The following is a 72,089-nucleotide window of genomic DNA, read 5'->3' as shown; positions in this document are numbered from 1 at the left end:
ATCTCTGATCTGACTGGTCTGATACTCTGGTCAATCTACCTCCAACTCTAATCCACAAAGGCGAATCCAGGTCGATCACGGTAAACCCTCCTACAAATACGGAAACACTGGATAAGGTGCGGTACGAATGTGACTCTATAGGAATCAAGTGCGTAGAAATAAAGCCCAAATATACTCAATCTGATACCCATCTCTGATCACACAAAAAGGAGACTACGAAAGGGATAACCAATCCAAATCGTGACCAAGGCAGCTCTGAAGGTCCACAGATGTACCCACATGTAGGAATGAAGTCTTAATTGGGTCTAGGTTAACTTACAAGGTTGAGGTGGCTCTATAGGATAAAATGGGTGGGTTAAAGGATCCTTAGTAGAAGCGATCGTTCCCTCCGACGGTACACAACCCTCTGCACGCCTCGAATGAGACGAGGTGCTTCCATGTAAGGTGGTCATCACCTCCACACATGCACTTCCTCGCGTTTCCATGGGGTTTCTTAGGTGAAGGCTCTCCCATATCTCAACACTCAGGGATAATCTAAAGTGCACAAAGAAGGATGTGGGTGCATCCGAAAAAAACCTAAGATCTAAAGTGAGATAGTGAACGAAGACAAGCAATCATACGAACATGCAAGGGAAAGGGTTGTCATGCAACAAGCAGTCATGCGAAGCAGATAAATATCAAACAATCAAAGTCCTATCTAGCATATGTGAGAGTGAATCATGCTAAAGTGAGCAAAACAATCAAGTAATCATTCAAGGCAATCAAACATGTTAAGATAGCAAAGCAATAAAGCAAGCTAACCAAATTACCTTGCCTAAAAAAGGGTACCCTCTAATCGACCAATTAAACGCCACATTTTCCTTAAATAGTGTTCAAGCTTGATCCTCAAAATCCCCAGTGGAGTCGCGCCAATTTGTGGACCTGTATTTTTCACGTGCGTCCCCACTCGATAGGCAAGACTCGCTTTTTATTTGTGAAAAATAATTTTTGGAAAAGTTGGAGTCGCCACTTATTTTATTTTTATTTTAAAGGGAAAATAAAATAAGAAATAAAACCCTTAAAAAATGACTCCATAATTTTTGGAAAAACGTGTCTTTGAAAAACCCGAGTCTAAGTCCGGGGATCAGGTTACTTATTGAGAAGGTACCTCTAGGAGGTGGCACCCCTCTAAACCCTAAAGAGGTCTTTACTAACTAAATTGGGGGTAATATGACAATTAATTGATTAATTGGGGATACCTAAATAGACTAAGGTGATTTCAAAAAATAACATGCCAAATAGGATCAAATTGCCATAAAAGAGAGCTAGGGTGCATACCTGGATGGCTTCTCAAAGCACTATCATAAAACATGAAAGTTAGTATTGAGATACATCACACAACATGCATTTTATTAAAGATAATCAAACAATCATCAAATGTATATCAAGGCAATCAAATAGGATAGCAAGCATGGACATAGTACGCAACGACAATCATATTCATAGGGTTTAGAAAGTGGGTATTAGGGAATGTACCTGGATAGCATATATAACTCCTAATGCGCTTCCTCAGGACATGGGGGTTAGATAATAAATAATAAATAATAAATAATAAATAATAAATCCTAGCATGCTTATCTAATTAATTAACAAAAATTATCAGAATATAGAATAATTAATTATCATATATATCTTGTATACAATTCCTAAAAAGAAAAATGTAAATATGATTACAATAAATAGCAGGGTGGTAGCAAAAATAAATTTTGAAAAGCTTTTCTTATGTAAGGGTTTCACCAATTCCCCAAATTAATATACACGAATTTAGCCTAAAATTATCCCATTTATTTGGGACCACAAGCTTTGATTCGCATTTTGTTCAAAACCAAATTTTTTTTTGAAAATTAAGAAGGATGCGAACCAATTAAGATACGGTTGCATATATATATTTTTTTTAAAGAAGAAAAGAGATTTTGATTATAGGGGCTTTAAATGAATTTTTAAAATAATTTCTTAGAAGGGTTTTTTTTTTTTTTTTTTTTTTGAGAAAAAGAGTTTTGTTTTAAAATAAAGAAAATTAATTTTAAAAATAACAAAAATAGAAAACAAAAGGAAACAGAGATCAAGAAATAAAGATTTTAGGAAATCTTGTTAATTAAAGTGGTGAGAGTAAAGACCAACCTTCATGGATTTCCAATGGCCCTAAAAAAAATTTGACCAACAATCACTAAGGCAACAAATTTATGACTTCCTAATCAAACAAACTAACAAAATTATCATCCAAAAACTAACATTTAGATTTCAAGAAACACATGAATAACTAAAATTAAACTAATTAGAATTAAAAATGTAAACTTTACCTCACAAGATCAATTAAACTAGAGAATTAAGATCAACAACTCATTCAAGTTAAAAATAAACTAGAATTTAAACTAATCGGAATTAAAAATATAAACTTTACCTTACAAGTCCAATTAAACTAATAGATTTAAGATCAATAACTCATTCAAATTAAAAATAAACTAGAATTTAAACTAATCAGAATTAAAAATATAAACTTTACCTTACAAGTCCAATTAAACTAATAGATTTAAGATCAATAACTCATTCAAGTTAAAAATAAACTAGAATTTAAACTAATCGGAATTAAAAATATAAACTTTACCTTACAAGTCCAATTAAACTAATAGATTTAAGATCAATAACTCATTCAAATTAAAAATAAACTAGAATTTAAACTAATCGGAATTAAAAATATAAACTTTACCTTGCAAGTCCAATTAAACTAATAGATTTAATATCAATAACTCATTCAAGTTAAATATAAACTAGAATTTAAACTAATCGGAATTAAAAATATAAATTTTACCTTACAAGTCCAATTAAACTAATAGATTTAAGATCAATAACTCATTCAAGTTAAAAATAAACTAGAATTTAAACTAATCGGAATTAAAAATATAAATTTTACCTTACAAGTCCAATTAAACTAATAGATTTAAGATCAATAACTCATTCAAATTAAAATAAACTAAAATTTAAACTAATCGGAATTAAAAATATAAACTTTACCTTACAAGTCCAATTAAACTAATAGATTTAAGATCAATAACTCATTCAAATTAAAAATAAACTAAAATTAAACTAAAAATATAAACTTTACCTTACAAGTCCAATTAAACTAATAGATTTAAGATCAATAACTCATTCAAATTAAAAATAAACTAAAATTAAACTAAAAATATAAACTTTATTTAAACTTTCATGTAGATTAAAATAAACTAGCATAGAACTAATGAATTGCAATAATAAAAGAGAGACATTTAATCTAAGAAAAATAAAAGATTGTTCGAAATCGAGATTTAAAAGAATTTATCACAAACAATTAATTAAACCAATCAACTAAAACCCAAACTAAAAAGAAATACTGTATCAAAAATCCAAAAACTAACCTCTATTGTATCGGAAAAATACTCTCTTGATGTGTTGAAATGGCAACCCAATTAGTCCTTCAAGTCCTCTACCGCTTCCCCCAAAAAACTCTTGCATGTGTTGATCTCCCCTAAAAAAAAAAGTCTCCCTTTTCACAAGAAAAATTTCACCGTCCTTCTTCTATTCCTTTTTGTCCCATTTATATGGCAACCTATCCTTTTCATGGAATATTTTATTTCCTTTTGGGATATGTACGTGGATATATGGAAAGTGATGTTTTAATTGCAAAGTGGTATTTTAACTTTTATGGAAAGTGCTTTTCTATTTTATATACATCATAATTCAAAAATAAAAAAAAATAAAAAAATAAAAAATATTAACAAACCTTTTTAAAGGTAATAATAATAATAATAACTTATATATATATATATATATATATATAAACTTAACTTACCAAAAAAATATATTAAAAGCACTTTAAGAAAATAACCAAATAAAATACAAAATAACTTACTAAAAAAGTTTATTAACGTACATATTAGTAAAAACATTTAATAGTAATAATAATAGTAATCATAAAAAGAGATAAGATAATTGATCACATGCAATCTTGTAAAAACAAATAAATAGATAATAGTAAACAAATAGCTAAACAAATATAATAAATGAATAACTAAATAAATAAATAGATAAATGAATAAGAAATGAAGCTCGTGCAAGTGTTAAGAAATACAAATCATGTGAACTATGCAAGTCATACATGAGTTATCTAAAAGGTAACATAGGTGGGCCAGGATGCCTAAATGGACTTAGTAAACCAAAGTGGGCCTAAATGAGCTTAGGTGAGTCTAAGTGGGTTAAAGTGGACCTAAGTGAGCTTAGGTGAATCTAAGTGGGTGAAGGTGGACCTAAATGGGTCAAGGTGGACCTAAGTGGGTTAAGGTGGACCCTAAGTGAGCTAGGTGTACCTAAGTGGGCCTAGGGTGAGACTAGGTGGGCCTAACTAAGTCTAACTTGAAGTGCACTTAAGTGAAGCCTAATCTAAACTTGAAGGGCAGCCAAGGTCATAATGTGGAGCCGGGTAAACCCTCAACTAAAGTCTCCGAGGTGGCTCAAGAAAGGTAAGTAGCGTGAGTAGCTATGGGCTACCAAGAGATTACTATAAAGTATTGGTAATGGACTTTAAAACATGTGCTAAAGGGGCAAAATTGAGGGTCTACAGCTGATTTAAAGAAAAACATATGGCGAGGTCGAATGAAGGTTTGTAAACCCATTTGGGAAAAAAAATTACCTTAGTTTTGCTATTCTCAACATTATTTGATTATGGGGAAAAAACGAAATCTTTAGAGCAAACATGAGTGAAATTTTTTGTTAAAAATATTTGTATGAAAAGAGTAAAGTCTGTATTTAACATGTAAAAATTGGATGTAACTAGTGTTAAGTTCTTTATATATTAAACTTGAAGATAGTTGAGTACAGTTCAACATGTTAATCGACAACTTTGCGGGATTGAGTTACTTATCCAAATAACTACTATTTTTTTTGTATCAATAATTCAATTTATTTCTTTATTTATTTATTTTTGTTACAGTGATTGATGAAGTGGGAATAATGCTTTTGTATGAAGGAGATTGGGTGCAAAATGGAAACATGTACTACTTTGAAGGCTGCCAAGGTAAAAGTATTGAACTTAAGAAGACTACAACATATGAAGAATAATTGAAAATTGTTTGTCACATTTTGAAAGTAGATCCAACAAAGCACAATCTTTCGATGAAGTATGTATTAAATGGCAATATACCATCCACTCCTATAACTAAGAGATGATAGAGATGTGAAAATTTTCATTCATTTAAATTGTACTGATGGTAAGTTGCTAGTTCCATTATGTATCACAATAGAGAAAAGAAGTGGCAATCATGGGTATGAATCAATCATCAACACTGATTTTGGCTCTCATACTTTATCTAGGGTTGATAAAGAAATCAATATGAACCCAATATTCGTAAATAGTAGTGAATCTTTGAGTGGTTTTGATGATGAAAATAGAACAAGGTTGAACTATGATCCACTTAATTGTTTTGATTCTCATAACTTGAATATGAACAAGGATGATGAAGATGGTGGAATGAATGTCAACCCGAAAAAGGATAGCCAAGTAATGCAAATTGATGTAATGGAAAAGACAATAATGGAATATCAAATTCATGCAGAACAAAGCATAGAGGAACCATTTATAGTTGGTTATAGTGAAACTGGTGATGACTACATGGAAGAGCACCAAATATACTCCAATAAGAAAGAATTGCAGAAAAAGTTGTGCATGATTGCTTTGAAAAGAAAGTTTCAGTTTAAAACATTAAAATCTTCGACCAAGTTATTATCTGTTGGATGTGTTGATAAAGAATGCAAGTGGTGACTTCATGCAATCAAGTTGGGAAATTGTTATCTATTTCAAATAAAGAAATATCATTCAACACACACTTGTAGCTTGGATATGATATCCCGTGATCATCGTCATGCAAGTAGTTGGTTGATTGGTGAAAGCATAAGAGAGATATATCAAGGGATTGGTCGTCAATATCGACCAAAAGACATTATAGTTGATATTTGAAACAAGTACGGTGTGGGGATAAGCTATGATAAGGCATGGAGAGCTAGAGAATTTGCTCTAAGTTCTATGAGAGGATCACCAGAGGAGTCCTATAGTGCTTTACCATCTTATTGTTATGTGTTGGAGCAAAAAAATCTTGGCACCATTACCGATATAGTTATTGACCATAACAATCAATTTAAGTATGTTTTTATGGCTCTTGGTACATGTATTTTTGGGTTTTGTACATCAATAAGGCCTGTTATTACAATCGATGGAACATTTTTGAAGGCAAAGTACTTAGGAACTTTGTTTGTTGCTACATGTAAGGATGAAAACAATCAGATATACCTTTTATGTTCCAGAATTGGTGATTCTGAAAATGATGCTTCTTGGGAATGGTTCCTAAAAAAATTTCATGGAGCAATTGGCCATGTTGATGATCTCGTGGTGGTTTCAGATTGTCACAACAACATTGAAAAAATTGTGCGAAAAGTTTTTCCTCATGCAAGCCATGGTGTGTGCACTTATCACATGAAGCAAAACCTCAAAACAAAGTTTAAAAATGTCGAAGTCCATAAGTTGTTTCATGATGCTGCTTATACATACCGCTTGTCAGAATTCAATGTTATATTTGGGCAACTACAAATGATTTCTCCAAGAGTAGCAACATATATAATAGATGCAGGTGTTGAGAGATGGGCACGTTCACATTCTACCAAAAAAATATATAACATTATGACCATAGGGATTGCTGAAAGTTTGAATGTTGTTTTAAAATATGCAAGAGATCTTCCTATTTTTCAGTTAATTGAAGAGTTAAGAAATTTACTTCAAAAATGGTTTGCAAACCGTAAACAGCAAGCATTGTAAATGACAACTGAGTTAACAACATGGGCTGATGGAGAGCTTCGTGTAAGGTACAATACATCATCAACATATAAAGTTGAAGCAATCAACTCAATGGAGTATAATGTTAAATATAATGGTGTCAGTGATCATGTGAATTTACATAATCATTCATCCACATGTCGAAATTTTGATCGTGTTCACATATCGTGTTCACATGCTATTACTGCTTGTAGATATGCACATATGTCATGCTATCCTTTATGCTCCAAATATTACACAGTGAACTCATTATTATCTTCATATGCTGAGTCCATCTATCCTCCTGGACATCAAAGAGATTGGATGATACCTGATGATATAAGCAGTAGAATTGTATTACCACCGAAAACAAGGTGTCCAATAGGAAGACCAAGGAAGGAAAGAATCCCTACGAGTGGAAAGGGTAAGCACGGACGGCAGTGTGGTTGATGTGGTGATTATGGTCATAATTGAAAGTCATGCAAATGACCAATCCCCCTGTATTATTAGAATGATAATAGTGGACACACTGAAATAGGCATACAAGATTGCTCCTTACAATAAGAGAATGAATGAAATTGTCACTAAGCCAATTTTATGGTGAATTTTTTGTTGTTTTTTTGTAGATGATGATTGAGCATATAAAAGATTTGATATTGTAATTTTTTTTGTATATTGTGAATAGGGGCACAAAACATGTAATTGTACTTTGATTTAGTCTCTTTTAATTGAATGATGAACTTAAAGCTTAAAAATGAAGTTTAAGTTCATCCCTTAATACCAACTCATTTGAAATGACAAGTGAACTCTTTATTTTTTTTGGAATACTAGTCTCATTAGTATTTGATCATACATATTTGAGATCAGACACATTATGTACGTTGAGATCATTCATATATAAAACTTTAATTGAGGATATTCACCTAAACTACACTAGGGTTAAGTTTCTTTTACAAAGAACTTAACAATGGTTACGTTTAAGTTATAAAAACTTACCTGAACGAAAGTGAAGTTAAGTTTTTTTACTAAAGAACTTAGTAAGAGTTAAGTTTTAATTGAGGATATTCAACTGAACTATACTAGGGTTAAGTTTATTTTCCAAAGAACTTAACAGTGGTTAAGTTTCAGTTAAAAAAAATTTACCTAAATGAAACTAAATGATTCATCCCATTGCAGTCATGCCAGTTGATTCTGGCTCAGATGGGTGTTATCAACAAAATTTATAAAACCTAAATCACTTCACACTAAGGTAGCATAGCTAACATAGTATAGTGGCTATAGGATCATCCACAAGGATGGGTTTTCATCGTACAATTGAATTAAATGAAAGAAATAAAATGGTGTTTTTTCTTTTGAAAATTAGCTTTTAAAGAAAATGGAATTGTGGTTGCAAAGATTGATTTTAAGTTAAGAAAAAACAATAAGTGAAATTAACTTACAAAGAAAAGGTCTCTTGGAGCTTTAGGTCACTAGGATCGGGTTCCTTAGGCAAAGAGGGAGATTCCGGATCTTCTCCTCGCGTTGGGGATAATAACATAAAGGATGGTTATCTCCTGAACCGGTTTTATATTTAGCAATTAAGATTTGATCCAAAGGTTTCATGAGAAATGGTAATTGCTTCCCATTAATGGCTTCAAACACTAAAGACTTTCACCTTGAACCACCTTCCAATGGCTCGTAAATGATAACTAATAGACATCCATGAATCTAGCAATAAGCATCCATGGAATCTGAAAAGCTAACCAAGTATTGTCCATTCAAGGTGCTTTTAAGGGATTTAAAACTAAACCTTGAAATAAAAACCATTAATGGTTAACAACTATTGTCATTTAAAGAAAAGACAACTCCCACCTTTGCATTCAGGTCCATCACCTAACTTCCATCACTTCAAGAAATGTAAAACCTAGCCACTCATCCCTTGAGAAATCATCCTCAGAGGTTGTTTGGCTAGCAAGAAAAGTGAAAACAAAATGAGAAGGAAAAACAGAGCAAAAACTCTGTACATCTCTTAGTACGGGAATTTACAAGTGTTTTTTGAAAAACATCATAAATCCTCTCCTCTCTCTCTCCTTATATATAAATGCTTCCTAAAAAATATATAAAAGATATAAAAGAAAATATCTAGGTTGGTTACAAGGAGAAACTAGGAAATTACACAAAATATCTGAAGATAAAAATCTAACGGAGTCGGTACATAGGAAGATTTTGCATACCATGCGAAATTTGGCATAGTGTGCGAAATCAATTGGCTGCCTCAAGTGGTTTCGCATGGTGTACGAAATTTCGCATGGTATGCGAAATCTTCTGGTTGTTGGATTTCTTCCTCTGATTTTCTTCCTTGCATCTCTGATTGGCTTGGCAAAGGGTTATGAAGTGCTCCAAAGCTTGGATTCTTCATGTATTTGAGCTTTAACTTGCATTGCCATGGATTTCACAAAATTCTCCCTCTTCTTGGCTTGTTTCAATGATAAAAAAGCTACCAAAAACACCAAACCTTGCCAAAAACTGATTAGTAACCCTTGCTAGGTTCCTTAATGTGCCAATTGAGTTAAAAGGTATTAACTACTACTCAAAAGTGTTTAAAATAGTTAGTTTCAAGCTATAAAAGAGTACTTTTTGAGTAGTAATCACTAAAATTAAGTTTTTTTTTTTTTAATAAAGAACTTAATAGGAGTTAAGTTTTAATTGAGGATATACACTTGAACTACACTAGGGTTAAGTCTAATTTACAAGTAACTTAACACTCGTTAAGTTTGAATTAAGACAAATGTCCTAAACTTAACTGAAGTTAATTTTTTTAATAAAGAACATAGTAGGAGTTAAGTTTTAATTAAGGATACTCACTTGAACTGCACTAGGGTTAAGTGTAAGTTACAAGTAACTTAACACTCGTTAAGTTTGGATTAAAACAAATGTCCTGAACTAAACTGAAGTTAAGTTTTTTTAATAAATAACTTAGTAAAAGTTAAGTTTTAATTGAGGATATTCACCTGAACTGCACTAGGGTTAAGTTTGAGAAAAAAAAATTAAGCTCTACATTGAAATATAAGTTTCTATTATTACGCTTACTACAATAAATTCAAACCTGTTAATAATCATAACACAATCACATTTATAAAAAAAAAAAAAAAAATTTGCAACCATTCGTTTATCTAGATGTATGAAAAACATGTAATTGTTTACGTGCTATAACATAGGAATTTGCTAAACAAAAAACTTCAATGTCATTACATAGAAACATCTTCCACTATCCAATTACAATCCATTTACAATAGTAGGATCACATAGGAAGTTCTTTATGGAAAAATAACTCCACTGCCATATTCTCACGAAACCAATCCATTCACTCGCCTGTTAGTGTATCCATTGGATGGTTGTGCATCAGGTATTCTGCAAATTTGATAAAAAAACATACTACAATCACCACTGCATGAACACAATAAATGTGATGTTAGCAATATTAAACATTATTGTATATATAATGAAATATGTGTGTTGGCATGGAAAATATTGTACTTACTCCTTTGTTTGTTGTGGAATGTTGTTCAATCTCTCAATGTCCCACGCACGTTCACCTTGGGGTCACCATTCTCCCCATAGTATTTTGTAGCACTTAAGATACGTGGTAACAACATTGTTATGGGTGTGACGAGTGTTTTCAGTCTATTGGGTTTGTCAATTGACTTTAAGGAGTCATAAATGTAAATTCTCCTATTACGAAGGTGGATAATTCCCAGTACCCAATGTGTGTTCGTTAGATTGATAGGAACATATATGACATCAACCTCAAACCATTTCAAAGAAGGCCTAGGAGAAAGACCCATGGCATAATCACTGAGGATATCATCTTCATGTAAAAAGTATTTATTCCATGTCTTTTGATTCATCCTTCAACAACCATCTACTTTTTGCTACATAAGGAAAAAAATAATAAGAAGTGGTGAATATAAATTTAAAAACAAAGTGAAACAAAGTTAAAATGCACTAATATGCATACCCAAAATAATGTGTCAGTAGTGGTGAATTTTTGTGCAAACACATCAGAGTTTAGTATCATCATTTTTTGAAAAAAGTATAAAGTGACATAATATGCTGAAAATTATAAGGAATAATAATTAGTAATCCATCAAATTTTGTATATTAATGAATAATGTAGGCAACAGTCACAAACCGAGTCACTGTGCCATTCTACAGGAAGCATTATTTTCTGAAACCATTTTTGGTCCACCTCCATATACTCGATGTTCACTTCAAAACTTTATGTCATATAAGGAAATAAACCATTTGTCAACTTCATAAATTACATAAAAAAAATAAATTAATTGAGTCAATATTGTAGATAACTTACTCTTCCTCAATCTCATCATTAATATATTTTGTATAAGCCACCTTTGCCTCCATTGATGATGGCCACAATGGATAAAAAATTGATGATGTTATGTCAGTCTTACTTATTAATAACTTCTTTCTCTTTGTGGGATCTATAAATGGGTGTTGTAGTAGATGAGATTTCTTTACCTCCTTTCTTCGCTTAAAGATATTCGGTGATAGTTGATATGGGAAAACATGAACTACTGTTGCATCAGGTGGGTCATCCTTCAAAGCTTCCTTGTCATTTTCTTTCCTCGGTGTCTCAATATTTTCTAACTTTGATTTGAAGTTCAGTGTTGTTTCATTTCCCATTGTTGTAGTATATGGCTCATTACTCGGTTTTCCAACCTGAAATTGCATAGAAATATATAAATATATTTGAAAAGGCATTGTTAGTAATTCAAAAAATATAAAGAATATAAGATCGTGGAAAACCATTAATTGGTGTTTCATTACGTGCATCATCCATTGAAGCCTCCTTCTTATTGTCTTTTCTCGGTGTCTCAAATTTTCCTAACTTTGATTTCAAGTCCATCGTCATATCATTCCCCATTGTAGCATTATATGGCTCACTTCTTGGGTTTCTAATCTAAAATTCCATAGAAATATATTAATATATTTTAAAATGTGTCGTTGATTTTATAAAAAAATAAAGAATCTGACACATGTTACTAACATCCAACAATAGCTCACTCAAACTATCAATCTTGCTTCCTATTTCTTTCAATTCTGTTTTGATTTCATTAAAATTTGCTTCTATCTTTTCTTGAAAGTTGATGAACATCATAAGCAATTCCTTTATATAAGAAAAACATTATAACATTAGTCAAACATTCTTAAACATGTATAGTAAAATAATATTAATAACTTTCACTTTAATTACCTTAATGAAGGTAATTTAGAACTATCACCTTCTTTTCCACCTTTCATTGCTGCTACTACTGCTACTGCAGTATAAGCCTCAGATTCCTCATGATCTTCATCTTTCTCCCAACCATTCACATTATCTTGTAAGGCATCATCCAACTGAGCTTCAAATTCAAAATATTTCACATACTCTTGTTCATGCTCTTCCAATGTCGGAATGAGTATGAAATGAAAACATAACTAATAATTCAAGATAGAAAGAAAGTAGTTAATAATAAGAATATGGTTATATAAATAAGAAAGCAAGTATAAGAAATAATTAAGATATCACTCACATTTGACTCTAAAAATAATGATTGAATCTCAGTGTACTTTGGAGTTGCAGTTCCTGTCCAATTTAAAATTCTGGAAAAACTTCTACCAATGCGACTTGCTTATTTCATTCCAAGCAATGGAATGACTTCATATGCCAAAATTTGAAAGGCATATGGAAATCCCACAAGTGCATATGCTTCATATGATGCATTCCTTTTTTCTTCCTTTTTCTCTACATATTTTGATTGTCTTTTGTCCAAAGCCCTTTTCAACCCAAATAATGTTCTTTCATAGCAAATTTCCCCCCAAGGATACTTGTTGAACTCCTATAAATTATCAACAAGTTGAACCAATTGTAAATATATCAAATTCTTCTATTCTTTTCCTAGTAGAACATGCTCAACAAAGTACAACAATGCTAACTTCACAATGTCTTCATCAAGGTTTGATTTCCCATTTAACTTTGCCTTATTTTTTGTCTTGTTTGTGCTCATTCTCTTTCATTTCTTACATAATGCAATGAAAACCTCTTCCAATCGATCATTGTGAATCTTATTCTCTTTATTGAAATATTGATCTCTTATCCTTAAAGATGTTATGTCAAATTGTGAAAATTTCCCAAATTTCAACCCGGTTATCAATGCAAACTCCAACACACTAAATCTCAAACCTTTAGAGTGAACAAGTATCTACATGTCATTTTTTTTAATGTCACATTGGCGTAACAACATATTATGAACAATTTGAGCAAAAAATTTCAAATCAGCCATACCTAAGAAGTGGCCAAAATAAGATGTTTTAAACATCACTAGTTTGGTTTCATTCAAGTTCTTCTTTATGTTGTCAATGGCAATAATGTGGGATGAGCAAGCCACCTTAGATGGGAAGTGATCTTCATTACATATTTTCTGTATGAAGATTGTTGAAGAAGTGGTAGCCTACAAAGTCACATACATTGTGCTTCACATTAAGAAAATATATTAAGAGTTACAAACATTCTGCATGAACTAAAATAAATTACAAAAAATTTAACTACTTCTACCAAAATCAAAATTCCGATTCAATTAATTATATTGTAAGCAAGTGTCAAATATTTTAACTGAGAACTTAACTACAATTATGTTATTTGTCAATGAGACTTAACCTCGGTTAAGTTCAAGTGAATTTTTATTTTTTAATAACTTAACTTCGGTTAAGTTCTTTGTATATAAAACTTAACTATAGTTTAGTTTAAATGAATATTTGATTAACATATAAAAAACTTGACTTGATTAGTTCATTATTTATGGCAAACTTGAGATATAATATCATTTATAGACTTATTATCTAGGCTTAACTTATGTGGTATATTTTTAGCATATGAAATGCAATAGATATATATTTTTCTATTGAGGAAGTAATCTCATATACAAGAATCATCAACACATTAACATCCCAAATAGTACCAAAAATACAAACCTTCTCATCAGATTCTTCAGTATTTGCCATTAAAGATGAGTAGTTCACTTTGTTCACTTTCTAGGATGATCACTTTTAGAGTTATACTAGATTGCAAATCTAAGTTTTTTTTTTCCATGAAACTGAAAAATAAATATAAAAAAATTTAAATAATAATCATGAATTTACTTATTAAAATCCATAAATTTATACTAAGTATATATATATATATATATATAGAGAGAGAGAGAGAGAGAGAGAGAGAGATAGAGACCATTGTATAACATTCTTTTACATCAACTTAGAAACAATTTTTAGAAATTTGCATTTTCATAAAACTTACACTACATTTTTCATTGAATTCTTTTAAATATTTTATTGATGAAAGGGATTGCATGATGCACATGATTTTCTAATGAGTTCAAACACTTTGGTTATTCATGCCTAAATTTTAAGAACTAATCATGAGTCCATGTCATATTACTTTTCCTTGCATCTATATCTAGATATAAATGAAGTTCTAAAGGACCATCCTTACTTATAGAAGGCATATGGTAGAAGTATTTTGGCTATGCATATGCATCATCTCACTCAATATTTTAGTTGTGAGTAATATTTTAGTCCTTCGTTAGGATCATTCTTTGTCATGACTTTTGTTAGGGATTACTATTTCAATGTTGTGGTTCGCATTGTAGGATCAACTAGGTCCCAAATTTAGCAAATGTCACTTATGATCTAGTAAAAGCAAACTGGGTTTAGACCTTGATGGGGTGCTTCTTAATGTTGGTTCACATCTAAGGGAGAGCAGGGATTTTCTTCTCAATCTATACAAGCGAAATGGAAATTGTAGATAGGCAAGCGATGCAAATTGTTTGATGAAAATTGAGATTTTTAGTTAAACCAACTTCTTATCCCTTAGGAAAAGAGCTACAAATAGGAAATTTTATTTTCCCCAAACTACTAAAAAACTAGACACCTAATTGGCAAAGACTACAATGATCTCCAATTTTGTCATTAATAGAAAAGAATGACTATTCATGTATATCATATTGGTTCCATTACTTAAAAGTTAAGCAACACAAAAAGAGAATAATTGACATGAATGCTCATAGAAGGAGTATTGTTTTCACTTTATGATAGAAGCCAAAACTACTCTATAAGAAGGGTTTTGAATTTTGGAAAAGAAATCAAAACCATTTTTCAAACACTGCTCATGGAAAAAGACTTAAACAACACCTTCAATATCTCCACCTGGGGGTTTAAGGAAACAAATTCATTTTCCTATGGGATGAATGAAATGTTTCTTCCAATCACTAGGGAGAAGATATCAAAAGGGGGGGGGGGGGGGGGGGGGGGGGGGGGAATTTTGTTTCTCTTATTATGATTTAATTCTTTAGAAGACCAAATTGGTAAACACATTTGTCACTTTTCTACTAGATTTCTACACTATAGAAACAAAGCATTTGCCACAACATCATGCTTCAAAATCTTAACAACTAGAGCAAAACATCAAAATAAAATAGCCAAGAAATCTAATTAAAGACATTGTTTTTTTCAATTCAACTAGATATCTTCTTTGGTATACTAATGTGTTTTCAGAGTTCAAAATCAAAGAGGAATATGCTAACAAATTTAAGAAAAACCCTTATATTTATGCTTAACAAAAAGTGAACATATAAACCCATTACTTTCTCCCGTATTTTTCCTGAAACCATGCAGAAAGAAAACACACATCTCAAGCGAATGTGTGAAATCAACAAAGAAAAGAATCTAAAACAACAAACTATTTCAAAGTAATAAACATACTTTTCAAGATCCTTTTCGGTTCTCTTCCACTTTGTATTGTTCTATTCCTTTCCCGCGTTTTTTTAGAAACTAGAGAAAAAAAATTCATACTTCAATCAGATGAATAACCTTTTAGAATCCTTTTACATAGATAATCAACAACAATACACAAGACTGCAAAAAATAAAAAAAAAATAAAAAAAAATAAAATCAGAATACAATAGAGTGCGTTGCAGTCTACCATTCAAGAGAGAACCCTTGTTCATTATCTTTCTCTTCCTTTCTACTTGATTACTACCAAAAAGTGCTATTTTGTAGACTTAATTATAATGGTTTTAAGCACCTTTGAGTAGTAATCATATTCATTTAACCCAATTAATTCATTAAGGTCCTTAGTAATTGGTTTTAACCATTTTGTGGCAAGTTTACATGTTTATATCAGCTTATGAATCAATTCAAGCATGCCAAAGGATGGAGGAGCTACTTGGACAAGTTAAAGCAAGCCAACAAAAGGAGAGAAGCAAAGAGAAGCAAAGGGAAGCAAAGAGGAAAACAGAGGACAGCAGCTGCAGTCTTCTTTCGCACTTTTGGAGTACTTCCCGAAGTCCATTTTCTACATGCTATATACCATTTCAAAGCTCAGGAAGTCAAAAATCCAACGCTTCAAACCGTGTACGATTTGGATCTGAAACGAGGAAGATATGGCCTTCGGAAGACAACTGCTCCAGGTGTGCGAATGGTGTGCGAAATTCACACACCCCCTTAGCTGTGCGAATGGTGTGCAAACTCGCACACCACTCGCACACCCCCTTCAGGTGTGCGAAAATTTTGCACACCCCTTGCGTGGTGCGAATTTTCCCCTGTTTTTGCCGACTCCACACGAGATCCTTTCTTTTAGATATTTTTGTATAAATTTCCATTCTTCTCCTTGTAATCCACCAATCATAAGATTTCTTAGCTAGGAAGGTTGGAAAAACTTCTCTATATAAACTCCCTTGCATCCGTTGAAGATATATGTAATATAGATATAGAAATATATAAAGCTTTGCTTTTCTCTCTTCTCCGGCTTTTCCCCATTTCTATTTTCTTAGTAGCCAAACATCCTTGGTGGATGAAATCCCCAAGGATGAGAGGCTAAAACCTTTTAAGTTTCTCAAATTATGGATGTTATGTGATGGCTTGGATGCAATCCCATGGAAATTTCTCGCACCCGGAAGGCAAGGTAGTCGTTTTTCATTAATGGTTCATTAATACAAAGTTTGGTTTTTATTTCCTTTGGACAAATTCCAACGGCCAATACTTGATAAGCTTTTGGATTTCTATCCATTAGTTATCTCCTACGAGCTATTGGAAGGTGAGGTTTTCAATTCCAAGTTTTGCATTAATCCATTAGAACCAATTTCAATGGCCATTGAAAGGTGAGTTTATCATCCGGAATGACTTTGAGTTGCCAATATTTGGTAAGCTTTTAGCTTTAGACTATTAGTTATCTCTTACGAGCCATTCAAAGGAAGTCTAAGGTGAATAACCATTGATGAAATTCACTACCATCTGTTTTGCCATTTTAAAGGATTAAAACTTGATTGCTAAATCCATACCGGTTTGGGAAGCAAGCATCACCATAGTTGCAACCCAACGCGAGGAGCCTATCCTGAGATTTCCAATTTGCATAAGAGCCAGAGCATAGCTATCCTATCTTTGAGAACTTGTTTTTACACCCTTTCATTTTAGTCTTTAATGTTAGCTTAAATTAGTTTAAATCTTTCTAAAACATTTACATCTTCTTTTAAAGCTAACATCCATAAGAAAATCACCTATTTTCCTAATTTGAATATCACTTGTGTTTGCGAAAACCCTTCCCAGTGAACGATCCTAGAACCACTATGCTATAGTAGCTTGGCTACTTTAGTAATAGTATCTAAGGTATAAATTTTGTTGATACGCCTTTAAAGCTAAGCTACCATGAGTCACATCAAATGGCGCCGTTGCCGGGGAAGGTGCCACAAGTACAGTGAAGCATCCATTAAGGGTAACTTGTGATCTTCATCACAAGTTTGGTGAGTTTTCTTATAATTTTTTTTAGTTTAGTTTTTATTAGTTAAATTTTTTATTCTCTTTTCTTTTATTTTTTTTTAATTTCAATTTGTGCATTCCTTGTTGGATTCGAGACCAAGAGGGAACCCTGGTACAAGTTGAAGAAAATAGCCTTAGTTGAATATCATTTTTTTAGAAATGGAAATTCCACATGAAGATCAAAGCTCTCAACATCAATCGAAGGACAAATTCGCATACTTATCCATGAGGGATCGGATTGAATTGGGGAAAAGGCAAGTTCAACAAAGCAATGGGGTAGTGATCAAAGCTCTCAACATCAACCGAAGGACAAATTCGCATACCTATCCATGAGGGATCGAATTGAATTAGAGAAAAGGCAAAGTCAACAAAGCCAATGTGGTAGTAAGTATGCTTTAAATAGAGATGATTCATATGAGCATACAGTAGGGGAGTGCCCTACCATTCCAACTATGAGAGACATGTGCGGTTACCAAAGCTCCTACACCTCAAGTTGGAATAACCATCCCAACCTTACAACCCAACCTCAACCTCAACCATCAATGAGTACATCTTCATTGGAGCAAGCCATTTTGAAGATAAGCAAAGTCATGCAGGACTTTGTAGGTGAGCAACAAAAGATCAATCTCATCTTAATGAAAAGATTGATAATTTGGAGAGTTCAATAAATGTAAGAATGGAGGAGGTTTATAATGATCTATCACTAAGGATAGAAAAAGTTCAAGACTCCATTGAGAAGCTCACCAATCTCGACATAGCAAGGGAGAAAAGGAAGCTTCCTCCTCAACCCCACCATAACCTTCAAGGAACCAATGCAAAAAGATCAAGGAAAGTTTTGAAGATCGACACTTTGGTGGGGATTGCTATGACAACTCTATAGACCAACCTTCCATTGAAAATCATAAGGTTCAAGATGATAAAGGGTTACCTGAATCCTTTAAAGCATCCACTTCTACAGGGAAGAAAAGAGAAACAAATTTCCTTGGACCAAATGGGAAGGATGCCAATTTTGTTTGGGATCCAGGGGGAATTCGGCATGATGTGGTGTGTGAGTGAGGATGAGCTAAATAGTTCATCTCCTTTTTGGGTACATGCTATCAGCTTCATTAAATTCTATGCTTTCTTTAATTTATGCATGTTTTAGTTTGAATTCTTAGCTTTAATTAGTTTTAATATGTTTTTGAGATGAGTTTTGAAGTGTTCATGCAGGTACGATGCTTGCAAAAATCGAAATGGAGGTGAAACAGAGAAACAGGGGAAGCAAAAAGAAATTGCCATGAAGCATTCTTGATGACAGTCATGACAGCCACTTTTGGAGCACTTCCGAGTCCATTTCATGCATACCATATTCGTTTCAAAGCTTGGGAAGTCAGGAGTCCATAGCTTCAAACGGTGCTCAATTTGGATTTAAAACGAAGAAGTTATGGCCATTTGAAAGAATCCAATTTCGCATTTGCACGGGTGAATAGTGCCTTGTGCGAAAATTTCGCACACCACCCCCCTTGTGCGAAATTTCAGTTTCTTCATCCCTACCCTTCCCAATCCTAAGCCTCTAAGCCTCATTTCTTTGCTCCATTATGCCTAAAACCCGAGGAGGCTATGCCTCAGCTCCCCAGAGCAGTCAAAGAGCCCCGCGCACCCTGGGATCACACACATGAAGCCTCTTACTCCATTTCTGACCTCCTTAACCATCAAAGCCATAGATCCAGCTGAGAGCTCCAGTTGAGGAGACTATGCCATCCAAGGAGAATACCAGAATAGAGCCAAAGTCCTGATCCAACCCACTCAGAGGCCACCACAAATGCATCAGCTCCACAGACCCTTCTATTACTTGATCATCTCTTTATTTTTGTATTTACTTATTATATTAGTATACATAATTCCATGTTTTGATGTTTTATATTGGATGTATTACTGATGATACATCATATATAGACATCATTTTTGTTTAAACTTGGCATTTTTCTATTTCCTCTACTCACTAACTCTTATGTTTTCTTTGAACATGTGGTTTCTCCAATATGACTCAGACTCCATGTCACTCAGGAGTACCACTTCCTCCCTATTTTTAATCGCTTTGTCACATTGAGGACAATGTTCAGCTTGGTTGGGGGAGAGTTGAGGAAGGAAGTATTTATTAATGCTAAGTTATTTTGGTAATTTAGTTGCTTTTTGCTTAAATTTTAAAATTTTTAAGTTTTTATTCTACTCTCCATGGTTATTAAGGAAAAATTCTCAAAAGTAAATGGGATAAATAAATTCTTATCTTATTGCCATAGTCTTAGAGTTTGTATTATGCTTACTAAAGTTGATGAATTGTTGAAACTTCTATTGAATTCAAGCTTAGTTCTTCCACTTTAAGCTATCCACACACTAAACACAATAGGTTCCGATTATAAGATGAAAAACTATTTCCCCCTTGGCTTAGGAAAATTTTAGACTTGGTACCTTTGACCTCATTTTAATAGTGTTGGGACACCTTGTAAAAGGCCAATGAGCCTTTGAAAAAGAAAAAGAAAAATGTTTACTTGCCTTGAAACCCGAGCAAGGTCCGAGGGGTATATGGTGAAAATCTTTGAAACCTGGTGCCCTAAGCCTTAATTGGTTGGGAGTCACCGACCTCAATGCTCGTTACATGGGTGAATAGGTGGAGTTTAGCATACTGTAGGTGCTTGGGTATTAAAAATTCATTCTCAAAGTCCGGGTGAAATCCGAGGAGTTAGTGGTTGAAAAATCCTTAAAGCTTGATGCCCTAAACCTTGATTGGTTGGGAGTCATCGATGGACCCCCGTTACATGGACAATTTAGAAAGAATGCCTTTAAGCTTTGCACTCCTACAAGAAAAAAATTGTGAAGAAAAGAGGTGCGTTCTTAGCCTATTGGAGGTTGATTAGTTTGCTAACTTTGAAAAGAACTAGGTTGAGGGGAGAGATTAGTTGACATACTATATCCGGAAACTAATAAATAACACATAGATTTTTGTGGAAGATTAAGTGTTGACCTTTGGGAGTGGAATTATTTTGATACTCAAATTTGCATAATGCCCGCTCTTTGCATGTTGTGATAGGTAAGTTATTTGATGACTCTGTTGATGATTGAGTTTATATCCTTGACTTGCCATGTGAGAGTTTGATCCAATCATGCCACTCATATCATTTTTTGGAGTGATTTGCATGATCCTTTTATGTATATTATAGTTTACTTAGTTTTTATCTCCTCCATTGCTAAGGGACTAGCAATGAGTCGGTTGGGGGTGTGATTACTACCAAAAAGTGCTATTTTGTAGACCTAATTATAATGGTTTTAAGCACCTTTGAGTAGTAATCATATTCATTTAACCCAATTAATTCATTAAGGTCCTTAGGAATTAGTTTTAACCATTTTGTGGCAAGTTACATGTTTATATCAGCTTATGAATCAATTCAAGCATGCCAAAGGATGGAGGAGCTACTTGGACAAGTTAAAGCAAGCCAACGAAAGGAGAGAAGCAAAGAGAAGCAAAGGGAAGCAAAGAGGAAACAGAGACAGCAGCTGTAGTCTTCTTTCGCACTTTTGGAGCACTTCCCGAAGTCCATTTTCTACATGCTATATACCATTTCAAAGCTCAGGAAGTCAAGAATCCAACGCTTCCAACCGTGTATGATTTGGAGCTGAAACGAGGAAGATATGGCCTTCGGAAGACAACTACTCCAGGTGTGCGAATGGTGTGCGAAATTCGCACACCCCCTTAGCTGTGCGAATGGTGTGCGAATGGTGTGCAAACTCGCACACCACTCGCACACCCCCTTCAGGTGTGCGAAAATTTCGTACACCCCTTGCGTGGTGCGAATTTTCCCCTGTTTTTGCCGACTCTACACGAGATCTTTTCTTTTAGATATTTTTGTATAAATTTCCATTCTTCTCCTTGTAATCCACCAATCATAAGATTTCTTAGCTAGGAAGGTTGGAAAAACTTCTCTATATAAACTCCCTTGCATCCGTTGAAGATATATGTAATATAGATATAGAAATATAAAGATTTGTTTTCTCTCTTCTCCGGTTCTTCCCCATTTCTATTTTCTTAGTAGCCAAACATCCTTGGTGGATGAAATCCCCAAGGATGAGAGGCTACAACCTTTTAAGTTTCTCAAATTATGGATGTTATGTGATGGCTTGGATGCAATCCCATGGAAATTTCTCGCACCCGGAAGGCAAGGTAGTCGTTTTTCATTAATGGTTCATTAATGCAAAGTTTGGTTTTATTCCTTTGGACAAATTCCAACGGCCAATACTTGATAAGCTTTTGGATTTCTATCCATTAGTTATCTCCTACGAGCTATTGGAAGGTGAGGTTTTCAATTCCAAGTTTTGCATTAATCCATTAGAACCAATTTCAATGGCCATTGAAAGGTGAGTTTATCATCCGGAATGACTTTGAGTTGCCAATATTTGGTAAGCTTTTAGCTTTAGACTATAGTTATCTCTTACGAGCCATTCAAAGGAAGTCTAAGGTGAATAACCATTGATGAAATTCACTACCATCTGTTTTGCCATTTTAAAGGATTAAAACTTGATTTGCTAAATCCATACCGGTTTGGGAAGCAAACATCACCATAGTTGCAACCCCAACGCGAGGAGCCTATCCTGAGATTTCCAATTTGCATAAGAGCCAGAGCATAGCTATCCTATCTTGAGAAACTTGTTTTTACACCTTTCATTTTAGTCTTTAATGTTAGCTTAAATTAGTTTAAATCTTCTAAAACATTTACATCTTCTTTAAAGCTAACATCCATAAGAAAATCACCTATTTTCCTAATTTGAATATCACTTGTGTTTGCGAAAACCCTTCCTAGTGAACGATCCTAGAACCACTATGCTATAGTAGCTTGACTACTTTAGTAATAGTATCTAAGGTATAAATTTTGTTGATACGCCTTTAAAGCTAAGCTACCATGAGTTGCATCACTACTCTTTTGAATTTCAAAGGTTTCTCTTTAATTTTTTTTCAGGGGTAATTTAGTCCAAAATGGGTCATTTTTCAGGTTTTAAAAAGGCAGAGGTTATTTTTCTAAATACTAGCTTATTTTGGCACTTTTAAGCAAATAACCTTTTTTTTTTATTATCTTCCTTTCTTTTTATTTATTTATTTTATTATTATTATTATATATGGTTGTACATATTAAATTGGGTTGATTTTGATTGTGAATTTAGGTTTGCATATTAAATTAGGCTTGGATTATGGGATATTAAATTTAGGCCTATAGTGAGATTTATTTTAATTTATCATGTTTTGGATTTGATTAATTGAGCTTATATTTTGGCTATTAATTTGAAAATTTTGGATTAGGGCCTATGACATGTGAAATATTTTTGTTGGGTTATATTTGTTAATTTGGACCCATTTTGATTGACGAAATTCATCAAATTAATTTGAAGTTTGAATTTGAACTCGAATATTTGTTTTGGACTTTGTACATTTTTGGATATTTACATTTGGATTCTTTTTGTTTTTGCATGGGCCCATTCTGTAATTCTGCTGGTTAAGTACGAATTTATGACACATGAAGCATGAAATTTCATGAAAAAAAGTGAGACTCAAAAAGTCGTAGGAAGACATTGAACTTGTTGTAAGTTTGTTTGAGTACACGTTTTATTTTTCACTTTTATTTGGTTTTATTTTTATTAGTTCTTGTAAATATTCGTTTGTATATATTTATTGAATGTGTACAGAATTAACTATCGAACAAATAAGAAATTTTGTTTAAATAAGAGAAATAATTTAGTAAATATGTTTTAATAAAATAATAATTTTAAAATATTCTTCTTAATATAAGAAAGTTTTTTATTTAAAAAAACTTTCTTATATTAAGAAGAATATTTTAAAATTATTAAAAAATGATTTTAGAAAAATCCGAAAAAAATTATTTTTAATAGAGTTTGAAAAATTGTTTTTAATGATAATTGTCCAAAAATTTCTTTGTTTAATAAAAATTGTCCAAAAATTGTTTTGTAAATAAAGTTGTCCCAAAAATTAATTTTTAATAAAATTGTCCAAAAAATGTTTTTTTAATAAATTATTTTTCGTTAATTAAATTTGGATTAAAAGTCATTTTTAGAAATAGCGGATTTAATTTTTTTTCTTTTTAATTAAAAATTCCTTCGCAAATAAAGTTATTATTATTATTATTATTATTTTTAATAATTTGTATAAGTCACTTTTCTTAAATGAAAACAAATTGAAATACTTTTGTAAGTAAAATTGTAAAAATTCATTCTTTTATTGTAAAAGCAAGTAAAAATAATTTTTGCACCCAAATTGAAATTTTGTAATAATATTTTTTGATACAATAAGTATAAATAACTTTCTTGAAAATTGAACACAAGTGAAATTGAAAAAAATAAATTGACTCATTTTTTTGTAAATAAATAAATTGAAATCATTAATTCAAAATCATTTTTAATAAAGTCCTTTGAAATTTCTTGAAAACTATTTTTTTAATATCTTTTTTTTTTATTTAGTTCAATAAATCATTTTGCATAATTCTCTTATTATTTATTTTATGTATTCTTGTAATTAGACTTCATCATTATCTTTGTGTATATTGATTTTCACCATGACTTGTACATACTCATTTGCATGATTATTTTTATTGGTATCCATAATTAATTAATTAATTGTCACAATTCCCTTAATTTGTTTAGTAGAGGTCATACGTATACGGGCTTAGAAGGGTGTTACGACTCACCACCGTACCTCTTCAATTGGTAACCTGACCCTCGGATCCAGATTCGGTTTTTGCAGACATCTCTTTTCCAAATAAGGAGTCATGCAGAGTTTTTTTTCTTATTTTGTTTTCCCTTTAAAAACAAATAAAACAAAAATAAGTGGCGACTCCAAGTATTTTCTAAAAATCATATTTTTCACCAAACAAATGAAAAGCTAATCTCTCCGTCGAGTGGAGACACACGTGAAAAATGCGGGTTCATAATATGGTATGTTAGATTAATTAATTATACTTAAGAGAGATAGAGAGAGAGTATGAGAAAAGGAATATGGGTATTTTCTTTTTTCCTTTATTTCTTTTTCTCTGTTTGTTAATGCAAAGAGACTAACCAGAAGAAATTTTAAGAATATATATATATATATATATACCATTTCCCAACTTGGACACCTCTAAAAGAGTTGTGACACCTAAACCATGGTTCAAAGTCATGATATTGGTTATTGACTCGAAAGATCTCGAGGAATATCGATCTCAACGTCTCAGCTCGGTATCCGACAATACATAAAATAAGATAATTAGAAAGGTAAAAAAATTATAAAAATATTATGTAAGTTATCAAAAAAATAAATACAATTAGATAAGCTCAAAAATTAATAAAACAAAATTATCTTATAGTTAACATTGTTTAAATCGTTATTAAAACATCATTTCATTTCCTAATGTAATTTAATTTTACAATATTATAAGGTAAAAAAATTATTTGATATAATAGATTAAAAAGGATGCAAATATAAATATAATTTTTTATAACATACTAAAATAATTGTTGATTTCCTAATATAAATGTGTTGTTAAATTACTGATTCTTTTAAAAATGTTTGTTTTAAATAATTATTAATTTTCTAATATAATTTAGAATATTAAAAGACAAAAAATTTATATGGTATAATAAATTAAAAATGATTCAAATCTAAACAGAATCTATCATATAAATACATGCAAATCTAAGCAGAATCTATCATATAAATACATGCCTATGAAGTTGATCAACATAAGAACGCATTTTATAACATCTATCATATTACCATTAAATCTCATGTTAATTACAATTTTACTTTACCAAATATGGTTAACAACCACTCGACTGCAAACCCATAAGAGATGTTCTCCCCCAAAGCTCTCCTCCAATGGTCGTCGTTGTTGTCGCCATCGTCAAAGAAGGAATGCAATTTTCAATCCACTCAAATCACGCATTGATGAGTCACCAGTCGGCACCAAAACTCCCACACTCCATTGAATGTGGTGAGGTAATTGAGCTCTCATCCATCTAATCTCTCCTCTTATATACTTCAAAGGAAGTCATGATTGGGTTAAACTTGAATATTTCTTCTTCTTCTTTAATCTTCATGAAACGAGATTGATGGGTTGAAATTGAAAATCTTAGAATCGTGGATTTCACCCATTATTGAAACATTTGCATGAATCTATGATTTTTCTTAGAGTTTTTTTTTTTGATTTCTTTATTCTGATTTAAAAGAAAGAAAAATATCTCTGATTTGAATTAGAAATTTTTAACCGATTCAACCTAGTTAACTCGGAATCTCAATCAATCCAACCAAGTCTTACCAATTCAGTGCCGAGTGATGCATAGGATCGTATTTGGTCTCATGCTTGCGACAGGTGTTGAGCTAAGGAATAAGTAGGGGATAAAGAAAATATGTGAAGGATAGTTAACTGCATAAGCAGAATAACTAGTTTTTCGCTAGATCTATCTAATTTACTCCATCACAATCACAACAACCTCACCAAAGCAATTATAAACCAAAGATATATTAATAAGGTGACACTGTATATACCATGAAAAACCCTCTTAAAGGAGGGACAATTTTCAATATTTTTGCCTTATAACTCATCTAATTCTCAATATAATTAAACTTCATATATTTTTATACATCTTTGATTCAGAATGAAAAAATAAATATTAAAATACTAAAATTTGAATTAGAAAAAAATTTACCATAACTTTTTAAATCCAACTAATAAAACAAAAATAAATTAATTACTATGATAAATTCCCATGAAATTTCTCAAATTATGATTTTAAAACATAATTCGCAGTCATCTAAATATCCAATAAAACCCATGATTTCAAATAATTTTGAAAAATTAAAGTTAGAATTTATGTTTTTTCCAAAATTGAAATTCTAAAAAATAAATAATTAATCTGAATAATTAATCACATAATTCAATCACAATTCCACAAATAAAAAATGAATCACATAACACCTAATAAGTAATAAATGAAACTTAACCTAGAAAATTGTTATATTTTTCTTAACAAATGTACATAATTAGAAACCAATAATGACATGGTTAGAATTTAATTTCTTCTTTTAAATTCATCATCCACGTGTGGGTTAAATAAAAGGAGGATGAATAAGTAGATACATGAAATTCAAAATTTGTTTTTGAATTAAATTGTTTAAAAATAAAATGAAAATAATTATCTATTCAATTTGAAATTCTTATCTTTTACTAATAAGGTTGCCTATAAATAGTGGGCTCTAAACCTAACAATTTTTTCTTCAGAAGGTCAGTGTTTCTTCATATCTTTTCTATTTTTTCTTGATGAAGTTCTTCATGGTGTCCATTTACACCTAGAATCTGTTACTAAGATCAATAATTCAAGATACAAAGATCTTCCATAGGTATTTATTTGGATTATAGTTTTAATTTTAATCTTATATCAGTATCATAGTTAGATCATGCTTGTTTTTGTCTCTATTTATATTTATTTATTTGAAATAAATAAATATTTGTTTCCATTAATTAAAGTTTTTTTATTGTTTATAATAATAATAATAATAATAATAATTGTCCAAAAGTGCAAGTTCAATTTAAAAGTATAGGCTTAAGCTTGCAAACACAAAAATGGATTGCCCAAAACTACAGGTCCAATCCAAAAGTGTAGGCTTAAGCATTCAAACACAAAAATGGATTGCCTAGAAGTGCAGGTTCAATCCAAAAGTGTAGACTTAAGCATTCAAACCCAAAAATGGACCGTCTAAAAGTGCATGCTCAAGCATGCAAAAAAAAGAAAAAAAGAAAAAAAAAAAGGGTTGCTTAGAAGCGCAGGTCTAATCTAAAATGTAGGCGTAAATGTGCAAATACAAAAGTGCACTTTAGCTCATGGGCTATCCTACTCATTAAAACAATTTTGGTTATAGAGTTACTGAATTTATGGACTACTTAATTTTTTAATGCATACCATTTTTATTTTCATATCAATTGTTTATGTGGGTTGTTTTCTTATCCAATATATATATAATATATAATATATATATATATATATATATATATATATATATATATATATTTTATTATTATTATGGTGTTTGTGAAACAAGACTAATTAATTTAATAAAAACACCTAGGGAGGGGGGTGTGGAGGGGTGATTTGGGTTTTAAAAACTTTTTTGAAAACTATTCTCAAGCAATAATGAAACAACAATAAAAATAAAAAGATAAGGGATAGGGAGATTGCAAACACTGATTTTATAGTGATTTAGCGCATTCCACTTACGTCTACTCTCCTCAAGCTCCTATTAAGTGAGGATTCCACTAATTTGAAACTTCAACCAAGCTCTTAAGTTTTTATAATTGGATTCCTTGGCTCCAATGGACACTACAAGCAATCTTTCAAGTTTTATCCTCAAACTTGAAGCTTAACATCAACTTTACTTCAATAAATGAGAATTTAAGATCACTCAATCCTAGCACAATTAATGAGCAAATATAAAGAAATTAGGATGAACAGCAAGGGTGCACTAGATGAGCTTGCGAGTGAGAGATTTAATGCACTAAGAAAGAAAAAGAGATTTAAATGTGAAAAACTAGTAGGTAAGAAGTTAAATGCAAGTATTCTCTATGCAATAAATGAAGAGAACTTTCTATTTATAGGTTTCCAACCTCAGACACCAAAAAGTGCTCCAACAAGCCTTTCTCAATCGAGCTTCGGTAGACTAATTGACTAGTTGTTGGTCATTATATATGATTTGGTAGGTGATTTTTGTGGGCTTCACCGGACCTCAATATGGAAGAGGTGCTCCTCAACTCGGAAAGGGTTTCCTTTAACTAAGAAAACAATCCTCCTAGAAAAAAGAGTAGATTTGGTGCACCCCTTGACCGAGCCTCAATCGGGAAAAGGTAATCGATCAATCTATTCCCTAACTGGTTAAGTTAGCCCTTGATTGATTAGTTTTACTCAAAAACCTGTCATTTTCAATTTCATTTTTTTTCTAACACTTAGACAATAACTTTAAGCACTTTTCTAAAAACTAGTTGAGAGGTTTTTTCACAAGGTTTTAAATTGGAACTGAAGTTTATAAAAATATTACTTTTAAAGCTTAAAACAAAGTATGAAAATGATGCATGGATGAATTTGAACCTCTAAGTGCACCTAAGTGAACATCTTACATAGGATTTCTAAGCTTGAATAACCTTCATGCACACTCCGTCTTGCACTTCTTTAATCATTTGATGATTATCTCGCTTTTCCATTTGAATTTCTTGATTAGTACTCGAAACTTATCTTAATTTTTACTCATTAGCAAACTAACCATAATTTGTTATCATCAAATTATGATTAGGAAAACCCTTGGGCTAATAGTGTTTTTTTTTAAAGGAATATTGCTATCTTTAAAAAAAAATTAAATTTTAAATTAGTTATAATGATCTAGTTCACATTCAATGAGAGATGGTTGTGAGCATTCTAGAAATTTTTATCTCATTATGTTATCAAGAATATCATAGGCTAGTTTGAAATTGAAAATTTTATGCTAATGTCATACTCTATATAATAAATGTAGTGAAATGGTTACTAAGAACGTTGTTGCTATGAAAGAGAAAAATTAGATCACAATAATTATGATATGTGGCATAAAAAAATTCCAATATTTGTTAAATGAACATGAGGTCTTAGAGACCTTAACTAATATCATGATCCAACTCAAAGAAAGGAATCCAGCCCACGACTACCACGATATGGAAGCTTATTATTCTTAGGTTAAAAGAGATTGTTTTGCATGTTTCACTATGTTGAATAGCATGCACAATGACTTAATAGAGGAGTTTGAGAATTTCCCTACTACTTAAGGCATATGGAATAAGCTCAAGATTGTTTATGGTTTAACATCTATGACTAGGTTTTGAGCACTCACTTTGAAGTTTGACCAATATATTATGGACCCCAAACACACCATGATTGAACATTTAAGGGCAATGTTAGCCTTAATTTGTGATTTAATGGCAATCGATAATAACATGACTGATAAATAACAAGTCACAGTTGTTATCCGCTCCTTGTTTGAATCAAGAGGGTAAGTGAAATTTGTGCTTCAAGTACAAGGAGAATATTAAAACTTTTACTAATATTTCTTGCCACATTAAGTTGAAAGTGAAGTGCTTAGGGATGCAACACACCAGACTTGTCGCTTATGTTGGGAAAAAACATGTTAATAAGCCTAAGCATAATGGACAAGGAAAATGTGGTGGTACAGTTGGAAATTTGGACGAGAAAAAGGAAAAAAAAAGTATCAAGAGGGGTAAGCGAGATAAAAATAAGGATATGACCAAAATGAAATGCTACAACTATGGAAAGTTAGGCCACTTTGCTTGTGAGTGCACTAAGCTAAAGAAGGTATACCCAAATCCTAACACTCTTGTTTCATATGATTGTGCACATGTATAAGTTGCTTATTTTTTCTAGGTGGATTATAAACTCAATAGTAATAAAACATGTAATAAGGGATCGAGTGGGATTCATAGATTACAAAAGGATACCTATTGGAAGACATTATGCTACTCTAGGTAACGGATCAAGGAAAGATGTTTTAAGGGTTGGAACATCCCAACTCAAATTGTGCTTAAGACATACATTACTCCTTCATGATGGGTTATATGTACTTGATGTCCATTGTAATCTACTTAAGGAACATACCAACTCAAATTGTGCTTAAGGCATACATTACTCCTTCATGATGTATTATATGCACTTAATGTCCATTGTAATCTACTTAAGTAATAACACTACTTGAATTGGTATTTAAATTTCATTTTTTAGGTTAAAGGTTGAATTCTATTTGCATAAGGCCCTAGATGGACAAGGTTTTTTTTATTTAATAGTTTATTTATGTTAGATTTAGATTCTTCATCTACTTATGTGGCTTGTGATAATACTATTGATTCTTTGAATTGACGTGTTAGATTAGGACACATAAGTAAAGAAAGAATGACTAGACTACTAGCTAGAGAAGATCTTCTAGGGTCTCTCACCAATGTTAGCCTACCTATATGTGTTGGATAATTTTCTTTCTATTTTTTTCTTTCCATGTTTTTGCAGGAAAGTGGAGAAAATTTTGAGAAAAATATGTGTTTTTTTCCTTCTACTTAAAAGAGTTCTTCATATATGAGGAATGATTTCTGATAGGATTGTTTCTATCATTTGAAAATTTATAAAATTTTTGAAGCTATCTTGGCAATAAATTTTAATTGGATTATGCTTGAAATGGGATGATCTTTTTCGGCTTAATAAATAAATCTTTGGTCAAAAGAGGAGTGCGCTCTCTTCAATAGTTTTATTTTAAATATAAATGTTAGATATTTTAAATTGTCTATGGCAGTGTTATAACATGGGATTGTAGCATGGGGGCACTAAATTTGGACTAGGAATATGGGAATATAGTCAGTTATTCACATGAACTACTTCAGGTACTCCTGTTTTGCTCTTGATTTGAATTGGCAAGCTTGATTCCAAATGTTGTCTGAGGAAGTGTTTGCCCATTTGGATTCATTGGATCACCATATTTGGAAACTGGTGTTGCTTGGTCTCTGGAGAAAGCAAAATTACTCTATGTTTGGACTGAAAGGCTTGATGGACTCGGTAGGTAGTTTGTGGCTGGAGAGGCAGCCACCACATCCATGCCATTGATAACACTTCTATATCATATTTCACCATTTTCTAAAAGTATGGGAGCTGAGGTCCTTGTTATCAAAGCGGGTTGCCAAGGCTTTAATTTTTCTTTGCTCCAATTGTACTAAAACATCTCCATTTTCCTAGAGAAAAGTGGCCATGCATATGATGAGAGTTGTAGATGAAGCCATTCTAACAATAAGGAATAGGCCCCAAAAACTATCAAGTCTGATGTTGTCTAAAGAAAGATAGTTGTTGAGCTCTGGGCAACTCAAATTTTGCCCAAACCATGGTTGCTCAATTTTTTCCATTTGATCTCCCCTTATTACTACTCAAAAAGTGTTATTTCATAGCTTGTGATTAACTCTTTTAAACATTTTTGAGTAGTAGTTATCACCTTTTAACCCAATTAACATATTAAGGACCCTTGCAATCAATTCTAATCAAATTGTGTTAAGTTTTGGTTTTTGATAGCTTTTTGATCACCAAAGCAATCCGAGATTGAGGAGAGTTCTTTGGAATCCATGGCAAAGCAATGGAAAGCTCAGAAACATGAAGAACCAAAGCTTTGAAGTCCTTTGCCATAAGCAAATCCGGAATGCAAGGGGCAAAGATGTCCGAACAGGGCGTTCGGACAGGATGGCGGCGGAACATGGTCTGTGACAGGCTGTCGGAATGACGTAGGAAGGCTTGCTCACTTTAGTCAATGATCCGGACAACATATCCGGATAGAATATGCTATCGTCTAGGTGTGATGTTCACGAGTGCCGTGTGCTTCTCCCTGAGGGAGTCCGGATAGGGGAGCGCGTCACATGTCCTCTTGGGGAATCCGGATGGAGTTGAGCCGGATAGCCTTGCACGCTCCGTGTCATCAGGGGGAGGAGTCCCTACACCTTGCACACGCAGATGGTCCCCCTTGCGACATAGCTCCTTCCACCCGGGGGAATCAGGATGGAGTTGATCCGGATAGCCTGGTGACGCGGGATATCTCACATCCAGATGGGAGAGAAGGACGTTTCAACTTCTCCGGTCAGACATATCCGGATCCTTTGATAGCGCTTACTTGGAGAGTTTTTCTCTCAGTATACAATGCCGCGGTGTTCTCCTGAAGCTTCCTGATATTTCCGACCGACATCTTGAGATATTTTGCTTTAGATATTTGTTGTCTAAATCCCCAAACTCTCCTTGTAACCCACCTATCATAGGATTCCTTAGTCTTTAAGTAAGAACAAAGGGGTGAATAACCGGGGATGAATAGTTTTGTAATGGTGTAGAGAATATTATTATGTAATTAGTGGAAGGAAGAAATATATTTTTACAGAGCACTTGCTCTGTTTTTTCGACATATATTTGTTTTCTCGTTAGTTTTCTTTTGAGCCAAATAAGCTCTGTGGAAGTTTCCTCAGAGAATGAGTGGCTAGACTTTTAGTTCCTTGGAGTTAAGGTTGTCGGGAAAGGTTCCAAGTGCAAGAATTTATAGCTTTGTGGTTTCAGCCATTAATGAAGAGAAAGTGTGATCCTTTAATGATTTCTATGTTTTTAGTTAACTTAAAACACCTTCAACTCACTTGAGTGAACACTTGGTAAGGCAAGTAATCTCCATTCATGGAGATGCACTAGTTTACCTCTTGCGAGCTTTTGGGAAGTGACTTGAAGGTAGGATTTTCTAGAATTGCCAACACTTGGTAAGCATTTGGACTCCAAGGAGACATCCATTAGTTATCTCTTGCGAGCTTGAGAAGGGAAGTCCAAAGTTAAAGATCACCTTGAATGGCGAATGCTAGGTGAGAGGCACAAGCCATTGCAAGTTGCATCAGTGAGAGGGAATTAGAGTTGAAATCCATTTAAAGGATACATCTATACAACACCGGTTAGAGAATCGACTATATGTTAATTCTCTAATGCGAGAAAATGAACCAAATGACCGGAGCTCTGTTTTTGCATAAAAAACCTCCCTTGTGAACCTAAATCTCCAAGGAATGTTTTTTTTCATAAGTAATTTCCATTACTTTCTTTTTAGTTAGCTTTAAACAAAACCTCATTTAAACAAAGTTTGTGTTTTATTTCTTAAGCTAACCTTGAAATGAAAAAGCACCAATTTAACTTTGAATTGGTATCAGTTGTGAGTTGAAAACCCTTCCCAGTGAACGATCCTAGAGCCACTATGCTATATTAGCTAAAGCTATCCTAATGCATGGTGATATAGGTTATAAATTTTGTTGATCACTCCCTCAGTCAAGGAGCACCAGCTGGACATGAATCAGCTGAGACACCAATTGGGGACGAATCAAATGGCGCCGTTGCCGGGGAAGGTGCGAACTTCATAGTGATATTATTTCAGGGTACTTGTGGTTTTCATCACAAGTTTGGTGAGTTTTCTATCATTTTACTAACTCTTGTAGTTGTTTCTTTTACTTGTTTATATTATAGCATAGCTTTTAATTTAGTTTTAGTTAATCGAACTCTTTTTGGTAGTTTTGCTTTTGTTTTCCTCTATTTTTGTTTTTTTTTTCTTTGTTACAGTTGATACTAGTTGTGTATGCCAAAGTGGATACGAGATTGTGGAGAAAGGCTTGTCAAACTTGAAACACCTCATAACAAGGAGTTGGAAGTAATCTTGAACATCATGGAAACTACACCTGAGGATCAACATAGTCACCATGATCATCAGGACGATCCCAATGAATTCAGATAAATGAGGAACCGTATGCATCTACCTCATATGAGTGCACCATCATGTATAGTGCCCCCTACAAAGCAGCTAGTGATCTGACCCCATATTGTGCCACTTCTGCCAACTTTCCATGGAATGGAAAGTGAGAATCCCTATGCCCATATCAAGGAATTTGAAGACGTTTGTAATACATTCCGAGAGGGAGGAGCTTCTATCGACCTGATGAGGCTTAAATTATTTCCTTTTACTTTAAAGGATAAGGCCAAGATTTGGCTTAATTCTTTAAGGCCAAGGAGTATCCGTACTTGGACTGATTTACAAGCTGAATTCCTCAAGAAGTTTTTTCCTACTCATAGAACAAATAGCTTGAAAATGCAAATTTCAAACTTCTCAGCTAAAGAGAATGAGAAATTCTATGAGTGTTGGGAAAGATACATGGAAGTCATTAATGCTTGTCCTCACCATGGCTTTGATACATGGCTGTTGGTGAGTTATTTTTATGATGGGATGTCTTCCTCAATGAAGCAACTCCTCAAAACAATGTGTGGAGGGGATTTCATGAGTAAGAATCCTGAGGAAGCTATGGATTTCTTGAGTTATGTAGCTGAAGTCTCAAGGGGATGGGATGAATCGCACAGAGGAGAAGTGGGAAAGATGAAGTCTCAACCAAATGCTCTTCATGCTAAGGCTGGAATGTACACCTTGAATGAAGATGTTGATATGAAAGCAAAATTTGCAGCTATGACAAGAAGAGTGGAAGAGCTAGAACTGAAAAAGATGCATGAAGTGCAAGCTATTGCTGAAACACCAGTGCAAGTAAAGCCATGTTCGATTTGTCAATCTTATGAACACTTGGTGGAGGAGTGCCCTACAATTCCAGTTGCTAGAGAGATGTTTGGAGAACAAGCAAATGTCGTTGGACAATTCAAGCCCAATAGCAATGCTTCGTATGACAATACTTACAACTCAAGTTGGAGGAATCATCCAAATTTTTCATGGAATCCAAGAGCACCTCAGTACCAACAGCCGGCTCAACCATCTCAACCGTCCCAACAAGCTTCAAGTCTTGAACAAGCAATAGTGAATCTCAGCAAGGTTGTGGGAGATTTTGTTGGAGAACAAAAATCCATCAATTCTCAACTCAGTCAAAGAATTGACAGTGTAGAGAATACTTTGAATAAAAGGATTGATGGGATGCAAAATGACTTATCTCATAAGATAGATAATCTCCAATACTCAATCTCAAGACTCACTAATTTGACCCTACCATTACTTGATCATCTCTTTACTTTTTATTTCTACTTATTATATTCCATGTTTTGATGTCTTATATTTTAGGATTGGATGTATTACTGATGATACATCATATATGGACATCATTTTTTTTAAACTTGACATTTTTTTCTATTTCCTCTACTCACTAACTCTTTTGTTTTTTTTTTTAAACATGTGGTTTCTCCTATACGACCAAGACTCCATGTCACTCAGGAGGTACCATTTCCTCCCTATTTTTCAATCGTTTTTGTCACATTGAGGACAATGTTCAGCTTGGTTGGGGAGAGAGTTGAGGAAGTAAGTTTTGTTATTAATGCTAAGTTATTTTGGTAATTTAGTTGTTTTTGTTTAACTTTTAAATTTTTTAAAGTTTTTATTCTACTCTCCATGGTTATTAAGGAAATATTTTCAAACTAAAATGAGAGAAATTGAATTTTTGTTTTTCACTTGACTTAGATTTTGTATTATGCTTACTAAAGTTGATGAATTGTGAAAACTTCTATTCAATTCAACCTTAGTTCTTCCACTTTAATCTATTCACACATTGTGCACAATAGGTTCCGATTATAAGATGAAAAACTATTTCCCTCTTAACTTAGGAAAATTTTAGACTTGGTACCTTTGACCTCATTTAATAGTGTTGGGACACCTTATAAAAGGCCAATGAGCCTTTGAAAGAAAGAAAGAAAGAAAAATGTTTGCTTGCCTTGAAACCCGAGCAAGATCTGAGGGGTATATGGTGAAAATCTTTAAAGCTTGGTGCCCTAAGCCTTCATTGGTTGGGAGTCACCGACCTCAATGCTTGTTACAAGGGTGAATAGGTGGAGTTTAACATACTTTAGGTGCTTGGGTATTAAAATTCATTCTCAAAAGTCCGGGGTAAAATCCGAGGAGTTAGTGGTTGAAAGATCCTTAAAACTTGATGCCCTAAACCTTAATTGGTTGGGAGTCATCGATGGACCCCCGTTACATGGACAATTTAGAAAAGAATACCTTTAGCCTTGTACTCCTACAATGAAAAAAAATTGTGAACCAAGAGGTGCGTTCTTAGCCTATTGGAGGTTGATCAGCTTGCTAAGCTTTGAAAAAGAACTAGGTTGGGGGGAGAGATTAGTTCAACATACTATATTCGGAAGCTAATAAAGAACACTTAGATTTTTGTGGAAGAGTAAGGTTTGACCCTTTGGGAGTGGAAACTCTTTTAAAGCTTAAATTTGCATAATGCCTTCTCTTTAAGAATTGTGATTAGACAAGTTATTTGATAACTCTTGTTGAAGTTTGAGTTTTATTTCTTTAATGTTCCATGTGAGAGTTAGATCATCATGCCACTTGAAAATTGTTTTTTGATCAGCATGATGTTGTAAATTATAGTATTGTTTATTTTTATTTTTCTCTCCTTCATTGCTAAGGGACTAGCAATATGTCGGTTGGGGGGAGTGATTACTACTCAAAAAGTGCTATTTTATAGCTTATAATTAACTCTTTTAAACACTTTTGAGTAGTAGTTATTACCTTTTAACCCAATTAACATATTAAGGACCTTTGCAATCATTTTTAATCAAATTGTGTAAGTTTTGGTGTTTTTGTTAGTAATTTGATCACCAAAGCAATCCAAGATTGAGGAGAGTTGTTTGGAATCCATGGCAAAGCAATGGAAGGCTCAAAAACATGAAGAACTGAAGCTTTGAAGTCCTTTTCCATAAGTAAATCCGGAATGTAAGGAGGGGAAGCAAAGAGAAATCTAACATGAAGCATTCTAGATGACAGTCATGTCAGCCACTTTTGGAGCACTTCTTGGAGTTCAATTTATGCATGTTATATTTCGTTTCGAAGCTTAGGAAGTCAACAATCCAATGCTTCAAACGGTGCATGATTCGGAGTTGAAATGAAGGAGTTACAGCCATTGGAAGCCGATCACTCCAAGTTGAAGGCAAATTTCACACGGCTGCGAAATCAACCTTGGGCTGCGAAAATGGTGTCCTTTTGCTGCGAAATTTCGCAGCCCTCTTGCTGTGGAATTTCTCCTGAAGCTTCCCAATATTTGCGACCGACATTTAGAGATATTTTGCTTTAGATATTTGATGTCTAAATCCCCAAACTCTCCTTGTAACCCACCTATCATAGGATTCCTTAGTCTTTAAGTAAGAACAAAGGGGTGAATAACCTCTTATATATAGTTTGTAATTTTCTTTACACAGGAATCAAGAATCTCTCGGGAGCTTGTTCTCAGAGAGAACCTTTTGTAATAGTAAGAAATATATTTTATAGAGCACTTGCTCTGTTTTTGCTTCATATTTTTGTTTTCTCGTTATTTTTCTTTCTAGCCAATCAAACTCTGAGGATTTTTCCTCAGAGGATGAGAGGCTAGGCTCTTCGTCTCTTGGAGTGAAGAAAGTCGGGTAAGTTTCCTCATGCATAAATTGGAAGTTTTGTTGTTTTAGTTTTTAATGAAGAGAAAGTGTGACCCGTTAATGGTTTTTATCTTTTTAGTTAACTTAAAACGCCTTCAATTCACCTAGGCCAACACTTGATAAGGCAAGTGATCTCCATCCATTGAGATGTACTAGTTTATCTCTTGCGAGCCTTTGGGAGGTGGTTTGAAGGTAGGATTTTCTAGAATAGCCAACACTTGGTAAGCTTTTGGACTCCAAGGAGACATCCATTAGTTATCTCTTGCGAGCTTTTGACAGGTAATCCAAGGTTAAGGATCACCTTGAATGGAAAATGCTAGGTGAGAGGCATGAGCCATTGCAAGATGCATTAGTGAGAGGGAATTAGTGTTTGAACCTATTAAGGGGAAGCATCTGTACCACACCGGTTAGAGAATTAACTATATGTTAATTCTCTAATGCGAGGAAAAGAAACAAGTGATCGGAACTCCCTTTTTGTAAAAGGAACCTGAGCCTAGTGATCTGAAACTCCAAGAAACACTTTTCTTTGTAATTAAAATCAGTTACTATTATTTTTGGTTAGCTTAAAACCAACCTTTTCAAACAAGATTATGTTTTCTTTTAAAGCTAACCTTGAAATGAAAAGGCACCAATTTAGCTTTGAATTAATATCAATTGTGAAGTGAAAACCCATATGCTATGCTAGCTAAGGCTATCCTAGTACATGGTGTAATAGGTTATAAATTTTGTTGATTACTCCCTTCTGAGGACCACAATCAAGGAACACCAGCTGGACACGAATCAAATGGCACCACTGTCAAGGACCATTGAGAGGACATGAATCAACTGAGACACCAATTACGAACGTATCACATAAGCATATGCACAATGAAAACCCTAGTTGACATCATCATTAACTTGTAAAGTTCTTTAACTATTTGATCATTAGTTGCCAATGGATGAATGCACTCCGATAGGTCACAAGTGTGTCCACCTCCTGCAAGGCACTTGTCTGAGACGGTATGACTCCATTCCCATACTTGTTGTCCTCATAAATAAGCACAACTTCTCTCCATCCAAAGGACTGGACTATTGCCCTTATTGTCGGTACTTAAGTTGAGTCATATAGGGTAGCTTGGATAAAATATTGACTCTGAAGCAAAGAAAGAGATGGACTTGTTATAGAAAATGAAATGATGGGCACCCAAGCTTTGCTTCCAAGACCGATCATGAAGTTGGCCTGCGTCAATGATCTCAGCCTTATTGTGGCTTCCACTTCTTCATTTTGTAAGAGGTCTACAGTTGAGTTCAGGAGTAGGTAGGTTCAAACGATCAACAAGAATTTAAATGAATGAATAAATTTCTACTCTACTGTCAGTAATCAAACAAGGTACAAAACCTTGTTTATCAGATTTTTTAAATATACTAATAAAATATAATATGATATTATAATTTGAGAGGAAGACAACTCTTTTTTCTTCCAATCCATATAAGCCTCCTGATCTCTTCTATGTTGAGTAGAGTTTCCTTATTTAGGTTCTTACATGACATGATTCAGTGTTTCAAGAGCCTTTTGCTCTACAAGAATATATTGAACTTTGTGATGCCAAACCTCATAGTTATCGCCATTTAGTTTCTCATCCTTGTTTAATTCTGCTATGATGTTCCTAGTTGTAGTTGATATATTCAACTACTTAGAGATATTGCATAATTTTATTAATTAGTACTTTTTATGGATATTGATACTTTTACTTGCTTTAATCATCTTCTAATATGTAATAACCTTAAATTGCAATAGAAACGAAAGTTCACTATGTTCCCAATCAACTCCTATATACAATTTTAATTATTACAAGTTAGAGATAATCTATGCAAGTATTTCTAATTTTAGGCAAGGAATTACTTAAATTTCTTTTTAGCCTAAAACCTTTCACTCCATAAACAAATATTATACAACTTTCATGTATCAATAACATATACAAAAGAACTGAAGACATGCATGTAAATAAAAGACATACTCATTTATCAAACAATAAATATTCATGTCATATCTTGCATATAAGATATTTACATTTCATGTACAAAGCATAAAAAAGTAACATGTAGGAAAAGAACTAATCTTCACTCTTAAAACTAAAAGGAATAACAATATTAGGATTATGCTCAATGTCTTCTAGATGTTGTTTTGAATAACCAGTCTTTTATGAAAACAAAAAACATTTAGCCTAGTTGGTAGAGTACAAGACTCTTATACCTATGGTCAAGGGATCAAGCCTCTTCATGGGCAATCCCTCCTCCCTTTTTATTTTTTTCAATGAGTAACAAATACTCATATTTAAGACCCTCATTTTTTTTTTAAATCTCGTAATAAAAATGAGGGCATGATAGATACTTATAATACAAATGAGGGCATCAAAGCTCGAACTTGGGTCTTAAGTGAGCATAAGAGAAGTTCTAACCAACAAGAGTAATTCAACTTTGATGTTAATAAGCAGATTAAAACATATTTAACTTTTATGTATTATTATTACTTTAAAAAAAAATCCTAGAATAATATCCCACTTTATTTGTCTTGGAGAAGGGCTTTTCTAGAACAATTTTTTAATCTTGTAATAAAAAGAGCTCGAACTTGGGTCTCAAGTGAGCATAAGAGAAGTTCTAACCAACAAGAGTAATTCAACTTTGATGTTAATAAGTAGATTAAAACATATTTAACTTTTATGTATTATTATTACTTTTTTTAAAAAAAAAAAATTCCTAGAATAATATTCCACTTTATTTGTCTTGGAGAAGGGCTTTTCTAGAACCATAACCAATTTCCACTCATTTTTTTCCATTTTTTATTTTATTTATTTATTTATTTTTGTCCATTTCAATTGTGTCCAAAAGTTCCTGTGGTTGCATTTTGCACCTATTTTTTCTCCATATGGCTCTTATCATTTTCCTTTATTTATTTATTTATTTTATTATTATCTAGAACAGTATCCAAAATCATTTTTATCTTCTTTTTTTAAAAAAAAAAAAAATCAGGAATTATGTTTTTTTGGAACCACAACTAGAAAACATTGATTTCATATTATGTTCTTCTTCTTCTGAAACAAAGAAAACAAAATACAAAAAGACCAAAGGCCAAAAGACAACCTAATAGTGTTTTGATACCAATGATAAAAAATAAGGGTTCTGGGTTACCTTCTGAAATGCCCAAGAATTCCAATTGGTTGTTTAACTGACTAGTTTTCTAGCTTCAAGTCATGAATGAAACTACTAATATGAGAATCGTTCTTTTCTTATAGCGCAAGAGTCTTGACATTCATTTTTACAAAGAAAAAACAAGAATTACTTTAAGAGAAAAGGCGTTTTGTTTCTTTAGAATAATTGTTTCGTATTTCTTCACTTTTTGTTTTCAGAAAGAGAAAGAAGAGAAAATGTACTCTTTCTTTGTTTTGCAGGGAGAGAGAATTCTACCAGAGAGAGAGAGTGATTTTTTTTTAATAGTAGCAGTTCTGGGTAGTTTTAAAACTCTCATAAATTGCTTCCCTTATTTCTCCCATTTATTGGGTTGGGTCAGGTTAGCCATTTGGACACCTAAACCCAACTCCAAATATATATAAGATCTTGTGTGTGGGGAAGCAATGTCAACCATGTAGTGCAAGGACAATCTTTGTTTATTTATTTATATGCTGATAATGCACAGGAAGTTGAGCTGTTGCGTTAGGCAGCAATAAATTCGTGAATTTGAAGGAATTTAAGGCAATTATCAATGTGGGAAGGTTGAATTTGATTTTCATTTAAAAAGCCAAAAGAAAAAAAAGAGAGAAAAAAAGAAAAAGCATGTGCAAGTAATGGCTGAGTAATGGGTCATCTATTTCCTGAAGAAAATGTAGGAACCGTTCGCTGATATAGGTTTTAAAACAATGTTATGCGTCATATTTGCGATGGTTTGAAAACTGGACCCCCCTGTCCTAGTCCTACCATAAACCGGCAGGTACATTCAGTCCCACTTCGATCATCCTTTTCAATCCCATCTTGGATCAAACTGATCCGGCTGGCAAGCTTTTGGAAAATTCATTACAACAAATTTCTCCATTTTTGATAACGTTTTTAGCTAAGACGATATTTTTATGGTAAGAAATGGCTTTTTGCAATAACATTTTGTTTCACAACAAAACAATTTCTCAGTGATGAATTATTGTTCATAGCAAATAGATGGCATTTAACAATCATTTAACTGAAATGCCTATGGCTATAGCACAACTACATTTTTGTTTTTTTGTTTTTTTTTTTTCAAATTCATGGTTGTGGGTAATGGTGCCATCGGCATAAATAACACAGGAAAAACGAATTGACCGATCAGTCATTCAATTACAGGCGGTCTTGTTTGCTCGTGATTTACATTAGCAAGCTCATATTCAAACAATATATGTGGAGACATGGCCCAATTTGGACCAACTGGATCAGCATGTCCAGAAGAAGGTGTTCCTTGTTCTCCAAAGAAAGCAAAATTGCTGTGCGTTGGGAGCAAAAGGCTCGACGGACTTGGAGGGAAGTTGGTGTAGCTGCATCCATGGCTTTGACGCCGCTTGTCTTGAAGTTGATCACTTTTTCTAAAAGTATGGGACCTAAGATCTTTGTCGTCAAAGCGTGTCACCATGGCTTTAATTTTTCTCCATATGGAAGATGGGGAATTCAAGTTTATTAATGCAGCTCTATTTTCATAAAGGAATGTGGTGATGCATGTGATGAGAGCTACAAATGAAGCGATTCCAGCAATGAGGAATAGGCCCCAAAAGCTATTAAGGCCGATGCTGTCTGAAGAAACTGAGTTGGTGAGCTCTGGACAACTGGGTGTTTGCCCAAACCATGCCTTCTCAAATTGTAGCATTTTAGCTCCCTCGGTCACGTTTAAGACTTGCCTTGAAACATCAGCTACAAGAGGTGAACCCTTTGGAAACACCTGAAAAATGATCAAAAATAAGAAACCTCGGTATAAAATTTATACAAGTACGTGTGTTATGAGAGAGTACTTACAAATCCAAACCCATCAAACTTGTATGTTGGTCCAACTGCAGTGTATTTGGAGCAATATTTTGCAAGGAAAAGCTTAATGTAAGGGATTTCATCAAATGCGGCAGCAATTCTACCTTTTGAAAATAATTCATCCAGTACTTCTGTTGACTCATAGATTACAAGGTTGGACTCATCAAATTTCATTGATTCGATCAAGAATTCATGAACGAAAGAGGCATGTTGGCAACCTACACGCTCCCCCTTCTTTATGAGCTCATTTATATCGGTGATGGTTGGGTTGAGCTGTTGAACTGTCAACATTGAAGTCAAGCTGGCTGTGTAACTTTGAGTAAGAATCAGCACCACAAAAAGCCATATGATCACCACAAAGCGAGCCAAGTTGCTGACAATTCTCTCCTCTGTTGAACGAAATTTAAGAGTGAAAAGGAAAATCAACCCCAGAAAATCAATATAAAGTCAAATATATATAATTTCTTAAACATAAAAATTACCCTGAAATTTACTTGCATATTGTACGGAATGTCCATTTATTAATAGAAGTCGTAATCAACAAGCAAACAGGCCATACTAGAAGTTAGTTTCGAATGTGTTTGAGATGTGCTCAATATGCTTTGTATTTGAATATTACAAGAGTAGATAAGTTGCTGGATAAAATTCAAGGAGGTGGAAGAGAAATTACTCTGAGCAAACACCAATGTTGAGAATGAAAACCAGAAGATAGTGCCAACTTGATGTGAACGAGGCCCTCTGAAATCTTTATTTACTCGATGTTCAAGAACCCAAATCACAAAGCCAATGAATACAAAGAAACAAGAGGTTGTCACCCAAAGGTCCCAAGTAAGTGGCTTCAAGAAAACCCATGCATTTTTTCTTCTTCTATCTATGATGGGCACGATCATTGACACCCCAGATTCTGTGTACGGTAGTGTGAAGTCTACATACAAGGACCTGTTCGCTAGAATAGTAGTATCTCCCACCACAGCATCATACTTCTGTTCACAACAAACAATGGGGCCTTCTGTTATGCATTACGGGAAAATATGCTGCAGGTTTGGTTTTTATTTTGACAAACTTCATCATAATTGAAGCCAAACCTAGAGTTACCTCTATGTACCAGGAAAGGTAAAGAGTTCGATAAACTGACCTTGAGATATACTTGATATATCAAATCGTTGTAATCACCCGCTGGTTCACCATCAAGCGTCTGGAAGGGAATGTACTCATAAGGAACAGCATATGGTAATGCTGCCATCGCTGCATCGAAGACTGCAATGGAAAATCCAGTGACCTCCGTCGCGTTAGTGCTAGGATCTCGTGTCACCTTTACGAATTTACCAGAACCCTTGGTGACTGGTACTCCTATTCTCATCTTCCTCTCATTGGTTGGAAGGACCCAACCTTTAGGAACGGAGGGTGATTCTCCTGGCCATACGATTGTTCCTAGATTGGTCTTGGAAGTAGAATGTAACTTTCTTACAGTTCCATTCTCTGGTGTCCAAAATCCAACCCCTCTTTCCCCTTTGCCGATCACATTGACTACCTGAAAAGCTGATGAGCGTAGTTGCCTGTTAAAAATTTGAAAGTGTCCACTAAGGCCCTTAAATCTAGTACTTAATAGTGATTGGAGAAGATTTGGACCAATTTGGGAGACTCCTACAGTATCAAGATCAGTTGAATTTCTGGAAGTATTAGACTTTTGGAAGCTGAAGTTTGTTGCTCCAAGTTTTTCAACTGCCATGGCTAGCCCAGAAGCAGCATCATAAGCCCAGAGTCCAAAAATGTTCAGCTCAAAGCTTTCATTGGTTGGATATTCTTGTTGGATTTTCCTTTTCCATCTGATTTTAAAACTTTCAAGCTCTTTCGATCTTGGAACATGAGGCTTTACACCCAACACTCCTTGCATCGAATCAATGACCGAGTCATCCAAAGCACTCAAGATATCAGTTAATCCATCAGTTAGTATCCAAACAAAACCTTCTTCCATCATTCCAATCTCATACGCTCTGGTGAAAAGCCGTGGGCCTAGAGGTGTAAACATGTGTACAATGAAAACTCTGGTTGGCATTGTCATCAACTTGTAAAGCTCTTTGAGGATTTGATCATCGGTGGCTAATGGATGAATGACGCTCCTGTAGGAGATACGGGTGTCAATCTCTTGCAAGGCATCAGTAAGATATGGTATAACTCCATTTCCGTACTCGTTGTCCGAGTAAATGAGCACAACTTGTCTCCACCCAAAGGCTTGGACGATTGCCCTTATAGCTGGTACTTGAGCTGAGTCATTCAGTGTGGCTCGGACAAAATATCGACTCCAGAGCGAAGAAAGAGAAGGACTAGTTGCAGAAAATGAAATGATGGGCACATGAGCCTTGTCTCCGAGACCAATCACAAAGTTGGCCTGCATGGAGGATGCTGGTCCTATGATGGCTTGAACTTCCTCATTTTGTAATAAATCTAGAGCTGAATTTCACAATAATTAAAATTTAATGATTCTAAAGTTTCATTCAATTTCTACCATATTATCAGCAATCAAACAAGGTATGTACAAAAAGGAAAAATACATCCCTTTGGTCCCATGAATTCTAGATCAATTCGTGAAAACATTATCAATCTTCTTGTTATAACAGAAAGGTGGATTATATATGTTAGAGATTTTCTTGTATATACCTTCCATTCTACATCTCATTATTTCTTAATACCATATGTCATACGCGTCATTTTTGCTAACTTCCCATGCTTCTCTAAAATTGTCACAAAATTACTGTTGACTTTTAAACCAAGAAGGAAATTAAATTTATGGAGACTCTTTGCGTCTTTGAACCATCGTGTGGTTAACAAAGAAACGTCTTCCTAGTCAAGAAAAGAAATGTTGCTTAGTTGAAAACACGGGGTAATTTTGACTAGAGTTTTTGCCGTCTTTGATGGGCATGCTAATGTCGTTTGATCAATTTGAACACTCTTTTTCCTCAACAACTTCTCTCATATTTATCATTCCCAATCTGCACCAGTTTCTGTTTTAATTTACAATTATATTTATCAAACAATAACTCCCATCAGCTAAAGTTAAAGAGAGAAATTAATTGGTCTACAAATCAATTTACTTAATGTGAAAATTTTGAATTAATTCTAATCTGGGTGGATGCTTCTGGATTTCTTTCACTGTTCAATTCAGTGCTGCATTTCAGGGATTGTGTTGCTTAAAGGAGGTTTTCTGCCATGTAACTTTCTATGGTTGACGACAATATGGTTGTCCTTGTCATACTATATATCAAAAACAACACTATTCACAATAATTCCATAATAACATTCTAATTAAATAGGAAAATTTTCATGGACATGTTTAGTAATTACTAGTCATAAAGTGGTAAGAAATTATAAGTTCTCCTGTTATTATTTTTCTGAAAAATTGAATATAAATACACCAAGTAATCAAGTTGAATATGGTAAGAAATTATAGTGATGTAGGATGCTTTAAAATAACTTCATGGATAATGGGTTCTCTATGTATTTTCAAGTCATATTTTAAGATAATGTAATTTTTACTTCCATATGTCTCTATAATGCAATTGTTTTCTAAATGTATCCTAAGTTTCATGAAACGAGAGTACCTGCTGCAGCTGCACCCACAACATCTCTTTTGGAATCTCTGATTTCCAGAACCAGCCTAGTCTTGTAGTGCCCATGAGAGGCATAGAAGTCTGAGAGCGCCATGGAGATGCAGCTCAAGCCCATCTTCCCCAGCCATGTATCCATGTCAAGAACCACTCCCACTTTAACTGGTATTGTTGTATTCCGTGACATGACCATCTCCGTGAAGAAAATCCATAAAGACAGACAGCAGAAGAGACATAAAGGGAGTTGGGTAAGGTTGTTTCTCATTCTGAAGTTTTATGGGAGGCTTTGGGACTCATAATGTTTTGGTAGAGTACAGATTTTATTTATGGAATTTAGAATTTGAAAAGTAGGAATCAGCAGCATCCAAGAAAGGCCACACTACAACGTAAGCAACAAGGCCCCAAGTAGTCTGTGGTGAATAGAAAGGAATACTTCTGGAGTACACCGTGGATGCATGGAACTATTATGCTCCTTGGGATGACAGAAAGTCACTCCTATTTTCCCACTCCAATTTGTTTTTATCATTTAGGTTTTTTAAAAAATAAATGGAATCATAATAAAATAATCATAAATATATCACATCTAAATCAAAATAATAATGCTACAATAAGTATAGAGTAAGTCACAATATTTTTAATGAATCTCTCAATATATTCTCCTTAGTGGACCAAACTAATTTGACTAGGCATAAAATTTTGAATTAAATAAGAAATAACAAATAAGAGTGCGGATGCTCTTCAAAATAAGCACATATGTGAACTAATTTTGAGTGTAGGCCAAATGGCAGCATTATGATATAACAAAGGTGAGAGAACGGAATTGAGTTGGTAGAGCAAAGAGGAAAAAATTCATTGGATATATATTTTTATTTTTATTTTTAAAAATAGAAACTTTTCATATAAAAATAGAATATTTTATATATATATATATATATATATATATATATATATATATATATATATATATATATATATATTTAATTTATGTTTTTAAAGCTGACTTCCATAAATTTTAGAATTTGAGACGACAAAATTTATTATACCTCAAATTTTAAACAAATTTTAAAATCGTTACTTTTTATCTTTAACAATCCCCTCAACCATGCATTTGAAGCTTCCACATAAGCTCTAGCATGTTTTTCAACCACTCAAATGAAATAGTTGAGCTCGAATTTCCCAGAAGAATCCGATAGTCTCTAAGATCAAATCAACCTTAGTTTTTTTTGTCAATCTTAGATCCAGGGATCTTTATCTCATTAAAGAGTCTGATCATATGTACTATATGATCTCTAACGAGGGTTCCTTTTGTCATCATAGTGTTCATCATAGTCCTTAAAACAACTTGTCTAGTTAACTTATCCTTGTCACCAAAGACCTCTTGTAGACTCAAGAGAATATTATATAGTCGTGGCATGAGACATATGTTAAAATTACAACATATGTTATCCAAGAACCCAAGTATGATACACTTGGCCTTTTGATCTACCTTATGTAATTTATGATAAACACCCCTCGCTTCCTATGAGGATTATTCATTAGGGGTATTTAGAGAAAATTCCTAAGTTACCTATTTTTACTCTTATGTGAGAACCATGTTTAAATTTCTTTTTCAATTCACATAGTTAGGCTTGACCAATTTATTACTTGTAAGAATGAAAGTGATTAAATTATATGACATGATTGTTAAACATGCATTCATAATTAAGAATTCACCGTAAAGTAAACTAGATGAATTTAGCAAAATGCAGAACTCTTAGGACTACATGCATGCCTTTTGTAAGGTATGCTAGTATCACAAGAATCAAACCAATATATATTGGGTAGGTCATGATCTTATTATTGGGTAAAGACCCTCTCAAATTGATCTTTTTGCACTACTACAAAAATTGAAATTAATGACGCTTTATTTTATGACGCTTTCTAAAAGCGTCATTATTGAGGGTATACAATGACGCTTATAAGAAGTGTCATAGTTGTATTATTTATCTTGATACTTATTATAAGTGTCATTATTTGATGTCATCTTTTTCCTTATAACTGTGTATATAATGACGCTTATAAGAAGCATCATAGTTTTATTATTTACCTTGATACTTATTATAAGCATCATTATTTGATGGGTATGTAATGACGCTCCTAATAAGTGTCATAGTTGTATTGACTTTTAAAATTTTTGTTTTTAAGTTAACTTATACAAATTTTGATATTAGAATTTTATTCTATAAATTAATTATGGTAAATTGACATTAATATTAATGACATAAAGTTGCTACATTAAGGTTTTTTTTTAAAAAAAAATGGATATAAATAAAATAAAATCCTAATAAATTATTTTTTTATTATTTTATATTAATTTTTTTATAGTTTGTATCAATACAATCTATTAAGCTCATTCTATTAAATTAGTTTTTTTTTAAATATCAATATTCAAATTAAACCAACATCAAACTAAAATATCAAATAATTAAACAATATAAATTCATTATGAGTTCAATATATAAAAATTATTATTGAAAGATGAAATAAAGAATACTATTTTTAATTTATTGAAAAGGACATGCATGGTATTTTAGAATTTGTTATAAAGTCTCCATTGAAAACCCTATCTTTTGGAAGACAAGAAAGAAGGGAGAGAGCCATCGTTTTTAGTGAGAAAGAAGAGAAGAGAGAAAAACGCAAGTTTTTCTCATCCAGATTTCATCAAAGGTCCGATCCCACTTCGTCTGTGGTCCGATTGAGCTGAAATTTGGAGGAGAGTTTCGTGACTCATTTATCTTCAATCTGAACGGTGAAGATCGGATTTGGAGTTTCGGAAAGTCATTATAAAGAAAGAGGAGAAGAGAGAAAAACGCAGGTTTTTCTCATCATGCCCAGATTTCATCAAATGTCCGATCCCGCTTCGTCCATGGTCCGATCGAGTTGAAATTTGACGGAGAGGTTCGTGGCTCATGTATCTTCAATATTAACGGTGGAGATCGGATTTGGAGTTTCGGACAGTCATTAGAGAGAAAGAGGAGAAGAGAGAAAAACAACGATTTTTTACAACATGCCCAGATTTCATCAAAGGTCCGATGCTGGTTTGTTCATGGTCTGATTGAGCTGAAATTTGGAGGAGAGGTTCATAAGTCATTAATCTTAAATTTGAACAGTGAAGATCGGATTTAGAGTTTTGTAAAGTCATCTTTCAGCCAAAAATAGTACCTTTATTTTGGTGGGCTTTTTTCAGCCAAAGATGGCGCTTCCTGAAAGTGTCATTGTTGCCTAAGACATACAATGACAGAGGCGGAAGAAGCGTCATCTGTTACCTTTCTTGACGCTTAAAAAACGTCATTGTTTCCCATTTTTCTTGTATTATTGTTTGATTTAACCCTAAGGAAAGGTCAACATACCTATTATATTTAGCCCTTACAATATGCAAGGACCATGGTTGTTGGTTCAACCATTTGATATCCAATTTAAGTGTATCTTTAACATCAATGCTACCAAGTGAAAAATCTCACCTTTTAATCACAAATACATTAATTCAAAAAACACGACATATAAATTAATGAATAATTATAAAACTTAACCTAAAAATATTATAATATTTTCTTAGCAATCAAACATAATTAAAAATTCTAATTATTATTTAGTTACCAATTTTTAATTCATTTTAAAATATAAAAAATCGTAAGTATTATTCAATGACCAATTGCTCATTAATTTTTAAATATTTTATCTTAATTATGTAAAATAAAAGAAATATAATTATTATTATTATAAATAATTTTAATACGTAATAATAAATAGAATTAATTAACAGTTAATAGTATGCAAACATTAATAACAATATAAACCTCACTATTTAATAGTATTTAGACATTAATAAAAGATAAATTGTTTAAATACCCAATAATGTTAAGCATTATTTAGATATAAATCAAATTCAAACAAAAAACCAATATATTAAATATTTAATAACATTCATATTTATTCCAATATATTTCAGATAAAAAATAAACTCTAATTATTGTCGAAGATTAAGGAGTAATCATTTTCATTTTTTTCCCATAACTATTCTAAAACTGTAAATATTTCAACTACTTCATCATTTATAAATTTAGATTAACCATGTAAAGTTGTAACTTCGAAAAATTCTTATTGGACACGTTGAGTCCATAACGATTGCACCAAATATCCATATAACTTGCATGTCATAGAAGCAAAAGCAGCCATATATTGTCATATTTAGCGTAGTCATAGGAGTGGGAATTGTATAACTAGACAAGATTTCTCATGTTGAATTCAGTTACCTTGACCAAATCAAAGTATGTTTTGTGGGACTCACATCATGCTACAAACCATATAGAAGGTGATGCTCCTTTCACAACAAATTTCTAAAGAAAGTCGCAGTCAATCCTATCAAACCAACATGCGATTAAACAATAGTCTTGTCATTTTAATCAAGACTTCAAAAAATACAATGTGATATAATGAAGAATTAGCAATTGTTTCTTTGACAATTAAGAAACAAAGGGTAGCTTATAACAAAAAATCATAGGTATCCTTCATGGAAACTCATGTCATAGCTTCCTTGTCGCGTCAAAAATGGACTATTTCTTCAATCTTCATAACTAGTGGAGGTGCTGAGTTGTAATATGATATGGGGTTGAATCTCTATCAATCATTATCTCCAACTTCTGGCATGGGAACCGCGTATTAGCTGGTAGGAAATTTCAACATTTCCAGCTCTTGATGGCAGCATTTGGCAGAGTTTGAGGTTATTTTTGTCCCAAATGTACAACCATGAGAGCAAATATTTCCCTGCATTTCCTGCATTCCAGGCAGAGACAGTTAAAACTCAAAGACTCAAAAGCCTAGTGCAAACCGTAGACACATCAACCCGGAATATTAATTTTTCTACATAATACATGATGACCTCTATGTGATACGCATGGAATTGAGGGTTCAATATTTTGAATTCAAGTAGTATTGTATTGGATAGTCCAGATGATGAAGCACATGGTCTATGAAACTCATGAACTTTAGACAAAATATCATGGTCTGAGATCCAAAGTGTTGAACTTGAGTTCCATTCAGAGAAAAGAAACTGGAAATAATATTGACTTGGCTTGGTCTTGGTGGGGCATTGATTGTATACAGGGATCAAAATTTTAAGAGAGAGAGAGAGAGAGAGAGTATGAGGAAAGGAATATGGGTATTTTCTTTTTTCCATTTTTTCTTTTGTTTGTTAATGCAAGGAAAGAGGAGAAGACTTTAAGAAAAATGTATATATACCATTTCCCAGCCTGGACTCCTATAAAAGAGTTGACACCCAAACCTACATATCCAAGGTACTGTTTGGACTGGGCATACAATAATAATAGTAAGGGATACAAACTGAGCTGGGGAATAAGTGGGGGATAACTAATGTTAGTAGGGGATAGAGACAAGATGTGAAGGATAGTTAACTGCATGGGCACAATGGCTAGTTTTTCGTTGGACCGATCTAATCTACTCCATCACAATCACATCCTCACTAAAGCAATTATAAACCAAAGAAACCAAAGATATATCAATAAGGTGACACTATATATACTATGAAAAACCCTCTTAAAGGAGGGATAATTGTCAATATTTTTGCCTTATATAACTCATCTAATTCTCAATATAATTAAACTTTATATATTTTTTTATACATTTTGATTTAGAATGAAAAAAAAAATACTAAGATAAAAAAAATTTGAATTAGAAATAAATTTACCTTAATTTTTAAAATTCAACTAATAAAACAAAAATAAATTAACTTTGATACATCCCAATGAAATTTCTCAAATTATGATTTTAAAACATAATTTCCAGTCATCTAAATATCCAACCCATGATTTCAAATAATTTTGAAAACTAAAAGTTAGAATTTATGTTTTTTCCCAAATTGATACTCTAAAAAATAATTAATTAATCTGAATAATTAATCACATAATTCAGTCACAATTCCATAAATCCAAAAAATAAATCATATCCCAATAAGTAATCAATGAAACTTAACCTAGAAAAATGCTATCATTTTTCTTAAGAAATACACATAATTAGAAACCAATAATTACATTGTTAGAATTTAAATGTTATTTTTTTTTAATTCACTGCCCACATGTGAGTTAAATAAAATAAAAAGAGGATGAATAAGTAGATACATAAAATTCAAAATTTGTTTTTCAATTAAATTGGTTAAAGACATAATGGAGATAATTATCCATTCAATTTCGAATCCTTATCTTTTACTAATAAGGTTGTCTAAAAATAGTAGGCTTTAATCCGAACAATCTTTTCTCTAGTATGTTTGAGTTTCTCCATATCTCTTTTATTTTTTCTCGATCAAATTCTTCCTAGTGCCATCTACACCTAGAATCTGGAGGATGGAGAAATAAGAAACTCTAGTAGTTTCTTTGAAGAAAGAAGTTATCAATATTAGAGATTATAATTCAAGCTACAAAGATCTTCTGCAAATATTTATTTGGATTATAGTTTTAATTTTTATCTTACATTGGTATCATAGCTAGATCAAGCTTGTTCTAGTCTCTATTTATATTTAGTTATTTGAAATAAATAAATATTTATTTTCATTAATAGAAGTTTTTTTTATTGTTTATAACAATAATAAAAAAGATTTTTTAAAAGCATAGGTTCAATCTAAAAGTACAGGCCTAAGCAAGCAAACACAAGAATAGATTGCCTGGAAGTACAGATTCAATCCAAAAATGTAAGCCTAAGCATGCAAATACAAAAATGGGTTGTCTAGGAGTGCATGTCCAATCCAAAAGTGCAGGGTCAAACATACAAACACAAAAGAAATGGGCTACCTAAAAGCACAGGTTTAATAAAAAAAATTGTAGGACTAAACATGCAAGTACAAAAGTGCACTTCAGCTCAAGGTTGTACCCTATTCATTAAAAGAATTTTGGTAATAGAGTTATTGAATTTATGAATTACTTGTTTTTTTAAACGCATATGATTTTTCTTTGCATATCAATTGTTTATGTGAGTTGTTTTTTGTCCAATATTATTTAAATTGGACTTCTATATATATATATAAACACAACTATTATGGTGTTTGTGAAACAAGGTTGATTAATTTAATAAAAACACCCAAGAGGAGGGTGAATTGGGTTCTAAAAACATTTTCGACATTTATTCTCAAGCAACAATAAAACAATAATAAAAATAAAGAGATAAGGGATAGAGAGATTGTAAACATTGATTTTATAGTGGTTTGGCCAATTTCACCTACATCCACTCTCCTTAAGCTCCTCTTGAGTGAGGATTCCACTAATTTGAAGCTTCAACCAAACTCACAAGTCTTTACAATTGGATTCCTTATCTCTAATGGATACTACAAGCAATCATTCAAGTTTTATCCTCAAACTTGAAGCTTAACACTCAACCTTACTTCAATAAATGAGATCAATCAATCCTAGTACAATTAATGACGAAATACAAGGAAACTAGGATGAACAACAAGGGTGCACGAGATGAGTTTGCAAGTAAGAGATTTAATGTACCAAGAAAGAAGGAAAGCTTTGAATGTGAGAAACTAGTAGGTAGGAGGTTTACTGCAAGTGTTCTCTATGCAATAAATGAATGAGAGCTTCCTATTTATAGGTTTCTAATCTTGAACACCAAAAAGTGCTCCAATGGGTCTTTCCTGATCGAGCTCCGATTGGTTGGTTAACTAGTCGTTGGGTATTAAATCTTTGTTAGGTGATCGTTAGGGGCTTGACTAGACCTTGACCGGGAAAAGGGTTTTCTTGATCAAGAAAACAACCCTTTTAGAAGAAAAAGAAGATTTGTTGTGCTCACTAACTAGGTGTTGATCATGAAAGGGTAATCAGTCAATTGGTTTCTTTTATTGATTGAGTCCGTTGAGCCAACTCTTGATCGGTTGACCATTTTTTTCCCGAAAACCTATCTTTTTCAATTTCAGTTCTTTCTAACACTTAGACAACAACTTTAAACATTTTTATAAAACTAATTGAGAGTTTTTTGCTTATGGTTTTGAATTAAAACTCAAGTTTATAAAAATATTACTTTTGAAGCTTAAAACCTAGTATGGAAATGATGCATGGATGAATTTAAACTCCTAAGTGCACCCAAGTGAACATCTTACATAGGATTTCTAAGATTGAATGACCTTCATGCACTCGGTCCTGCTCTTCTTTGATCCCTTGATGATTACCTTGATTTTTCATTTGAATTTTTTGATAATTAGTACTTGAAACTTATCTTAATTTTAACTCATTAGCAAACTAACTGATTTGTTATCATCAAAATGTGATTAGGAAAACCCTTAGGGTAATATTGTTTTTTTTAAGGAATATTGGTCTCTTTTAAAAAAAATAAAAATTTTAAAGTAGTTATAATGATCTAGTGCACATTTAATGAGAAATGGTTATGAGCATTGAGAAATTTTTTATCTCATTATGTTAACAAGAATATCATAGGTTAATTTGAAATTGAGAAATGTATGGTAATGTCATACCCTATGTAATAAATGTAGTGAAATGGTTACTAAGAGCATTGTTGCTAATTTGACAAGAGGAAAAAAATTAGATGACAATTATTATGATATGTGACATAGAAAAATCCAATACCTATTAAATGAACAAGAGATCTTAGAGGCTTTAACTAATATCATGATCTAACTTGAACAAGGGAATCCAACCCACCACCACCACAATATGGAAGCTTATTATTCTTAGGTTAAAGGAGATCCTTGTGCGCATTTCATTATGTTGAGTAGCATGCATAATGACTTAATAGCAAGGATAAAAATATCGGTTGGCCAAAAATTGATCAAAAGTCATGGAAATGTAAGAAAAAGCTATTAGAAATGAATTTAGAAGCATAATTAACATTTTAAAGTTGTTTTGTTGAAGAAATTGATATATATATATATATATATATATATATATATCTGATTTGTGATATTAAATTTAATTGTTTCATGTTGATCAATAAAAAATGTAAATTTTGTAAGTGTACACTTATTATGAAGTTAGATGAAAGATTTTATTCATTAAATATCAATAATTTATACATATTACATTGTAATGACCCTTTAGTTCCAAAATGATGACCGATGTGGTTCAATGGAATTGATAGATGAAGGAATCCCATTTTGTTGTTGGAGACAATATTGGTACCAAGTTAATGAGCCTCGATAGTATTGATTAAAAATCTGAAGATGCCATGCATAGATTTCTTGAGTCTTGCCTACTGCCTCTACATAGATGGGATACTCTGAGTTCACCCATGTGCTTGTGTCAAATTCTCCTTGTATCTGATATAGAACATGATATGAGTCACATGTCATTTGTGTAGAAGGAAAATGACTAGGCATACCATACTCTTCATCCATTGAACTTGAAGGTTGACCATAACCCATCACATAAGGAGGGTAAACATTAGCTTTATTTGATGAGTCACTAAATTGAGTCTCTATACTCATAAACTCGAAACTAGCTAAAAATAACTGCTCATTGAATGGTGGTCCCATTGTCTTTTCTCTTTCTCTACATGTCTTCCCAATAACTTTTATGCTTGGACTAGCTTTTCTAAAGCCATGGTCTTCATCCTAGGTGCAGTGTGTGAAATCATCTTCAAAGGTGAATGGGATCATTTGATATTGACTTTGTTGTTGTTTCCCAACATCTCCTCCTACATTATCACTTCCATCATTCCACATCTTGAACCATCATAACGAGAAGTAAAAGTACCAACAACACTAGGTCTACTACTTTGCCCAACACTTGTGGAGTCAATCAAGGGATGTGAATTCAATGCTGCCTCAAATGAATCATCAGCGTCTTTGCTAAAACTCTCACTATGAACTTCTTTAAACGACACTTAGTCAACATAAACACCAAATTCTCGAGCATGAGCGGCAATCCGTGGATCTGGATTTTTGATTTCATCATCCAAGTGTAGAGACTTAACCCATTGGAACAATTTCTTATCCTCTTCTTTACCCACCTTAATTGAAATGTTGAGGAGATCAAGGTAATCTTTCTCAGCAACTCTATAATTTTCTGGCTCCATATCACGCAACTTTAGTTTCATATTGTAATAACAAAAAACTAATTGTTGCAGTTGGGGGTAAGCCAAACAATTTCATTGTTTCATGTGAATGAGAGCGCATGTGCTCCAATTTCTTTCACAGACAAAAGATGATGCCGTTTGTGAAAGAATTTTGATGGCAAACTTCCTTAATGTCGGTGTATGGCTTCCATACATAAACCACCATTTAGTTGTAACCAAATTCATAATTATATAAATACTTATGTTGTGAATTTACAATAATGATAATCAATTTAGTTTTCTATTAAGAAATAGTACTCACCAGGAACCATGGTTGACCTTGCGGCAACCGCCGCTAGATCATCGAATCTTTTTTTCACGTCTGGAAAAAATATAAGTTATGTATTCAATCTTCAATATGTGAATATAATATTTTTAGTAAAAGTTCAAATAAATTGATGAATAAAATATTTTTAGTTTACCTCATTTCCAAATTGACTAAGCGATTTAGCAATTGGGTCTAATTTCGCAAAAACATCTTGGACTGTTTGGAGTAGTTTGGGATCGCTACCAATCCTATGCATGTATTGAAACCTTAGATTCAAGAAATATGCTATAATAAAATTAATTAAAGTTAGTATTTTATAAGAGAAAAAATTATATAACATCAAGACTAAGAACTTATGAAGATATATAGTGGTTAATTAACTGCTGCATGAAGTGGATGTTTTAGTGTTTTCTCCTAATGACCTTTTATTATTTCAAACATCCATTCTCTAGCTTGTTGATGAATGAGGTTTTCTTTCATCACTTATATAAGCTCGTACACAAAGGGTATTATGGGAACAACTTCTGACTCTACAAGATAAAGCACTACGTATAGTGGCTCATATAATGAAACTACTTTTATCACTTTGTTCCAATACGGATGGTCAAACATTAATTTATTCACTTCTTAACCAATTTTTATCCAACTAAGATTTTGTTATGCCCATTGATCACTCATAAACAATTTCTTCAAATCAACCCTTTTTTAAGAAAGCTATCAAGAGTAATATAGTTGGAAGCAAACCTCGTAGCTCCAGGTCGAAAAGTATCTCTACCACAGAACTTTCTCATTTGTGCAAGCAACCAACCATGGTTGTAAATGTAGTAGGTTATTTTTTGGGCATTGCTTGTCACTTCTGCAACACTTGGTCTTTTGCCAATGTGTAGACCCTCAATTTTGTCCCTTTAGCACATGTCTTTAAAATTCGTTTTCAATGCTCCACAATAGTTCCTTGGTGGCCCATGACTACTCATACCACTTACCTTTTTCTGAGTCACCTCGGAGATTTTGGTTGAGGGATTATTTGATCCCTTATTGTGACCCTTGGCAGCCCTAACTTAGACTTAGGCTTTTCTTGTTTTTTTTTTTTATGATAGTTTTTTAGATACCCTTGGCTCATTTAGTTAGGCCCACCTAGTCTTCACCTTAGGCCCATTTAGGCACACTTGGCCTATTCGGACATTTTTAGCGTGACTTGTATGACTTGTGTGGTTGCATAGCTTGTGGGGCCCATTTTTGTATTTATTTGTTTTATTTATTTATTTATTTATTTTTTAGTTTTAGTTTTATGATTATCATTCACTTTTTTTTGGTTATCTTCCTCTTTATATTATTTTCCTTAACTTATTTATTTATTTATTATTTATTTATTTTTACCGTTTCCTAATTTATTTACTTACTTATCTGTTCATTCAATTATTTAACTTCAAAAATTTCATGTTTTTGCAAGGAAAATTACCATTGGAGTTTAAGGAAGGTGGGACTCTCCTTGGAAGGTTTTGGAAGGGAATTTGAATTGGAAGATTTAAAAAAGGAAAAGGAGAAAAGAAGAGAGGAAATAAGAGAATTTGCCTTTTTTAAAGAGATTGAGGTTTTAGGGGGTAAGATATGTATATGTGAGAAAAGGAAAAGAGGGGAGGACACGCATTGGAGAAAGGAGTGGGAGAAAGGAGTATTCTTTTGGGGAGATTCCGGGATTGTCTTGAGGAGAAGCACAGAGGGAAGGACTGGCAGCACGCATAGGAAGATTTCAGAGGGAAGAAGGAAGAAGGAGTGACCGGGGCAAAAGAGGATTTTTATATGAGAAATCGTCTTCAGAGGTGAGAGGGAAGATAGCTGGAAGCCAAGCCATTGCGGCCAAGACTGCCCAGAATTTAAAATCCATTGGGTCTGGAGGAGAGGCACAGAGGAGAGGGGACTTTCAGCATGCATTAAGAACGAAGTGGAATTAGAAAAGAGAAGCAATCTCTGCTTCTTCAGAAAAGTTCTAAGGTAAGTTTACTGATGTTTTGTTTTGGCTCATACTCCTAATCTATGTTCCTCATTTTTATTTATTTATTTATTTATTTATTTTGTGACCTGGGACGCTGTTTGCTTGTTGGGTTGGAGATGGCATAAACTCCATGTGAATCTTGCTGATTTCTCATATATTGTTACGGATATTGTTTCATTCCCTACTTTTTTTCTTTTTTTTTTCTTTTATCATTTGAACTCAATGAGACTCTGTTTTATGGTATATTATTTCAAGATTTTGGTTGCCCAGATTCTCTTTACTCCTCCCACCAACCTAATCTCGTGGATCGAAATATGAAACATGACTTTCTCTAGATCATTCTATTTTCATCCTCTATGCTTTCTTTTCTTGGTTGCCTTCTTTTGTTCTTGTGTGTATTTTCAAGGGAGACGTGCATCACTAATTAATTACGTTAGAGAGGAGCTTTTGAATACTGCTGAAACCTGAGACTTAGAACCCAAATTCGGAAGCGGCAAGCTGGCTTGATGACTCTAATGAGAATTTTGTTTCATAGGAAAAATGACTTGATAGCGATTGAATATGGATTGATGGGGAATGGATACTTCAATGCGTCCTACAGTGGATTACAAGTTTGGTTCCCTTTAGGGAAGGCATGTCCAAGACAGGGGAGGGCAAAGTTTTGTGTTCGTGACATCCCAGGAGCAGTCAGGGTGGCTAAGACCTTGTCGATGGATCTCAGTTGTTGTTCTGAACAATCTGAATTCAAGCCTGTCGAATTTAAGCAGTGCTTTTGAGAGTTATGGGACTGTGGAATAACTACAGCTGATCCAGCTTATTTCACGACCTTTTACTCTAGCGTCAACCTGAATCCAAGGCTTCCTCCACCTCTCATTTAGTGGGAGAATCAATGCCTGTTCCCTATCCACTTACAAAGAGGAGTCTGACGACGATAGGCCATCCCGGAAAACCTCAGATGATTGGCCAGAAAGCAACAGTGCAGCTATGCCTAGACAGAGGACAGTTTCTTCAGCAGATCGTCATAAAAGTTCAGTTGATCTGATACAAGAGGACTTCCCCCGCACCTCATCACCTATATATAATTAGTTTCCTTCCTCAAGCTATGCAGCAATGGATGAACTATTTAATCGCATTACCTCCACATAAAGATCTCTCAGGGAATGAACCACTCTTATAATGACATGGAAAAACTTCCCCATGCACTCTCCAAGTTCCCTTCAGTTGAAGTACAATCTATGATGCAGTCTCCTAGGCTCACCCCTCCTCAGTATGCAACAGCAGCAACGTATATCGCTTCAGGAAGTCCATTTTATCCTAATTTGCAGTCAGTGATAGATCCTCATCCGCAACTGTTAGTCTAATATCAAAGGAGAAGCCTATTATCCTTAGTCATGCAGGAATTGAAGATTGCATTGGCCTTCCCCCAAAGCTGCAATTCCCCCTTTCATCACAGAACTTGAATTTGGATGGAACTCTCAAATTTGGCTTTTTCTCTGTTTATACCTTTTAAAGGTCACTCAGTACATTGTTACATCTAAGTCCCTTTGAGTTGGAAGATTCTGTGGGAGCATTAAGATGCTTTTTTTTTTTTAAAACCCTTTGTTCGATTATGTCCGTATTTCTCTATTACAGACTTTGAGCAAGCATTTGGAATGTCTATCAGATGAAGGTTCCTAATTTGCTCTCGATTGTTTGAGGTGTCTTAATTGAGGTTTGCTGGATTCAGCACATGGCCAATTTTCATGGCTGATTTCCTACTGATTTATGGTTCAGGTTTGAAACCTGGTTTTGATTTTAGTTGATTGAAGCTATTTGACAATGACCACTGCAAACGACCTGTGGCTGTAAAGTTTGAGATATTTCGGTGTCTGTGTGATAATGTGATTGCAGTGGAAGTGCTAAGATTCAGAGCCCAGTAGAAGATCATTGGCAGCTGAGCCTGATGAAGTGATTGACTTATTCTTTGCTGCCCAGGCAATGGCAAGTCTTGTTTGTAATAGAAGCAGGGAAATAAATCTTACGATTGTAAATGCAGATGCAGTTGCTGGGTTAATAACTCTAATCGGTTACGTAGAATCAGATATGCCAAACCTTGTTGCTTTATCTGAAGAGTTTTTGTCTGGTTCGGAAACTTGCCCAAGTTGTTCTTGAAAATCTTTTTGAAATTGAAGACATAAGAGTTGGTTCCACTGCTTGCGAATTTATACCTTTATTAATGGATCTTTTGAGACCAATTCCAGACAGATCAAGTGGCCCTCCAATTGCTGCTCAACTATTGACTGGTATTACAGATGGAAGTGATACAAACAAACTGATCATGGCTGAAGTTGGAGCATTGGATGCTCTAACCAAGTACTAGTCTTTGAGCCCTTAAGACTTTTCTGAAGCCACAGTGTCTGAGCTATTGAGAATACTTTTTAGCAATCTTGATCTTCTTCGTTAGGAAACATCAATCAGTTCCTTGAATCAACTAATAGCCGTGCTGCGTTTGGAGTCAAGAAATGCTAGATTCAGTGCTACTAGAGTTTCGCATGAGCTTTTCGATGCTAAGAATATCAGAGATTTTGAGTTAGCTAGGCAGGCAGTTCAGCTCTTGATTAACGTGCTTAATGCTGCATCAGAGAGTGAGCAACAAGCTACTCTTGTTGTCTTAATCAAGTTGACTATGGGAAATTCATCAAAAAGCATCTTTGATGACGGACGTGGAAGGGAATCCCTCTTGAGAGTCTTTGCAAAATTTTGTCATCTTCTACTTCATCCTCAGATCTAAAGGGAAATGTTGCGCAACTCTGCTTTGCTTTGTTTAAATATTCCGAAAATTTGAGCTTCACCGATGGCCTCTGAGTGCATAAAACCCCTTGTATTGCTGACGCAATCTGAGAACAGCACAGCTGTAGAATCTGGTGTTTATGCTTTTGAGAGATTGTTGGATGAGGCTACAGCTTCAGGGGACACAACAACAGATAATTTGATTCAGAAAACGATAAGAGGACAAACAAGCAAATGCACAATCCATAGTCATCTTTGCATCCTAGATGCCTCAACCCCATATTCAGATTGAATTACTGAGCAAGAAGCTAAGCGAAATGCAAATAATGCAGGACTTCCTAAAGCATGTCCTTATATATGCTCTAAAAGATAGAAACAAGACTAATATTGAACACATGGCAGCAAGGTATTTACGATCTTGTAAGTGAAGCTACAGGAATTAGTTTGTTTATCCTATTGGTAATATAAGAATCCAGTATTCAATTAAATGCTTGGTGGGAAGATTCAAATGAAGAAGTACGTGGTTCCTCTGAATGTCGTGAGAAATTAATCCAGTTGATAAGCACAGTTTTCCAGAATACGTCATCTACTTCAATATGGCAATATATAGCCAGCTTTGTCAAGATGACATGCCAATGGTGAAGAGATCTGCTGCATCAAATCTGGGAAAGTTTGCTGCTGCTGTTGAAGCTGCTCATTCAAAGGCTGACACCATGTCAATATTTGAGGATCTGATACAGGATGATCAAGATGCTGTTAGGTTATTGGCTGTATAAAGTTGCACAATATTTTCGTAAAGAACTATCAGATTGGGAGATTTGACTGCATTATAACAGACCAAAAAAAAACTGTTAAAGATTGATGGCAAAGTTCAAAATAGAATCTGGATGCATGTCGTTTAATCAGAACTTAATTAGCATGTTTGTGGATGAGGGTCTTGCTTCGGAGAAAACTTTTGATCAGAGTTAGACAACAAGTGACAATCCTTTACCAAGATTTCCCATATTTTTTTTGAGGATGTTTTCATTGTAATCAGATTGGCGGGGTGGGGATTTCAAAAGATTGGATGTATTCCCAGGAGTGTAATTCCTCGAATATTGTTTCCCTTAAGGGCTATTTGAAGCACTGGGAGACTCACAAAGTCATCCAAAATAAAACACTCTATACCTGAATTAATGAAGAAGGGGTAATGGCAAGCCAGAGGACTTACAAAGGACTACATTCCAGGTCTGGACTTCATTGATCCCCTCTTTGAGTGCATAAGGGCAGAACTCTTACCAGTTCCAGTTCTTTCTCCGGATCTACTGCAAAGAGCTGGTTGTGCAGGTTCTGTGAAGAGTTTTGATCTCATATAAAAAATAAAATAAAATCGAAAGCCTCAACTCGTTGGTCTGATCTTCCATGGTCGCATACAGATTCTTGGATCAAGTGTTCCAGAGATTTGCTTCAAGAAGATATTGCTGATCAATTTGAAAAACAGCCAGATGATCTTCATTTTTTGCAATTCACCTCAAGGTCTACTGATTATGCTAAAGGAGTGATGATAATTCATGAGGATTGAAGCCGATGTTCACCGTAAGTGTATCGACAAAGGCTCAGTGAAGAAATTATTCCCCAAGAACTTCCAGAAATGTAGATTATGCATGATGCTTTCCGGATTTACAATCGAAAAGGCTTCATAGATTAATCCGGAATTGGAAGAAGTTGGGCTGACTCTGTAGGCTAAAGTAATTGAACCTGACAACTCAGAATTGGAACAAATTCAAGTAAAAGATTTGGTATTAATGCAAACTTTATTGGTGGTAATGACGATGAAAGAGTGGTCCAATTGAAATATCGGTGTGCTCAAATTACTTTGCTTCAATAAAGTTACGGGTGAAGAACATTGAGAAGGCAATAGAGAATGGTATTGATCCAATTCCTGTTTGCGGTGGGTTTGGAAGTTCATACTATTTTAGAAACTGTAACGGTGAGATTGTTACCATTTGTGAAGCCAATAGATGAGGAGCCTTTTCCCAAATAGCCCAAAGAGTTGGGTGGGGAAAACCCTTGGGCAATCAGGCCTGAAACGTTTAATGAGGGTTGAAGGGACAGGTTTAGAGAAGTGACAGCTCACCTTCTTGACTATGACCATTTTGCCAATATGCCACCTACTACCCTTGTAAAGATTACACACCCAATTTTCAATGTCAATGATAGGGTGAATGGAAATATGAATCAAAATGGGAAGCTGTCATAATTGATGAATGTCAACGCCCCAGAATTTCATCACATTTTGCAGAATATAAGATACTTGTGGCTGATTTAAGGCTTCTTCTTTATAATGGTTAGATAAAGGAGAGCACGTTGGAGTTTATGAATCTCCTATCATTTCTTGACCCTGGCAATAATGTGAATAGCGACAATGTTTTGAAAATTGACTACAAAGACCGTGTTAGTAAATTAGAGGAGAGGCATTATCATCTGAAGAAACCGTCAATGAGCACATGGATAAAATCAGTGCAAAGGTTAGATTTAAACCAGAATCAATGGAGCTTCCTTCATTTGAAGAAGATGGTGGATTAAATGATGAATATTCAGACTCAGCTGTTGGATTTGATGGCTCATTGAATACGCCAGAAAGTTTATGTGCTGGACAGCGGCCTCCTTCATGCTCATATCAGGCTCCCATTTCAGCAATTCAATTCCAGACTGACTCAAGTGTTTCAACCAGAGAAAGCCATGCAAAGGATTTCACATAAGTGGAACACACGTACAGCTTGGAGATGTTGCAACAGTCTGTGTATTTATTCGAAAAGCTACATCAGTGAATTTTCCCATGCGAGCTAAAGAAGACCAGTTAGTACTACTGAAAGGGCAAAAGATGAAGTTCGCAATGAGCTAGAAAACTCAGATTCTGAACTACAGAAAAATCCAGAAGTGAACTATAAGAAAATTGATGAATCAGATGAACTTCTGAGTGAAGATTTGAAACTTGAGAATGAGTGGCAGCAAGTGAGCACATGCTCTGAAATGAATATGGCGAGCTCTACTCCAGACATGCCAGCAATGTACAGAGGCCTCTTCATACAACCATCAGCAATCCAGCAACAGCTAAACCTCCCAATCTCCAGTCCCTCATGGCTATCTTGCTACACACACCTCCTCCTCTCTTCGCTTCTTTGATTGGGAATTTATTGTTTTAAATTGAATTTTTGAATCATTTTTCAACTAAATATTCCCAACTTTGAAAATCCATCTTCAATAATCCTTTGCTGCCATTTTTCCTCTCGGCGTGCACTTTCACTATTTTCTTTGGCTTTCAACCGATTTTCTTGATTTTTCTCAATTTTCTCAAGCATGAATAAACTTCATGATTCCAAATAATGGAATTCATAGAATCAACTCATGCAAAATTAATTAGGGCTTTGGTGGGGGCCCGACATTCTTGATACCCTCTTCCATATTGTTTGTTTGATATCTGATTGATTTTTTTTATTCCTCTTGATGATATACATGAATTTGTTTCATATTTGTTATTGGGCTAACCTTGTTTCACATAAAGGCGCTTTAGCTTGCTATCCAGGTACGCTTCTTCTCATCTATTTTTTCGAGAATTCTATGGACACGTATGTGATTAGTGACCATATCCATGCATGATGTGATTCTTGGGTGTTTAAATACATACTTGATTTGCTCGGATAAGACACATGCTGTGTGATAGATTCCCAAACTAATCTCTTATGTTTTATGATAGCGCTTGAGAAGCCGTTCAGGTACGCACTTTGACTTCCTCTTATGGTTGGTTTTCTTGTTAGGCATGCAATATTCGAAATCACCTAGTCTACTTAGGTATTCATAATTAACTGATTAATGGCCACACTCCCCTTAACTTTGTTAGTAGAGACCTTTATAGGGCTTAGAGGGGTGCTACCTCCTAGAGGTACCTTCCCAATAAGTAACCTGATCCCCGGACCTAGACTTAGGTTTCCCAAAAACATGCTTTTTCCAAAACTATGGAGTCACTTTTTAGGGTTTTTCTTTCTTGTTTTATTTTCCCTTTAAAATAAAAATAAAATAGGTGGCGACTCCAACTTTTCTAAAATTAATTTTTCACAAATAAAAAGTGAGTCTCGCCGATCGAGTGGGGACGCACGTGAAAAATGCGGGTCCACACAATGTCTTCAAACATTAAGTTGATGTAGTGCGCTGCACATGGAGTCTAATACAAGTTCAACTTTTTCATCAATAGTTTGCATGCTTACACAAACACCTACCCATTATTTGTGACAATTTAGACCACATTTTCTTCCCCAACATCTTTGATAACACTCTTCAATAGCTTGTATATATATTTGTGGTCTTTAATATTGTTAGATGCATCAACTAACTTAAGGAACATCGTAGTCCCTTTTGAATAGGTCATGAAATTAATTACACTTGATTTCGTGGGCCTTATCTTTTGATAAAACATTATTGTGCACCTATATGTCTTCCATTTTTCTCTTTGTTGGTTCAGATAAGCTTTCATTTCAGCATACTCCATTTCCAAGTACTTGTTCTTTATTTCATATGGAGATGGAGGTTCGATTCCCGTTCCTAAAATTCATGTGTAAGAAATATTTAAAACATGTCATAAAATACTACACCAACTCAAACAATATAAAAATAGAATAATTAATAACTACCTGCTTGGTGTGTATCGATAATCATATTCTTAAAATGGTGAGAGTTTACTTTATGGGGTGCGACACTCTCATAAATGAAGAATTTGCTTATTAAGTGTCCCATTGTTTCTTTAGTGGAACCACCTTTGAATAAATCTTTGATAATTCTTTGTCTTGCTATAGAAGACTTGTACAGCGAAGGGGCAATAGGCGATGATGGTTTTGAATATCGAACACTTTGTGATTTTTGCATCGGCCTCGGTGCATCACTAGAATGTGATGACTCACCTGTTTTACACTTGCTTCCCACAAATGTTTCATCTTGTTGTCAATCCCATTCTGTAGCTTTGGAGGTGCGAACTATAGCTCTATAAGCATTTCACTCATCAGGGTGTGTATCTGTCAGATACATGTACACATCATTGTCATCATCATCATCATCATCCTTATCTATGACATATCTTTAGTTGTCTCCCATTGTGCCACATAATTCAGAATGAAACTCTTGATATCTGCAACTTTCTTTGCTTTTACTTTGGTTTTTTGATGCAAAAGCTCTCGTATTTCTTCTTTTACTTCAAGAGGCACTCTAGGACACTTTTTGGTGTTTGAGTACGGGTCTGTATGCAATAAATGAAACTTGAATCAAGTGATGCCTTCACTCTTAATCAACAAGCTACAATAGTTACAAATTGTGTCATTTCTGTTTTCCTCCACTAGTGTACAATGTTTCCAAGATTGATCTCGTCCTGCTACGCCACTTCCACTTCTACTATCCATTCTCTTCAACTTAAAGCATTAAACCATTAATTTAATTAACTTAAATGAAGTAATTATGTGATTTAAAATAAATGGAATTGGGTGCACAATAGACTATAATTTAACTTGAATATAACATTAATAATAAATTTAATTACAATTGAAAGTGGACTATCCATAACATAAAATTAAATAAACAATTGGCTATAATTTAATTTAAATAGTACACTAATGGCAAAAATAGTAATTTTAAACAATTAATTTAATTTACTTAAATATGTTGGACATGTAATAAAATGTAGAACCTTGCATATTAATTAAATAGGATTTACAATATACTATAATTTAACTTCATATAATTAAATAAACAATTGAAATGTAAATTAAAATAAAATTTAATTTACTTAAATATATTGGACATGTACTAATTAATTAGGGGATTAAAATGTAGAACTTTGTATATAAATGAAATTGGATGATTAATAAGCTATACTCTAGCTTAAATATAAGACCAATATTAAATTTAATTACAATTGAAAGTGAACTATGCATAACATAAAATTTAAATTTATAACCATTAATTTAAGTTCAATACTACACCAATTGTAAATACTAAATTTAAATCATTAATTTAATTAAATTTAATATATTGGACATATACATACTTAGGTGATTAAAATCTAGAACCACACACATAAATTAAATTAGATGTACAATATACTATAATTTAACTTGATTATAAAACTAATACTAAATTTAATTCATAACATAGAATTGAATAAATAATTTACAATATACTAATATTAAACAAATCTACATAAAACTAATATTACATTTAATTCATAACATGAAATTGAATAAATAATTTATTATAATTTAACTTCAATACTATACTAATTTTAAAAGAAAAACTACTATGATTTTTTGAATATTAAACTATTATTCAAAAAAAAAAAAAATAATTTCAATCATTTAAATTATTAAACTTATACTTATTACATAATTTAAATTGGATTAAGTACATACTTGATACTTTAAAGTAACTGATCGACTTTGATTTGGAGTTAATGCACCACTTGAACACCAAATTTATAAAATTTTGAGAATAATCATAAATAAAATTTGACCAATATGAAACCAAGATACTATAAATTGAATTGAGGGTGAAATGGTTGGAGAATGAAGTATTTATCGAAAAAATTTAGGCCAAAATAGCCGTTGGTTGCTCATTTTAACATTATAATTCATTTTGGCCATTTGATTAAAATTTGGATGAAATTTGACCATTGGATATTCAAATAACCGTTGAAATCACTTCTCAACCATTGGATCAAGGCCATATTTAATTTTGGCCCTTGGATTTGGTAGTTGACCTTTGGGATCAGCTTTAAAAAATATGGCTATGTTTCTGGCCATTAGATCAAGGCTAGATTTAATCTTAGCCCTTGGATTTGGTAGCTAATCGTTGGGATTAACTTTAAAAATGTGGTTGTGTTTTCGGCCGTTAGATTAAGGCCAGATTTAATCTGAGCCCTTTAATCAACCCTTTAGACCATTCAACCACTTCAATATATATAGCTATAATTCTAGTCATTGGATAAGCCAAAAAAAAAGAGAAAAAAACAGCTTGCCACAAGCCAAAAAGTCAACCTGCCACAAACCTAAAAAGTAGCCTGCCACAAGCCAAAAAAGAAATTGTCACCAAGGACGATTAGCCACCGACATAATCAATTATTCAGTTGATTTTTCCTCGATAAATTGGCTATATATCACCGACTTTTGCGCCCACAGGACCATTTTCCCCTGCTTCCACGATTTATCGCCAAAATCCAATATATCGACGATAAATTCCCAATTTTTTTTACCGATTTTCTTAAAACATCGGCTGGTCGATTTTTCAGTGACCTTTTTAGCTTCAGGCATCGTTGACACTCGATATTTCAATGATAAATTTCCAATTTTATCCGACTTTTTTATCCTTGCTTAATAGGGAAGTTTGAGAATTACCCCACTACCTAAGACATGTGGAATAAGCTCAAGATTAGTTATGGTTTAGCATTTACAACCAGGTTGTGAGCACTCACTTTGAAGTTCGATCAATATATCATGGACCCCAAACACACCATAACTGAACATTTGAGGACAATTTTAGCCCTAATTTGTGACTTAAAGGCAATCACTAATAACCTGATTGATAAGAACCAAGTTACAATTGTTATCCGCTCTTCAAGGACCCCTCTAATCTCCTTTGGTAGCTTCTCCATTGTGCCATCTACTTCTTGCAATGTAGCTAGGTAAGTGGCTTCTCCCATTTTCACTCATTTCTTGAGTGACAAAGAGAAAGCTTGAATTGGTGGTAGGCTTGGTTACCTATCGTCAGAATCATGCATGGACTTTCTTCTAAGATACAAAAGGAGTAATAACATGACAAAGGAATCACATGGAATTGCCTTAGAAACTCCATGCCCTTGCTTGAATCATAAGGGTAAGTGAAACTTGTGCTCATAGACAAGGAGAATATCAAAACTTTCACTAATATTTCTTACCATATTGAGTTGCAAATGGTGTGTTTAGGGGTGCAACACACCGTAATTGTCGCTCATGCAGGGCAACAATAGGTTAATAAGCTTAAGCGTAAGGAACAAGGAAAACATGGTGGTATAGTAGGAAATTTGGAGCCAACAAAAGGTTACAAAAAAAAAAAAAACACTAGAGAGGTAAGCGAGACAAAGAAAAGGATATGGCCAAAATGAAATGCTACAACTATGGAAAGTTGGGCTACTTTGCTTGTGAGTGCACTAAGCCAAAAAAGGGTATATCCAAATCCTAATACTCTTTTCATATGCTTGTACGCATATATTAGTTTCTCATTCTCTTCTTGGGTGAATCATAGAATCAATAGTAATAAAAACTGTAACAAGGGATCAAGTGGGATTCATGGATTATAAAAAGATACTTATTGGAAGACACTATGTTACTTTGGGTAATGGATCAAGGGAAGATGTTTTAAGGGTTGAACATACCAACTCAAGTGGGGCATACATTACTCTTTCTTGACGTGTTATATGCACTTAGTGTCCATTATAATCTACTTTCAATAGTAACATTACTTGAATTGGATTTTAAATTTCATTTTATTGGGTTAAAAGTTGAATTCTATTTAAATAAGGCCTATATGGACAAGGTTTTTTTATCTAATGATTTATTTATGTTGGATTTAGATTCTTCATCTTCTTATGTGACTTGTGATAATACAATTGATTCTTTGAATTGACGTATTAGATTAGAACACATAAGTGAAGAAAGAATGGCTAGACTAGTTAGAGAAGGTCTTATAAGGTCTCGTGTCAATGTTAGCCTACCTATGTGTGAGTCTTGTCTAGCAAGCAAAGCATATAGGAAGCTTTTTGGAATGGCACCTAGGGCCTTTTACCCTTTAGAGTTAGTCTATTAAGATATCTATGGACCTATGAATGTAAAGGTATGCCATGACGCCTTTTATTTTCTCACATTCATTGATGATTACTCAAGCTTTAGTTATGTATATATGACCTCTCATCACTTTGAAGCATTGGATTGTTTCAAGCGTTTTTTTGGAAAATGTTAAGAATAAGAATTTAAAGATTCTTCAAATTGATAAAGGTTGAAAATCTTGTCACGTCAGTTTTAGAAACTATGTGAATAAAAAGGGATACGTAGATAGTTAACAATTCTTGACACTTTGCAACAAAATAGTGTAGTGGAAAGAAGGAATTATTCTTTTTACTAGATATGGTTAGGTCAATGTTGGCACAAGCTAACCTCCCAATATCTTTTTAAGGGGATGCTCTTTTGATTACTACCCACATCCTTAATTGAGTGCCTTTCAAATCAATCCCTTCAACTCCATATGAGTTATAGAATGGTGCAAAACTAAATTTAGAGAATTTATGACCTTGGGGTTGTATAGGTTATTGTTGGGATTGACCCTTGGAAAATATGACATGATGTAACAAATTGAGATTCATTTATAAATTTAATTTATTTATGTTTCTTGGTTTCCTTTTATTATCTCATTTTTGTATTAATTGGTTATTTGAGCATACACACCTTACATCACTTGTATTGTACATGACTTGGGTGCATTAAGAGTTACACAGAAGATCCAAGTTATGGGTTTCTTACAAAATGATGAGTTGTCTACGGTCGGTTCATGGATTTGGGCTATCCATTTGAGATGGTGGTGCACTACCTCCTAATTAGAGAGATGACTTATCTTGGTTGTTGGGATGATTTTCCTATGGTGAGTGTACCAATGCATGTGATGCGCATTGGATAGGACCTACAGTGAATCATGACGCAAGGCTATCAATTTTTATAATTCACCAAGCTACTATACTATATGAACTCTCCACTTTAAGAGGATATTAAGCTTGTGCCAAAGTCAATAAGAGGTTTTGACCTATGGGTGAGACCCTAAAGTGGCCATATATCCCTATGGATTGGGTCACGATTGATGGAAGTTGGTGGAAACAAGTATTCTCAATAGAGGCATCATGATATCTCATAGATTGAGATAGTGTGCCCCCTTGGGTGATCCAAAGAACATGTGATTTAGAAGATTATGGCCATAACATTTCCTTTTAGTGAAAATTTGACATATGCTATTTAGAGTTAGAGTATGTCAATTGATCACATAATAAGTGAAATATGTAACTAAAGGATTGTAGAGTTAATCTTAATAGATGATAGTACTACCTTGTTAGATTATAGACATTAGTTTATAAGGAGTTTGCATGTAGTGGATAGTAGGTCACATACCCTGAGCTTTGTCTCGAAGTTATTTACATAGAATACTGGAGTGCAATTGATTATCTTTAGTAGAATGTTGAATCAACTTTAGATTGATCCTAGTGGTCCTCACTCTGAGCTCATATACTATGATGATATAGTTTATGAAAGTTGAATTGGCTCTTAGTTCGCTCTTGTGTATAAGGGCGTTTTGGTAATTATGCAAGGTTACACAAGGGATAGTAAACAAGTTATCTGGATTAGGCTAATTAATTAATTGGATGACCTTACATGGTTAATTAATTGATTATGACCCATTTTGGGCTAGGTTAAGTGACTCAAATCTTGATGGGCTTAAGTCACTTAAGCCTAGTAGGGGAACCTTATAAACACC

At 33.5% G+C, this 72,089-nt stretch overlaps 1 protein-coding gene and 1 long non-coding RNA gene across 2 annotated transcripts; one reads left to right on the top strand and one right to left on the bottom strand.

Moving 5' to 3' along the window:
* Positions 1-42,089: 42,089 nt before the first annotated feature.
* LOC117913209 (glutamate receptor 2.8-like) lies at positions 42,090-46,570 on the bottom strand. Its single transcript, XM_034828175.1, has 5 exons — positions 46,372-46,570; positions 43,908-45,223; positions 43,443-43,755; positions 42,764-43,161; positions 42,090-42,689 (listed from the first exon to the last, which is right to left on the bottom strand). The coding sequence occupies exons 1-5, from the start codon at positions 46,568-46,570 to the stop codon at positions 42,090-42,092; spliced, it is 2,826 nt and encodes a 941-aa protein (XP_034684066.1).
* Positions 46,571-58,473: 11,903 nt separating this feature from the next.
* LOC117913402 lies at positions 58,474-60,339 on the top strand. Its single transcript, XR_004651093.1, has 2 exons — positions 58,474-58,750; positions 59,158-60,339. It is a non-coding gene; the product is annotated as an uncharacterized LOC117913402 (long non-coding RNA).
* The last annotated feature ends 11,750 nt before the right edge of the window (positions 60,340-72,089 follow it).

The sequence above is a fragment of the Vitis riparia genome, chromosome 4 (genome assembly GCF_004353265.1).
Source record: "Vitis riparia cultivar Riparia Gloire de Montpellier isolate 1030 chromosome 4, EGFV_Vit.rip_1.0, whole genome shotgun sequence".
NCBI lineage: Eukaryota > Viridiplantae > Streptophyta > Magnoliopsida > Vitales > Vitaceae > Vitis > Vitis riparia.
Note: the sequence above shows the minus strand (reverse complement) of the source record. Positions and strands in the feature narration are given on the sequence as shown.

Coding starts and splice junctions, on each gene's coding strand:
- LOC117913209 (XM_034828175.1), bottom strand. CDS start 46,570: ATGGTCATGTCACGGAATACAACAATACCAGTTAAAGTGGGAGTGGTT. Junction 45,224..46,371: donor TGTGGGTGCAGCTGCAGCAG/GTACTCTCGTTT, acceptor TGTGAAATTCAG/CTCTAGATTTATTACAAAAT. Junction 42,690..42,763: donor AGTTTGATGGGTTTGGATTT/GTAAGTACTCTC, acceptor ATCATTTTTCAG/GTGTTTCCAAAGGGTTCACC.